This window comes from Sus scrofa, chromosome 1, assembly GCF_000003025.6.
Source record: "Sus scrofa isolate TJ Tabasco breed Duroc chromosome 1, Sscrofa11.1, whole genome shotgun sequence".
NCBI classification, from domain to species: Eukaryota; Metazoa; Chordata; class Mammalia; order Artiodactyla; family Suidae; genus Sus; species Sus scrofa.
The window spans coordinates 249,303,396-249,375,484 of NC_010443.5; the positions used below are offsets into that span (position 1 = coordinate 249,303,396).

General features: G+C 39.1%; 1 long non-coding RNA gene across 1 annotated transcript; it reads left to right on the plus strand.

Moving 5' to 3' along the window:
* Positions 7,521 to 59,116, plus strand: LOC110256027. Its single transcript, XR_002337186.1, has 4 exons — positions 7,521 to 7,846; positions 55,764 to 55,832; positions 56,512 to 56,650; positions 56,862 to 59,116. It is a non-coding gene; the product is annotated as an uncharacterized LOC110256027 (long non-coding RNA).

Sequence of the window (72,089 nt, forward strand, 5' to 3'; positions counted from 1 at the left end):
CAAGATAATTTCTGCCCTTCTCTGTGTGTCATGAATTCCCAGGAGACTGACCTCAACGATGTGTATCTCCAGTCTCCCTTGCCCTCTGGCTTCTGGCTGAATGAGCGATGGGCAGCACCACTTCTTGGCTGATGGGCAGCAGCACCACCAAGTGATTAGAGGATGCAAGGAGAGAGATTGGGGAATTTATTCTCCTGTTTCCACCAAGCCTTGCTGTCCTGAGCCATGCTGCATTCCTACAGCTACAGGTCCTTTGGTGCCTTCTGGGGCTGGTCCAGGGGACTTCTAGGGCTCCAGCCTCTAAGTCTGACCTCTCGCTCCATCTGCCTGAGGCAGTGAGAGCTCCCCGATGTTAACAATTCCTGAGTCCTCACCACTCCTTGTCAATTCCCCTAACCATGTCCATGCCTCTTAAATATTCTCTTCACAAAACTATATTCAGCTAAGCCCTTTTGAGTGTGCCATTTGTTTCCTGCTAAGATTCTAATGATATATATTGTATATTTAATTCCACCATAGTGTAGACTCTTAAACTGGTCTTTGGGTATCCAGTAAATAGCATCAACTTGCATCTCATGGAAATGAATCAGCTAAAATTATAGCGAACACATTTTGTTTGGATTTGATGAGCTCGCTAGCGGGACAATAAACTCCCCACATGTTATTGGCAACTGCTGTAATGAATGAAACTTCCCAGTCACACTTGGAATGTGATGTTTTTCCATGAGGCTGTGCTACGAAGATGAAATCCAAAGAATATGAAAACACACTTTAAAGACCCTGCCAAGAAGTTCTCTAGAATGTATGCAAAATGGAGCTAAAAGCATTTGTAACTCTGTCTTAGAAAGTTGGCTTTCGGTTAGAAAAACTTGACTGAAATCACTTGAGCTATCCTGTCACTGGCTTTTAATGATGAGTGAGTAATTTGAAAATGAACTGAGAAATGTTTCAGCTTTAATGGCTTTTTTGAAGTTTTCACAGGGCTCCTACATACACAACAGGAGTTTGATTAGGAAAGAAATAAATCAAACGGGCCGAATGGGAGGCTTCAAGTAATACTTCAGTGGGACCACTAGGTGCAGGCTGAGATTCTGTTTACACATGTGAGGATAAAGCTGAGATCTGAGCTCCTTCTCTCCAGAAGTACGCACCCTCTCCAAAAGAAAATGCACCAAAAAAACCACTGCCAGCTACTTCTCCTGAAAACTATTTGCACAATCATTTCATTCTCTACCTTACCCTACACATAAAGATCTATCTCATGGTGAGTTAGAGACACAACACACAGGAGAGGATTTTATCTTTGGGAAAGTTTAAGGAGACAGTTTTGTCTTTGTTAAGGTTCTTCAGTCCTATGGCTTTTGATATTATTGCAAACATGATACTTCAATTTTTATGCACTCCCCTGAGCATTATAGAAGAGAGTATGTTTGCTCTTCTAAACACACCTATGAATCATTTAGTATTTATCTTCCCTCTCTCCCCACCCCACCCCAACAAAATTTTACTGCATAGACTTTATACCCACAATAGAGCACAGAGTAGGTGCTCAAATATTTGCATGAGTCTATTTTTATTTCTAATCTATGACAATTTGGGGGGCAGGGTATGGAGAATAGGACGATAATCAGCATTATCAAGTTTTAATTGCCCTGGATACTAAAGGTGCTCTTGTTCATTCATCTCCTAGCTGTGTGGCTTTAGGCAAGTTACACAACATCTCTGGCGTTCCCCATCCATAGACCATGGGCATGAACTCTTGCTTTGTGATATTTCTGTGATGATTAAATACTACAATCTTTGTGAAGGGCCTAGAATGATAATAGGCACATGGAAAAGGGCTCCTAAAGTCAGGCCCATGCCATTCCTTCCAAACTGATACCATGGACCCATGATATAAGTAGTGTGAAGGACAGAGAGATTAAGGGAGGTACCTTATTTGGAGGAAACCTGGATTAGCAGACAATCCTGATTTCATGCTACTCAAAGCTTTGCTGATAATTTCAATCATGTATCTAGGTAACTTTTTCAGGTTTCTCTAGTAGGCAGGTAGTACTGCTAAGCAGCTCATCATAGTCTGTTAACTAGGTATAGTTCAGATATACAAATATTATATTTTATCCAATTTTTCCATCTTCTAGTTCTCCAGCAGATGAGATTTTGTATCTGATGGTTTAAGAAGTCTCTAATACCATGTGCGTCTCCAACACCATTTACCTTATTCCATCATTCTTCTATTTCAACCATCATTTATAAACATTTCCTATGTCCCAAACACACTGCTAGGGACTGGTTGTAGTAATGAAAAAGACATGATCCCTTAGGTAAAGGAATTCACATTCCGCTCAGGAAGAGAGACCAACAAATTCAGGAATACAATTGTGATGGCAGAATATAGATGCTGAAACCAGAGCCAAGATGGGGTGAGGCCTATGGTATAAAATTTAAGGAGGCATTCACTATTAGTGTCATGGGACTTGCAGAATCAGCATTTATACCACCCTGAGAATGAGAGCCTCTTTAAATTTTGTGCCCAAAACACAGAGGAGAAAGACCCAACTCCTCTCTCTGAACTCTAGGAAAGTCTTCTGGAGCAGATGACTTAACTCAAGCCTCTGAGAAGGGAAGATGTTAGCCAGGCAGAATGAGGTGGGAAGGGATTGTGAGTGTTCTATGCAGACAGGTCAGCAAATGCACAACTGCAGAGGTGAGAGAGAGCACATATCACTGATATGCCTTCCAGGAGATTGAAACAACTGGATTACTGCAAAGTGGAGGTGGCAGTGGGGAGATGAGTGGCAGGACAGAGATTGACTGGGAGTCAAGGTCAGTTTACAGAAGAACTTAGGAGATAAACATGTTGTATATTTGGGAAGGCCAAATTACTCATCAGGACACTTGAACCAGGACACTTTTAAGGGTAAAAGGGGCTGCTATCTATAATTGTTGGGGCAGCAAGGTCAAACTTGGGTATGTGTATGTATAATGCATCCACATTACACTGCAAACTGATGTCTCTTGACTTCATCCTAGTGTTTTTCCCACTCTCCCGAGTGTTGGAGATATTTCACTCTTTTTTTTGTACATAGGGAAGACCTTGGGAAAACAGAGGAAGTTCAGAAAATGGCTTGTGACTAGAAGGCCAATAAAACTCCTCTATGAATGTGAGTTTCAGAACTATGTAGAGGCCAGTATCACATCTTGTATATGAGGACCATGTTTCCAGCTCAGCAAAAATCTTTCCATTTTTTAACAAATCCAAACATGAATGTGTTATTTGAGTTTTGGTTCTAGGTAGTAAAAGAACTGCAGTATTTCTGTACACAGCAGTGAATAGGCCAGAAATTGTCAAAGTTTATTCCACCAAACATGATGCCAGTCTGCCAGCTTGCATCCATCTTACCCTCCAATGGATTCCAGAGACTTGTGAACAATCTGATACGTCATTGCTGAATGCAACCAGAGTCTGGATTTGAGTGAGGTTTCGATGCACAGACTGTAAGAAAATTGTTGTGGAGGAGACTATTCATTTGCTTAATGATATTTAATACAAAGTAGGTCTATTGGACACCCTAACTCTTACCTTCACAACACTGTAATAGAGGTATGACTTTATCCATCTATGTGTTTCACTTTATCTCAAATACAGAGAAGAAGATCAGTGCAATGAACACCCCTATGTATATCACCTGGATTTAAATAACAATAGCACTTTACTACATTTTAGTTTGTTTGTATGTATACACACACACACGTGTGCACACACAGACACACTCAATTTCCCAAAGTAAAATAGATATCAGGATATTTTCCCTTAAATACTTTGTTATGTGCTTCTAAATGATGAGGAGTTTCCTTCAAATAATAATACCTAATAAAATGGACAACTAACAAAGTCAATGGTAACTCTCCAACATCATCTACTCTAAGTTTCATATTCACACTTTCCCGGTTGCCTTCCAAATTTTCCCAGTTGTAACTTCAAATGTGTACAAATGCAAGGACCATGTATCACAGTTTGTCATTATATCTCCAGAATATATAACCAATTTATACAACTCAACAGCAAAAAAGCCAATCACCCAGTGGAAAAATGGGCAAAAGACCTGAATAGACTGTTCTCCAAGGAAGATATACAGATGACCAGCAAACACATGAAAAAATGCTCAACATCGCTGATTATAAGAGAAATGCAAATCAAAACTACCATGAGATACCACCTCACACCAGTCAGAATGGCCATCATTAATAAATCGACAAATAACAAGTGCTGGAGGGGCTGTGGAGAAAAGGGAACCCTCCTGCACTGTTGGTGGGAATGTAAACTGGTACAGCCACTATGGAGAACAGTTTGGAGATAGCTTAGAAATCTATACATAGAACTTCCATATGACCCCACAATCCCACTCTTGGACATATATCCAGACAAAACTCTACTTAAAAGAGACACATTCACCCACATGTTCATTGCAGCACTATTCACAATAGCCAGGACATGGAAACAACCCACATGTCCATCAACAGATGATTGGATTAGGAAGATGTTGTATATATACACAATGGAATACTACTCGGCCATAAAAAAGAATGACATAATGCCATTTGCAGTAACATGGATGGAACTAGAGACTCTCAGGCTGAGTGAAATGAGTCAGAAAGACAAAGACAAATACCATATGATTATCACTTATAACTGGAATTCAGTATACAGCAAAAATGAACATCTCCACAGAAAAGAAAATCATAGACTTGGAGAATAGACTTTCGGCTGCCCGATGGGAGAGGGAGGGAGTGGGAGGGATCGGGAGCTTGGGGTTATCAGATACAACTTAGAATAGATTTACAAGGAGATCTTGCTGAGTAGCATTGAGAATTATATCTAGATACTCATATTGCAACAGAACAAAGGGTGGGAAAAAAATGTATACATGTAAGAGTAACTTGATCCCCATGCTGTAGAGCAGGGAAAAAAAAAATAGTATTATAGTAAATTAGACACCAAAGATAAACTTTTTAATGCTCTCTATTTTTTCTCCTTTTATTTATTTATTTATTTATTTACTATTTATTTATTTATTTTTATTTCCCCAATGCATTATTTTTTTTTCTACTCTACAGCATGGTGACCCAGTTACACATATATGTATACATTCTATTTTCGCACATGATCATGCTCCATCATAAATGACTAGACATAGTTCCCAGTGCTACACAGCAGGACCTCATTGCTAATCCATTCCAAAGGCAGTAGTCTGCATCTATTAACCCCAAACTCCCAATCCATCCTCCCTCCCCCGCCCCCTTGGCAACCACAAGTCTGTTCTCCAAGTCCATGATTTTCAATGCTCTGTTATAAACGACTTGTACTGCAGTGTTTGAGAGAAGGCAGCCAGAGACTTCTGTTAGGTATTCTCTACCAGCTTACCTGGCACATAAAAGGCAATTAATAGCTCTCTATTAACTAAATGAACCTACTTGTGTTGAGTATTGATACCTCATTTTGCTTCAACCCTGGCAGCTAATCAATCCCAAGGGCCAATGATTCTAGTACCTCCATATCTCTTGATTCAATCTATTCTGCTGCATCATTTCCCCACATCTTCAGGGCAAGCCACCATCTTTCTTGGAAATATGTAACAGCCTCTCATTTGGTCTACACTTCCACTTTGGCCCCTTCCAACTGATTCTTTGCACTGCTGCCAAAGTAATTTTTAACACTGTAAATCTAATTTAAAATTAGGCTTAAACCCTCTCAGTGATTTCCAATTACACTTAGGATAAAATTCAAGGGTCTTACCCTGTCTTATGAGGCTTTTCATGCTCTGCAGTCCATCTACTTCTTCAGGTTCATATTTTTTCCTCCATATATGTTGTTCTATTCCATTGGCTGTTCACTGTTCCTTTACCATGTCAATCTATTTCCTACTTCTGAGCCTTTGCATATGATATTCCTTTTATCCGTTGTTTTTTGTTTTTGCCTTTTTTTTTTTTTTTTTTTTTTTTTTTGTCTTTTTGCCTTCTCTAGAGCTACTCCCACGGCATATGGAGGCTCCCAGGCTAGGGGTCTAATCAGAGCTGTAGCCGCCAGCCTACACCACAGTTACAGCAACACCAGATCCTTAACCCACTAAGCAAGGCCAGGGATGGAACCCGCAACGTCAGGGTTCCTAGTCATATTCGTTAACCACTGAGCCACAATGGGAACTCCTACCCAGTATTCTTTTCCTCCTGCCTTGCTTTATAGCACAGATATCCTTACTATTTCATCCTGAATAGCACCTTTTCAGAGTCAGGGGCTTTCCTTGACTCTCAGATTGGGTTAGATTTACCTATGATAGCTTTCATTTAATGCCTTGCTTTTACTTTGTAGGATTAATTAAGTTGTGGTTAAAAATTGCTTATATGTATGCCTTTCTAACTAAGTTGTAAGTTCCAAGCTTAAGAAACCACTTAGGTCATAGTTATGTTTGTAATCCCCAGTATTCCCTGTAGGACTAGCACAAAGTAAGTGCTTAACAAAAAATAACTGAAACTATGAAAGAATGAATGAATGGATTTATCATTTCATGGTTCTAATCAAACATCATGTCTAAAACCATTTGGTACTTTTGGTCTTCTGTCCTCCAGACTATTTCAGCCTTGCCATCCCTCTTTCGTCAGTTAGGATGTCAACAACATTAGGGGCTTGGATGCCCTGAGATTTGGGCATCCAAGCCCAAATATAGCTATGGAGCATTCCTTCATTCACGTTTATTATAATGCCATAGGCACAACAGTAAAGCATAGAGCAGGAGCTGGGAAAGCTCAAAGGAGATACCTCTCCAGATTGGTGTGGGGGAAGTAGATTTCAAGGGTGATTTACTGAATAAGCAGACTCCTGACCTGAGTTGTAGAATTATTATGAGTTGACCATGGATATAAGGAGGACAGTTGTGATTGGCATTCCAGGTACATGCAACAGCATGTGCAAAGGTATGGAAGGAACTTTCAGGGCATTGCAAGCAGTTTGGTGCGGCTAAAGAGTAATAACACCAGGAGCTAGTGAAGTGAGGTCTGGATCACAAAAGGTACTCTAGCCATGCGAAGGAGCTTAAAGTTTATGCAAAGTGTAATGGGAAGCCAATGAAGGCTCTATAGCAAGGAGTGAAATGAGTAGATATGAATTTTTAAACAACTGCACAAACTATGGCTTAAACAAAGAAGAAAGACCTACTCTAAATTCAATTTGGAAAGTGTATTGAATTCAATTTGATAATTCTCGACTTTGTCAGGACATGTGTTTTTGTGCTTCTTTTTCCACTTGCCAAATCAAACATGCCTATAGCACTATATTGATGTAGCATAATCTTCTACTTAACCCTTTCCTTCTCTGGTGAGGAGAAGGTTGAAATATCATATTGCCTGATTATTTACACATGGGGCAGCCAACCCTCTCTCCCCGCTCCACCCAAGTTGTCCCAGATAGTTGTGTTATGCTGCTGGTTTTCCAGTCTTTATTTATTTAATGAGAGCTAGAAACATAGAAAACAATTGCCTCTGAGCACGTGTATGGATTTCCTTGCAGGAGTCTGAGCTGGCAGTTATTTTAATTAGCAACACATTTTATAAGGGCAGAATCAGAAATGGAAACATGTCAAAGCCTCTTTAGCTATTGAGTTTGGCAGACTAACATGCGTGTGCCTGGGTATGGTAATCAGCTCTTGACTCCCCTCCATCTCTCCCAAGAGAGCCATGTGAACATACAGAGCCCCCTACTTGGATATGGGAGGACTTATCAATATCACACACCAAATGCTGAAGATTCAGGAGTCCTCTTGAAGCCACTTCTGGGGAAAGTCTTCTCAAGGTAAGCCTGAAGTCATTCCTCTTTTATCTGCCCCCAGACCAATTTATCTGTTCTCACTCCCTTATGAGAATCAATCCTTCTCGATATGCATCTCAGTTTACTAAGTTTATCTCTCTAACATCTACTCTGTTTTGAAATACGATTTCCCCTTTTTATTACAATTATTTCCCAGAATCCTGAAAATATATGTGTATGTATATACTATTACAACTTGAGATACAGCTGAGATGAATCAGGGTATATTAATCCCATCTAAAAACACAGCCAACTATGAATACTGTTCTAATAGGGAGATATCCTCAATGACTGAGGATCACACAGTACCATCTCTGTTTCTCTATCCTTTTATCAGTTTCAATCGAGAGTCACTGAATTTATTTCTGTGCTAGACATAAGCTAAATACAAAGGATAGGAAGAAATAGGTCTGTGACTTTAAGAAACTCTCAATTTAATAGGGGGAAATGACCAATGGACTAGTTTAAAACAAAATGGTAAGGGTGGTGATAGATATATACACAGTTTCTTTGGTTTGCAAGGGACAAAAAACAATTTGAAACAGCTTAATAAAGATGTAACACTTGTTGGAAGGAGGAAAACACTGCATTAAATTAAAGTCACATTTTGGGAGCAACCAAATCCCCTGGGATGAGCTAGAAGAACTTAGAGCTTCTCCCAGGGTCTCTAATTCTCTCACCCCTACTTCTTAGTGTCTCCTTTATTCTATGCCTCTCCTAAGCTCCTAATAGTTCATTATCTAAATGTAAACAAATATCCCAGACTGAAATTAGTCTCTTGGTAACAATTTAGAAATTTCAGGGCAGACTATGTGATTGGATTAGATATTCATCTCTGGTCTAGTCAGCTGTGGCCAAGCGATAAACTGTCTGCCATGGCTAAGCGGCAGTTATTTTATGCAAATGCAAATCAATATTCTGAAACTCCTTACATGCAATCTCTAAGATTGAGAGAAACAAAGAATATTTTCCTATTCTATGTTGTTTTTTTTTCTCCAATAAGACATTAAAGTCAATAGATACCTTTAAATGATTGGCTAGTTTAGTCACATTTCTTTGAAGAACACATATAATCAGTGGGAGTCAATTCAAAACTTTTAAAAGATAAAAATGGAGGATGGAAGACAGGAAAAGAAATCTTGTATCCTAGGAAACACAATGCACTCAGATTTCTAATATATATTTGATGAAATTCTCCTTTTCGGAATGTTCAATTTTTAGGTCAAAGATGCCAAGATTGTGGCTCATTTACTGGGATGTCTTAGCACCAGTTGTCAGAAGCCCATAAAAAGAATGGTATGATTAGAATGTACTAGAATCCTACTCCTATAATTTCTAGTTTCAAACAAGCCCTGGTTCTGTCCCACAGACAGCTCCTGAAAACTGTAAGTCCTCTTCAAGGTCACCCAACTGAACACCTAGATTATTATTTTTTAAAAAATCTTTTCCATCCTGGTCCAAAAACACATAGATTATTATGATCTGTCACAATGCCTCAGGAACAAAGTTAATCTGTTTTGGAGCAAATTTAGGTCCAGATGAAAGAGAACAACCTTGACTCTTGGGCACATGGACTCCCATTTAATATTTGTTGTTTTGATATTTAGCAACACATTTAAAAATGTAAGACTGCTTTTGCTTTGATAAGCTGATGTCCTAGAGTTAAACTCCTGGCAGAAAATCCATGTCTTCCCAGGAGGTAGCTACAATAAAAAGTAGAGATGGTATTGGCTGCAAACTTTACCATCATGCTAGGTGGAGTCATTTTTCATTCATTTTCAAGCATTCATTCAACCAACATGTGGTTCCTATTGAGCCCCTCCTGCCTGGGAGGTTCAGTGGGAATCCAAGGCAAACCACAGCCACTAAACACACACTGCTTCCAGTTAAGCAGGAGAAATACATAAGAACCCACATAGCTAAACAGCAAAGCAGAGGGTACTAAATAATACACAAAGCATTAAAGAGTCTGGAAGAGAATATAGTAGCTAAGATGCCGGACTTTGGAAAACTGAAAAACTGAGGTTTCAACACCAGGCTTGCTACTCCTAGCTATCTGACCCTGGTCGAGTTTTTACTATCATTTAACTTTGGCATTTTCATCTGTAAAATAAGGATAATAAGAATATTCACCTCATAGGGTTGTGGTGTATATAAAGTTAGAAAAGATTGAAAAATAATTTGTCATTGGATGGATAAAATGGCATTTTTCCTAGGCCTGAAGCAATTGTTTCCATATTTGAAAAATAACATAAATAATAATGTTATTATACATGTTAACTGAACAAAATTTAGAGAATACAATAAGTGTTAAAGAAGAAAAACAAACTTCAATTCCAGCTTCTAGAGACAAACACTACTGAAATTTTGGTAACCCTCTGTCTGGCCTTCTTTCTTCTCATATATTATTACATGTAACAAAGAAATAATATGGGTAAATTTTCTATATGTTAGAGTCAAATAAACTAGTTATTTCCTTTATAATTTTCTATTGATTTTTATTTTAGAGGGCTTAATCCATTCCAAAATTCATATACTGTATTTTAACATGTACTATATTATAGTGTGTCAGCTGGGGCTTCCTAAACTCTCTTTTATAATTCAAAGATAAAAGGACAAGATTAAATAAGAAATAAACTACAAAATAAAGGAAAAGATATAAAGAAAGAAAAGGAAAAGTCCTATTTTAAAAAGCTCAAAAAGAAGTTACTCACTCATTAACTCATGTTTACCTACAAACTACGTGCTGTTATACTAGGCTCTGATGATCATAAAGCTTAATTGGATCTTGTTTTTGTCCTAAAGAGGGAAAAATGCTCTTTCAGTGAACTTAGTCTGACCAAAGGCAGCTAGATGTTCTTATTAAACTATATGCCAACAGGAAAAGGAAATCAATGCACTGCATATGGAACTTCTACCCTGCACGATATATAAAATACCAATTACCTCTCAGGGAAGCCCTGAGAGGTGGGTATGAGAGCCCATTTCACATATGAAGAGACTGAGGGCAGAAAGGAGATGTGAACTGGCCTAGGTAACAGGCAGGCAAACTAGAATTAGAACCAGCTGGCTTCATAGGTGTATAATCCATGCAGTTGCGTGGGAACTAGTGCTCCAAAAGGCCCCAGGTGTCACCATCTTGAATTTTTTAATAACGTTATCTCTGAAGTTACGTCTTATAAGTGAAGTCTAATGTTCTGGGAGCCTAGAGCCCTCAGCTCATGTGCACCCTCCTTTCCCACCACCTCCCTGGCTGCCTGGAAGGGTCCTTGGCCTCCTGTTCCCTGATTCCAGCTCCCCACTGCCTGGCCTTCCCTTCTCCACATACAACCACTGGTTTTCCACCCAGGGCAGTGATGGGGTCTTGTTGGCTGGAAGAGGCCTGCCTTCTGCCCTTGCTCTCCACTCCAGGGTGGGCCTGTGGGCATGGGAAGAGTTAGTGTCAGGCACATGCCCTGCAGCATCTCTGGACAAGGCAAGGCAGTGGCCATCCTTGCCATGGGCTAGCAGCACCTCACACTTCTGGCAGGAAACACGGTGGGTATCTCTTACTCTCACACAGGTACCAAGAGAGTCCCTGCACCAAGGTTGCAGTCCCTTAGGGAGTGATCCTATGGGAAGGGGAGAGTGACTTCCCATCTGGGGCCTCTCATTTTCACTTTCCATGCCCCATGTCTTTTCCATGAGTTCTGCCAATTATGTAGCAGGCCCTGCCAGGAATCCAGACCAGAATGACTTCAAAGCCTTTGTTTCCTGCAACATCCCACAAGGTTAGTAATCATGTGCAGCAAAATGTGAGTTTGAGGTCAGAGGGCTTCAGCCAGCCTCACATAGGAAGTCCTGGCAGGAACTAACAGCTCCCCTGCAGTACCTCTGGGGCTCTGTACCCGCTGCCGGGAGAACATCCACCATTCTTCCTGCCCAAGTAGTAGCTTTAATCATGCCTACATTGTCTCTCTCCTTCCTTCTCTCCCCATGGGATAGACCTTCTGTTTATCTGTGCAGAAGCATCTCTTTCTATCTGCACCATCCTCCAGAGAAATCATGCCAGTGTTAAAAAATGGATAGCAGTGGTGGATACAGGTCGTGGAAAAGCCTTGAATGCCTAAAAGAAAGGAAGTGAACTGGGGAGGAGACAAAGGGAACAGGGCGAAGGGGGAGGATGACCAACTATCCTGGTTTTCACAGAGCTGGGGAGTTTCTCAGGATGCAAAATTTTTAGTGATTAATCAGACAGCTTGGGGCAAAATAGGGTGGTCAGTCACTCTAGAGAATTACATCACAGAAATAGTGACCACTCACAATGCCAGTGTTTCACAAATCTCACTTAGGCAACAACCATGTGGAAGTCAAAATGGATTATTATCCCATTTTATTTATGAAGAAACAGGGGCTCAGAGAATACAGTGATTTACTCCAAATAAATTTGTTAATAAGTACCGGAATAACACTGCAAATTTTTATCAGTTAACAATATAGAAATAATGGTGTCTGATAACTGAATAAATATGCTGAGGAAGAAAGAGAAGGCGGGATTTTGAGTTGACTGAGAGGAGAATATTTCCTTGAAAAGAAATAGGGAAATTAACAGGAAAGAATTGTTTGGGTTGGAGTATTTTACACTCTGAATCCCCTGAGTGACACAAAATTCCTCAGTGGGCCAGGGTCTTAAATGTACTCAGCTAAAATCATGTTCTCCTAATCAGTCTATCTGTCTTGGATGCTGCAAAGCTCTGAGACACACCTTGGCAATGACTTTTTGCTTCTACTCAGGAAATATTCTAGGTTACCTTCCTAAAAAGATAAGCATAAGAACTGGCAGTAAATTACTGTGAGTGTACAGTGAGCAGGAAACGAGCAATGTGTAGCCAGTCCTCTGTAAAGGACTGAGTATGGGAAGCACAAAAGCAGCCCAGAAGTGAGGGGCAGGGGGAGAGGTTGGGATGCTGTCTTTAGGATTTCTTTTTTTTCACTTACTCATTAATTCATTTCTTTAAAAAATCAATTTCCAGAAACCATTCAGGGAATGCAAAGTCACGGTCCTGGCACTGAGAATCACATTTATCTACCACTGAAGAGCACAGGTTGTGACCTCTGCTATAATGTAGGTCTGTCAGCGTTTAGGGGGAAGTTTCCAGCAGAAGTAATGTAAATGGGACTTGAAGAACAAGCTAAGAACTTTCCAAGTAGAAAGGGGTAGAAGAGAGCAACTCATTCCCTTATTCATTCAACCAATATTTAGTGGCTACAGTGTACCCGGCCCTCCTTTAGGTGACTTGTCTCAAGAATATTGGCTCAGAGATTAAGTTCAAGGCTATCTGGAATCAACTTCCACTACACTGAGACTCCTCCAGAGAGTACCATGACATTCTGGAAAAAGGCAGAGGCTCTGGGTGGAAGATAGGGGTTGGGTCCAAAGATGAAGTCCCCTGCAGTCCTCTGCTGCAAGCTTACCTCAGAGTGATGTAGGTACACAGAGAATCTGTGGAATGGGTATAAGAAACATAGACACCACTTTTTTCTTTTGTCTTTTTTAAATTTTATTTTATTTTTTGTCTCTTTAGGGATGCACCCAGGGCATACTGAAGTTCCCAGGCTAGGGGTCAAATCGTAGCTGTAGCTGCCGGCCTACACCACAGCCACAGTAATGCGGGATCTGAGCTATGTCTGCCTGCACCTACACCAGCTCATGGCAACACCAGCTCCTTAACCCACTGATCCAGGAATTGAATCTGCATCCTTATGAATACTAGTCAGGTTCTAAACCTGCTGAGCCACAACAGGAACTCCAAAGCTACCACTTCTTAAAGCACATACCATGTCCCCAGCACTGAGCTACATCATATTTTATTTTTTAAATTTTTTTGGCATTCTCTCTCAGTTCCTTTTCTTTTTTTCTTTTTTTTAATAGTTATTTCCCCAATACAATTTTATTTGCTGCTGTACAGCATGGTGACCCAGTTACACATATATGTACACATTCTATTTTCACACATGATCATGCTCCATCATAAGTGACTAGACAGAGTTCCCAGGGCTACACAGCAGGATCTCATTTTAAGTTCATCCTAACTTTGTTTCTGATGTCAAAATGAAATGTCAGAGAGATTAAATTCTTTACTCAAGGTCATACGGCCAATAAGTAAGAGAGTCCAGTGCCTTTCTGACTCATATTCTATGGTCTTACCACAGCACTGGACTTTCCCCAAAGCATGAAACTAGTATATGACTATTTAATCATGAAACCCTTAATCCTTCATATCTTACATTCCATGAATTGCTCTACTTTTATAGTTATCATTACTCTTTCTACTACTATAAAAGTTAATAACTACAAAGCAGGAACTACACCTAGGCTCTTTTAGGCTCTTCCAGTAGGGAATAGCTAGATAAAATTACTGGGTGAGCTTTAAGATCACTCCTACTCTTAAGATGCTGACTTACTGAAAACTCCAGAATAAGGCTCAGAAGCAATCTTGTTACGTTTCACTGGTGAACAACACCCTTAAAATTCTCCCTCCCTACCCTTCCAACTTTTGGTTTGTCTTTTGTTTTTGTATGTTTGTTTTACTGTGCATTTGCTTAATTCCCCCAAAATGCTAATAGAAGTTATTAAACTTGTGCAAGACCTCACATTATCAATCTAGGCTATCCAAATCATATGCTAGCACTGAATGTTTCGTGGATATTATTCCTCTTGGTTACAATTTATGACAACCAAACAGAGATTTTGCTACAAACAAAGTTGTAATTACAAATTTCAAAAAATAAAAAATAAAAGTATCTGGGCAACACAGAAAGGCTATATCTCTGAAATTGACTCTTGGTTTTTGGAAGCAGAAGTGGGACAGGGAGAGGGGGAGGAGAGAGGATTATGCCTCCTAAATTCAAATATTTCCACCCAGAGAGCAGCTGAGCCTCACTTCTGTGGCCGAGAACTTCGACTCCAGTTTCCATCTGGTTTCCATAAGGCAAGGGAACTTGGCGAATGACGGGCCACGTAAGTGCAGCACGTGCACATCCTAACCACGAGCACCAGTAAAAGAAGCCAGAGAGAATGAAGAAATCTCTCTCCATCCCTCTGTAGCGTCTAGGGCAGGAAAAATTGCTTTAGAGATAAATGGAGTTCTCTTCCACCCTGACGGGAAGGTTCATACGGAACTAACTATTTAACTGCACCAAAAATGCCCACACCCTCAATGATGTGGTATTATCAATTATTCTAGAAATGTCAAATATATCTCCAAACTCCACTGCTGCAGTTAATTCTATTCAGGCAGCAGGATCTAAGATAAGGAGCCTAAACTTGGATCCAAATGGATATGACAATTCTCTTACTCACTTACTGTGGAGCTTTGAACAGAGGACTTAAAATGTTGTAAAAATATGCAGAGTAGCCCTAATTTATAAGATTGTTATTGATGATATATATAAAATATCCTGTACACAGTAGGAATTTAGTGAATAATTAATTAAGGTTGGGGTGATGTTTTCTTCCAAGACTTGTAGTTATTAAAACCTGCTTTCCATGTATCTGGCACTAGGATCCTGCACAGGCATTGCCTCCTGCTCATCCCCCCACTTCAATCTCTTTAACACACCTTTTTTGTTTTTAATTTATACAACTTGGAGTTCCTGTCATGGCTCGGTGGTTAACGAATCGACTAGGAACCATGAGGTTGCGGGTTCGATTCCTGGCATTGCTCAGTGGGTTAAGGATCCGGGATTGCCGTGAGCTGTGGTGTAGGTTGCAGATGTGGCTCAGATCCCACGTTGCTGTGGCTCTGTCGAAGGCCAACGGCTATAGCTCCGATTAGACCCCTAGCCTGGGAACCTCCATATGCTGCAGGTGAGGCCCTAGAAAGAGACCAAAAAAAAAAAAAAAAATTATACAACTTACATTGTTTCAGTTCAAAGGTCATGGGAAATTCAGTTTGAAAGCCATCTCCAACTCCCTCACCTTACAGAGGAGAATACTGAATATGCTGCAGCAGAATAAAAGGCCCAGTGATCCCCAGGATGTACAGCAAGTCAGTGGCCGGTCTGGAGCTACTCCAGTGACCTGACTCGCAGTTTTTCTGTCAATTATCTCACTTGCTGTCATAAATCTTCCTGAAGCTACAATGATTTCAAACATCCCTCTAAAAGCCTCAACATAGAATTACACAGCTAGGATGGATCTGAAAAGGCCCCTATATTGCTGTTTATAACAGCAAGTTAGTCTGAACGATGGCTCCTAAAGATGCTTATTCCCTAAACAAGTGAATGTCACCTTAAAAGAAAAAAGGACTTTGCACATGAATTAAATGAAATATTGAGATGGGGAGACTATTTAAGTGGGCCCAATATGATCACAAAGGTCCTTATAACAGATAAGTAGGAGGAGTCAGGGTCAGAGAGAAGGCCATGTGACTAATGCACATAGAAGATAAAGAAATGAGCCACAGGCGAAAGGATATGGATAGCCTCTTTTTTTTTTTTTTTAATTGTTATTTCCACAATTCTTTTTTTTTTCTACTGCACAGCATGGTGACCCAGTTACACATACATGTATACATTCTTCTTTCTCAAATGATCATGCTCCATCATAAGTTACTAGACATAGTTCCCAGTGCTACACAGCAGGATCTCATTGCTAATCCTTTCCATAGGTAATGGTTTGCATCTATTAGCCCCAAGCTCCCAATCCATTAATATTGTAAAAATGGCCATACTACCCAAAGCAATTTACAGATGCAATGCAATCCCTATCAAATTACCCATGACATTTTTCACAGAACTACAACAAACAATCCAAAAATGTATGTGGAACCACAAGAGACCCAGAATTGCCAAAGCAATTCTGAGGAACAAAAACCAAGCAGGAGGCATCACTCTCCCAGACCTCAGGCAATATTAGAAAGCCACAGTCATCAAGACAGTGTGGTACTGGTACCAAAACAGACAGACCAGTGGAACAGAATAGAGAACCCAGAAATAAACCCAGACATCTATGGTCAATTAACCTTTGACAAAGGAGGCAAGAACATAAAATGGGAGAAAGACAGTCTTTTCAGCAAGTATTGCTGGGAAACCTGGACATATGCAGGCAAATCAATGAAACTAGAACACACCCTCACACCATGCACCAAAATAAACTCAACATGGCTGAAAGACTTAAATATAAGACAAGACACCATCAAACTCCTGGAAGAGAACAGAGGCAAAACGTTCTCTGACATCAACCTTACTCATGGTTTCTCAGGTCAGTCTCCCAAAGCAACAGAAACCAAAGCAAAAATAAACCAATGGCACCTAATCAAACTGACAAGCTTTTGCACAGCAAAGGATACCAAAAAGAAAACAAAAAGACAGCTTACAGAATGGGAGAAAAGAGTTTCAAATGATGCAACTGACAAGGCTTAATCTCTAGACTATACAAGCAACTTACACAACTCAACAGCAAAAAAGCCAACCACCCAATGGAAAAATGGGCAAAAGACCTGGATAGGCATTTCTCCAAGGAAGATAGACAGATGGCCAACAAGCACATGAAAAAATGTTCAACGTCCCTGATTATTAGAGAAATGCAAATCAGAACTACCATGAGATCGCACCTCACACCAGTCAGAATGGCCATCATTAATAAGTCCACAAACAACAAATGCTGGAGGGGGTGTGGAGAAGAGGGAACCCTCCTGCACTGTTGGTGGGAATGGAAGCTGGTACAGCCACTATGGAGAACAGTATGGAGGTACCTTAGAAATCTATACATAGAACCACCATATGACCCTGCAATCCCACTCTTGGGCATATATCTGGACAAAACTTTCCTTTAAAAAGACACATGCACCCACATGGTCATTGCAGCTCTATTCACAATAGCCAAGACATGGAAACAACCCAAATGTCCATCAACAGATGATTGGGTTAGGAAGCAGTTGTATATATACATAATGGAATACTACTCAGCCATAAAAAAGAATGAAATAATGCCATTTACAGCAACATGGATGGAAGTAGATACTCTCATTCTGAGTGAAGTAAGTCAGAAAGAGGTAGGCAAATAACATGATATCACTTATATCTGGAGTCTAAAAATTGCCACAAATGAAACTTTCTACAGAAACGAAAATCATGGACTTGGAGAATAAACTTGTGATTGCCAAGGGGCAGGGGGAGCGAGTGGGATGTATGGGGCACTTGGGTTAATAGATATAACGTATTGCCTTTGGAATGGATTAGCAATGAGGTCCTGCTGTGTAGCACTGGGAACTATGTCTAGTCACTTACGATGGAGCATGATAATGTGCGAAAATAGAATGTGTACATATTTGTGTAACTGGGTCACCATGTTGTACAGTAGAAAAAAATTGTATTGGGGAAATAACTATTATAAAAAATTGATAATAAATTAAAAAAAGAAATAGTATTAAATGTTAAAAAAAAGAAGTTAGAAAACTACACACATAGATATATATGTTAATTATTTCTGTACCCTTTGTGCTGGTCTGGAATAAATGAAGAAGACACAACCCCTATCACCTTTAGAGAAAGGGTCAGGCTGAGTTTCCTTCTTTTTATCATCACCGAAGACCAATGATTTCATTCCATTATTTCAAATATAGGTCATGAAAATACCTTTTCATTCTAACTATAATATTAGTAAAAACAAGTTAATAATATATTCACTATATAATATACTTAGGAATTTGTCATTAATAAAATAATAAAACTAAAAATTATTATCTGTTAATTTAAACAGAGTGATTGCTTCTTGTCAAAGTAAATTTTCTAAAATTTACCTTCAATCCAACAAATCAATTTATCATTGGGGTGAGATTTTATTTTATTTTATTTTATTTATTTATTTTTTTGTCTTTTGAGTGCCGCACCTGTGGCATATGTAGGTTCCCAGGCTAGGAGTCCAATCAGAGTTGTTGCTGCTGGCCTATGTCACAGTCACAGCAATGGCGATCTGAGCCGCGTCTGCAACCTACATCACAGCTCACGAAAATGCTTCATCCTTAATCCACTGAGCGAGGCCAGGGGTCGAACCTGCAACCTCATGGTTCCTAGTGAGATTCTTTTCCACAGCACTACGATGGCAACTCTGAAAATTTTTTTCAAAAATATCTATTCTGGAGTTACTGTTGTGCCTCAGTGAAAACGAATCTGACTAGCATACCTGAGGATGCATGTTTGTTCCCTGGCCTCGCTCAGTGGGTTAAGAATCTGGCATTGCCATGATCTGTGGTGTAGGTCGCAGACCCGTCTCAGATCTGGCGTTGCTGTGGCTGTGGTGAAGGCCAGTGGCTACAACTCCAATTGGACCCCTAGCCTGGTAACCTCCATATGCCACAGGTGCAGCCCTAAAAAGACAAAAATAAATAAATTTTAAAAATTTAAAAAACACAAAATGTCTATTCTGTGATAATAAATATGGGGAAAGAATATGAAAAAGAATGGATGTGTGTATGTATAACTGAATCACTTTGTTATACATCAGAAATTATCACTACATTGTAAATCAACTGTACTTCAATAATACTTAAAAAAAAATCTAGCACGAGCTTTAAATGCACATTTTTGAATAGCTGCTTTTCCTATTATTTTAGCCCAAATGAAGCTCACCTCCTTAGTTTCCTCTTGGTCACTGGGATGGCTACTTCCTTAGTCACTTGGACTCATCATCATTCCCCAGACACCATAGTGCTTCATTTTCTCCTTGCCAGGATTTGGCTCTGCTTAAATCCACCCTTCCCTTGCTATTTTTGCTGCTATTGCCCTGCCTTAGGCTGTCTTTAATGTCACTTAGTTGAATCTCTGGCTGTTTACAGATTGAACTTTCTAAAGTCTGGCATCTAACTGTACCTAAAACCTTCAGTGGCTCTCCAGGCTATGTTCAATAAAGCCCATACTCCTCAATTTGTCAAGTCAAGGGCCTCTGTGATCTGATTCTCCCTAGACTGACAATCATATTCTCTATTATATTCCCTGATGATTCCCAAGATATAGCTCCATTTCCCTAGTCACTTTTCTCTACTCTGTACTGTGTTCATGCTGTCAACTCTACTTATAATATTTTTCTTTATTTCTTTTTTTTTTCCCTTGGAAAATGTACTTTTCAGGATCAACCCTCCAGATCCCAGAGCAAAGAGGCAAATTATTACTATGTACTGCCTTCTGAAATCATTCTTCTTCTGTTGGAATTACACTCCCTTCCAACCTCTCCTTTGTGCTGTATGAACCTCAGTGAGTCTCTAATAAAACTTTCCCAATATGAGATTTATTTCTTTTGCATGTGCTTATATGTACCCCCAGACTGGAAGTTAGTTGAAGGAAGGGGTTCTGTTTTATTAATTTCTGTAACTCAGGAATAGTTCATACTGAGCTAGGAAGCAGTCTTCACAGCAAGAAAGATCAGGGGATAATTGATTAAGGGGTATCAGAGGAGACAGAGATGAGAAGAGAGAAGAGTCAAAGAACACTTTAGAACAGAACAGACATGAGTAGTAAAGAACTGATAAGCGCTTTAATCTCATGGTCTTAAAATGTCTCTAATATCAGAGTCTCTTTATGTTTCAGTTTTCCTTGGAGTGGCGTCCTTTGGTATAGCATTCACAATGGGAGGTTCTATGCCATTTTACAAAATGCTACATGCACTTATGCTCCCCAGTGTTCTTCATGACCTGTCCAAAGGAGAAAGCATTTATTAATGTTTCCTAATTAGTAAAGGGCGGTCTGTAGAAAGGGAATTAAAAATGGAAAAGGAAGTGTGTGTCATTCCTCTGGGCTTTCATGAGGATGATTCAGTATTGGGCTTTGTATACCTTTTGTAAGTCAAGAATAAGCTTCCAAATTCTGACTTAAGAACTTAGATCTAGCTGTCCTTTCCCTAAGCCAGCACCTCCTTTGCTTTTCACACATTTCCTGTTTTGTACAATGAGAGAATCAGGGGAAAATGTTTCTGTTTGTTTAAAAAATTAATGTTTTTGCTAGTTATAAAATCAGCATGTTTACTGCATTGTATTTGGAGAGTACAGAAAAATACATAGAAAAAAATCCACTACCAATTGTAATTACTGTAATTTGGAATATATACTTCTGGTCTTCTTTTCTCCCTCAGTGGAGTCATTCTTTCTATATACTGTCTCATAAACTGCTTTTCCACTTAAAAGCAGTTTCCTATTCAGTAAACATGGAACAACATGTTATTAAAAGGCTGCATTTTATTCCACTATAATTTATTTACTTAATTCCTGGTTATTGGCTATTTTGGTCATCACTCAATGTTTTTGGTAGAATGTATTACATTATTATATTAGTTTCAATCTCTCTCTCTCTTTTTTTTTTTTTTTTTTTTATCTTTTTAGGACCACACCTGCAGCATATGGGTATGTGGATGGGTCTTTTAACTTCACTTGAATGGGAGCATGATATTGAGCTATGGAAGGGATGGAGGTATCCCATACCTTGGGTGAAACAAGGGAAGCTGGGAGAGGTAGTTTATCAGTTTCTGGATGACGGAGGGGGGAGGGGTCGGTGATGGAGAAAGGAGTGAGAAGCATAAGGGAGGCTCTGAATTTAGACAGAATATCTCTGCTGAGAATTGGGGTTGGGCACCTGGGTAGTAATAAGAAAGAGTAGCTGAAGGTTGTTCCTGGTAAGAGGCAATTTGGAGAAGGCACTGTTAACAGATTGGAAATTATGCCGTCAATCCCCACAGTGGAAACTTGAGAGGGGTGTGTTTGGCCTGCAAATTCACGCAGTGCTGAGTAAGTGGCCCCTGTGTTGATAAGAAAGAAGACTGGCTTACCTGCTCCCAGTAGAGTTACCCTGGGCTCCAATGGAGTGATAGGCTAGGGCTCCAAATGGAGCTGTAGCCACTGGTCTATCCCACAGCTAAGCAACACCAGATCCAAACCGTGTCAGCAACCTATACCACAGCTCACAGTGATGCCAGATCCTTAACCTATTGAGCAAGGCCAGGGATCAAATCTGTGTCCTCATGGATGCTAGTCAGATTCATTTGTGCTGAGCCACAGCAGGAACTCCTATATTAGTTTCTTATTGAACTAATTGTAACAAAAGTAATTGTAACAAATAACCACTAACTGAGTGACTTAAAAATTTATGCTTTTATAATTCTAGAGGTCAGAATCTCAAATTAGTTTCACTGGGGCTAAAGTCAAACTATCATGCAGGCTGGTTCCTTTGGAGGATCTGGAGGAGAATCCAGTTCCTTGCCCTTTCTGGTTTTTAGAGGCTATCTAATGACCATGTGGGTGCATGTGTCTTTTTAAAGGAAAGTTTTGTCCAGATATATGCCCAAGAGTGGGATTGCAGGGTCATATGGTGGTTCTATGTATAGATTTCTAAGGTACCTCCATACTGTTCTCCATAGTGGCTGTACCAGCTTCCATTCCCACCAACAGTGCAGGAGGGTTCCCTCTTCTCCACACCCCCTCCAGCATTTGTTGTTTGTGGACTTATTAATGATGGCCATTCTGACTGGTGTGAGGTGCGATCTCATGGTAGTTCTGATTTGCATTTCTCTAATAATCAGGGACGTTGAACATTTTTTCATGTGCTTGTTGGCCATCTGTCTATCTTCCTTGGAGAAATGCCTATCCAGGTCTTTTGCCCATTTTTCCATTGGGTGGTTGGCTTTTTTGCTGTTGAGTTGTGTAAGTTGCTTGTATAGTCTAGAGATTAAGCCTTGTCAGTTGCATCATTTGAAACTCTTTTCTCCCATTCTGTAAGCTGTCTTTTTGTTTTCTTTTTGGTATCCTTTGCTGTGCAAAAGCTTGTCAGTTTGATTAGGTGCCATTGGTTTATTTTTGCTTTGGTTTCTGTTGCTTTGGGAGACTGACCTGAGAAACCATGAGTAAGGTTGATGTCAGAGAACGTTTTGCCTCTGTTCTCTTCCAGGAGTTTGATGGTGTCTTGTCTTATATTTAAGTCTTTCAGCCATGTTGAGTTTATTTTGGTGCATGGTGTGAGGGTGTGTTCTAGTTTCATTGATTTGCCTGCATATGTCCAGGTTTCCCAGCAATACTTGCTGAAAAGACTGTCTTTCTCCCATTTTATGTTCTTGCCTCCTTTGTCAAAGGTTAATTGACCATAGATGTCTGGGTTTATTTCTGGGTTCTCTATTCTGTTCCACTGGTCTGTCTGTTTTGGTACCAGTACCACACTGTCTTGATGACTGTGGCTTTCTAATATTGCCTGAGGTCTGGGAGAGTGATGCCTCCTGCTTGGTTTTTGTTCCTCAGAATTGCTTTGGCAATTCTGGGTCTCTTGTGGTTCCACATACATTTTTGGATTGTTTGTTGTAGTTCTGTGAAAAATGTCATGGGTAATTTGATAGGGATTGCATTGCATCTGTAAATTGCTTTGGGTAGTATGGCCATTTTTACAATATTAATTTTTCCCACCCAGGAGCATGGAGTATCTTTCCATTTCTTTACATCATCTAATTTACTTGATTAATGTTTTATACTTCTTGGCATATGAGTCTGTCACTTCCTTGGTCAGGTGAATTCCCAGGTATTTGATTTTTGGGGAGATGCAATTTTAAGGGTATTGTATTTTTGTATTCCTTTCTTATTATTTCATTGTTAGTACACAGAAATGCAACTGATTTTTGGATGTTAATTTTATATCCTGCTATTTTGCTGAATTTGTTGATCATTTCAGTTAGTTTTTGGGTTGAGTCCTTAGGGTTTTCTAAATATAGTATCATGTCATCTGCATACAGCGACAGTTTTCCCTCTTCTCTTCCTATTTGGATGCCTTTTATTCTTTCATTTGTCTGATTGCTGTGGCTAGGACTTCCAATACTATGTTGAATAACAGTGGTGAGAGTGGGCATCCTTGTCTTGTTCCAGATTTGAGTGGGAAGGCTTTCAGCTTTTCCTCATTGAGTATTATATTTGCTGTGGGTTTGTCATAAATGGCTTTGATTATGTTAAGGTATATTTCCTCTATACCCACTTTGGTAAGAGTTTTTATCATGAATGGATGCTGGACTTTGTAAAATGCTTTTTCTGCATCTATTGAGATGATCGTGTGTTTTTTTACATTTCTTTTGTTAATATGGTGTATGACATTGATTGATTTGCATATGTTGAACCATCTTTGTGAACCTGGGATGAATCCCATCTGGTCGTGGTGTATGATCGTTTTTATACGTTGTTGGATTCGGATGGCTAAAATTTTGTTGAGAATTTTTGTGTCAGTATTCATCAAAGATATTGGCCTGTAGTTTTCTTTTTTGGTGGTATCTTTGTCTGCTTTCGGAATTAGGGTGATGGTGGCGTCATAGAATGTCTTTGAGAATGTTCCTTCTTCTTTAACATTTTGAAAAATTTTAAGGAGGATGGGTATAAGCTCCTCATTGTATGTTTAGTAGAATTCACCTGTGCAGCCATCTGGTCCTGTACTTTTATTTGTAGGGATTGTTTTTATGACGTATTCAATTTCATTTCTAGTGATCAGTCTGTTCAGTTGGTCTCTTTCTTCTTGATTCAGTTTTGGCAGGCTGTAAGATTCTAGAAAATTGTCTCATTTCTTCCATATTGTCAAATTTGTTGGCATATAGTTGTTCATAGTATTCCCTCATGGTTTTTTGTATTTCTGTAGTATCACTTGTGACTTCTTTTTCATTTTTTATTTTGTTTATTTGGGTTTTTTACTCTCCTCTTCTTGGTGAGTCTTGCCAGAGGTTTGTCAATTTTGTTTACCTTTTCAAAGAACCAACTCTTGGTTTTATTTATTTCTTTGATTGTTTTTTGAATCTCTATTTTATTGATTTCCCCTTTGATCTTTATAATTTCCTTCCTCCTGCTGACTTTAGGTTTTGTTCTTTTTTCTAATTCATTTAGGTGTTGGGTTAAGTTGTCGGTTTGAGGTTTTTCTTCTTTTTTGAGGAAGGCCTGTATGGCTATGAATTTCCCTCTGAGCACTGCTTTTGTGGCATCCCATAGAATCTGAATATGTGTCTTCATTATCATTTGTCTCAAGGTATTTTTTAATTTCCTTCTTGATTTCCTCATTGATCCATTGGTTTTTTTAGTCTTCATGTAATAAGTTTTTTTCTCATTTCTTTTCCTGTGGCTGATTTTTAGCTTCATGCCATTGTGGTCAGAGAAGATACGTGAAATAATTTGTATATTCTTAAATTTGTTGAGGTTAGCTTTGTGCCCAAGTATGTGATCAGTTCTTGAGAATGTTGCATTTGCACTTGAGAAGAATGTGTATTCTGATTTTTTTTGGATGTAAGGTCCTGAAAAAGTCAAGTAAGTCTAACTTTTCTATTGTGTCCTTTAGGTCTGTTGCCTCATTGATTTTCTGTCTAGAGGATCTGTCCATTGTTGTGAGTGGGGTGTTAAAGTCTCCTACTATGATTGTATTCCCATTGATTTCTCCTTTTATGTCTGTTACTATTTGTTGGAGGTATCTGGGTGATCCTATATTAGGGGCATATATATTGATGATTGTAATATCCTCTTCTTGAATGGATCCTTTAACCATTAAATAGGATACTTCTTTGTCTTTCTTTATGGCCTTCATTTTAAAGTTTATTTTGTCTGATTTGAGTATTGCACCTCCTGCTTTCCCATCTTGTCCATTTGCATGAAATATCTTTTCCCATCCCCACTTTCAATCTATATGTGTCCTTTGTCCTATGATGAGTTTCTTATAGGCAGCAGATTGAAGGTTGTTGCTTTTTTATCCAAACTGCCCCTGTGTCTTTTAATTGGAGCATTTAGTCCATTGGCATTTAAAGTGATTACTGATAGATACGTATTTATTGCCATTTTAAACCTTGTTTTCCAGTTGATTCTATGTTTCTCTTTTCTTCTTTTCTTTTTTGGGTTGGATGGTTTCCATTTATTTTATGCTTGAGTATTTTTCTTTTCAATTTTTGTGAATGTAATGTTTGGTTTTGATTTGTGGTTGCTCTGTTTTTTAAGCATGTTAAGCTCTTCCTATATCTCCTTGGTTTTTCCTGATAGTCATATAGGCTCAGACACATCATTAAAATAAAAAAAGAATCTATATTTTCTTACTTACCTTCCCCACACTGTATGATTTTGATGTCTTTTTTTTTTTTTAACATCTTCATGTTTAGATCTGTATGCTGGCTTATTTAAGTGATTGCTTTCCAATTGTGGTTTCCTCCATCCTAATTCTTCTTTTTCTCTTTTTTTTCCTCTCTCTTTTTTAATTTAGAGAAGCCCTTTCAGTATTTCTTTTAGAATGGGTTTAGTATTGCTGTACTCTTTTAGCTTTTGTTTCTTGGAGAAATTCTTTATTTCCCCTTCTAATTTAAATGATATTCTTGCTGGATAGAATATTCTTGGTTACAAATTTTTTCCTTTCAGCACTTTAAATATATCTTGCCACTTCCTTCTGGCCTGTAGTGTTTCTGTAGAGAAATCAGCTGATAGCCTTATGGGGGTTCCCTTATAATCAATGCTTTGATTTTCTCTTGCTGCCTTTAGGGTCCTCTCCTTATCTTTAACTTTTGCCATTTTTATAATATGTCTTGGTGTGGGCCTGTATGGGTTCAGCTTGTCTGGGGCCCTCTGTGATTCCTGTATCCTGATATCAGTATGCTTTATATTTGGAAAGTTTTCAGCCATAATTTCTTCAAATATATTTTCAATCCCCTTTTCTTCTTCTTTTCCTTCTGGAATTCTGATTATGTATAGACTGGCCTGCTTTATATTATCCCATAGGTCTCTTATGTTGCTTTCATGTTTTTTCATTTGGTTTTCTGCAAGCTGTTCTGATTGGGTGATTTCCATTATTTTATCTTCCATGTCACTAATTTGTTCCTCTGCATTATTCATTCTGCTCTTTATTGCCTTAAGCTCGGTTTGTATCTCTGCAATTTTCTAGTTTTTCTTGGCTCCTCCTTATATTTTCTAGTTCCTTTCTAAAAGAATCTGCATTACTGTTCATATCCTTTCTTAATTCCTTCAGTATTTTCAATACCTCCCTTTTGAACTCAATGTCTGTCAGACTGCAGAGGTCTGTTTCACTGTTATCTGCTTTAGGTGAATTCTCCTATTCCTTTAACTGGGAATGGTTTCTGTGCTTCTTCATCTTGCTTGTGTTTTTCTTTTTCCATGAGTTCAAGGAAGCCAAACTGTAGTCTTGTGAAGCTACTTCTATGTAAGAATACCCCTTTGTATTTTTGGGGGGTTACTGTCTATTTTTGGCATGGGAGTTTGAATATTTGCTATCTCTTTCTTCCGTGTGAGCAGGCTGTTGTTCCCAGGATGCTCAGTGTTGTTTTCAGGGAGAAGGAGGCAATGGGTAGGGCCAGCAGTCAGTGCCTGGTCATTGGGCTCTCAATAGCAGTAAGGAGCTGTAGGAGGGTGGCTCAGGCTACTCCTAGTTGCAGGGCCCTGGGAAATGGTAATAAGCTTTAGGCAGATCTTCAATGTGACCAGAGCATTTGGCAGTAGAAACAGCAGGGTGCGTGAGTTCCCAGGTGAGTGAGAGCAATAACAGCTTGTGTTTGATTGCAATACCCTCCTGTGAGGCAACTGGAACCGCAGGTGGTGCCTGTTCAAGGACCCCTATTGGGAGCAGGCCATGAACATCTCTACAGTCAGTAATAACTGTGGTGGTTTGCCCCCGCCACTGGGAGACCATGCATGAAGAAACCCGTCTCACTTAGCCCACATATGAGGTGTTGTAAAGGGTGCTCCTAGTTGCAGGATCCTGGGAAGTGACAGATGAGGCATGTGGGTACTGCCTGGAACATTTGGCAATGGCAACAGCAGGGCGGGTTAGTTCCCGGGGGTGCGAGAGCACTAACAGGTGGTGTTTAGTCACAATGCCCTCCTCTGTGGTGCCCTTTAGGTGAATGGGGCTGCAAGTGATTTTTGTTCAGATATCGCCAATGGCAGTGGGCCACGCCCACTTCTGGAATCAGGGATAACAGCGGCAGTTTGCCCCGGCTGCCCCCAGACCATGCAAGAAGCACCCTATTCCACTTAGCCCACTCAGGAGGTGCTGCACCAGGTGCTCCTAATTGTAGAGTCTGGGGAAGGGACAGTGACCAAGTGTCTGGGGGTCACTCAGAGCATTTGGCAGTGGCAAATGCTGCAGGATGGGTGTGTTCCCAGGGGAGTGAGAACAAAAGCGTATGGTGTTTGGTTGCAATGCCCTCTTTTTTTCTTTTTTGGCAACCCCTTAGGTGATTGGAGTCACTGGTGGAGCCCACTCACAGCCCCCATTGGTGGCAAGCCACGCCTTCCTCTGGCATCTGAGACGACCGCCACAGTCTGTCCCTGCCACCTGTAGATCGTTCAAGAGGCACCACGTTGCACTTAGCCCCCTTATGCCCTTAGCCCACACAGTAGGTGCCTGGCCGCTGGTAGCCTGCATAAGAAGCGCCTAATCTCCCTTAAACAAGCAAAAGGCTTCTCACCGCCCCCACCCTCTAAGCCTGTGGGTATGTGCACACTCTGGAACAGGGAGTTTCCTATGGTGGCCCGCCCCTCCTCCTCTACCCTCCCTGACAGTGGCGCCTTGCCTCTTCTGTGGGTCCGGACCTTCTCCTGGGTTCCCTCCGCCATGATGTTCTCCTCCTTAGCCTGTGGTGCACTGCTCCTTAGCCCCTCATGCCATCCCCAGTCCTATCTCCAGGACTGACCTCCAGAGCCTGAGTCTCAGCACCCAGCCCCTGCCCAAGCGTCTCAGGCTGTGGTGTCTGTGCCAGTGGTTCAGATGATCTGTGCGGCTCTCACTGTGCTTTGCTGTTCTCAGTCCAGCTGCTGTGCTTTTCTCGGGGACTCTGAGGTCCCACCAAATCAGCCAATCTTTTGTCAGTTAGGTGGCTTCCCAGGAGGTCGGTTCCTTTTCTCCTTCACAGCTCCCTCTGGGGAATGCTAGTCCCCTCCTGATTCCTTTTCTTTTTTTCTACCCAGTTATGTCAAGAGTTTCTTGCCCTTTTTGGAGGTTTAAGTTATTCTGCCAGCATTCAGTTGATGTTCTGTGCAAGTAGTTTTACATATAGATGTGGTTTTTTTGCTGTGTTTGGGGGAGAAGGTGTGGGGGGGCTCTTACTCCTCTGCCATCTTGCTCCGCCTTAGTCTTCTAACTTCTTCATCTGTTCTTTCAGACACAGAGAATACCTACTACATAAACAATTTCCAAATGTCATTATATGAGTAAGCACCTTAAATAGAAATTCAGTGCCAGTAATTGGATCTATTAAAAAGTTAGCATTTTTTAAAAGGAATAATTGATTTTCCTATAATACCATTGTTTCATTTGTTAAGATATTTTTAAAAATCAGTCTGCTTTAAAAACATAAACCCTTATGTAGTAATGTTACTTTGTTTATGTGATTCTGAAGTCCTGAATAATTCCTGGGTGAATCCACTTGTTCTAAAACTTGAAGGTACTTGGGGGTTCCGTCGTAGCTCAGTGGTAATGAACCCAGATAGTATCCATGAGGATGTGGATTTGACCCCTGGCCTCACTTAGTAGGTTAAGGATCTGGTGTTGCTGTGAGCTGTGGTGTAGGTCGCAGATGTGGCTTGGATCCCATGTTACTACGGCTGTGGTGTAGGCCGGAAATTGTAGCTCCAATTCAACCCCTAGCCTGGGAACCTCCATATGTCATAGATGTGGCCCTAAAAAAAAGTAAGATAAATAAATAAGAACACCATAAATCAACTATAATGGAAAAAATAAAAATTATAAAAATTTAGAAATAAATTAAAAATAATTAAATTAAATTAAATTTGAAAGTACTTTAAGAGAATTACTGCCTGACAATGTGCATTTCAGAGCCAGAAGATGCCATTGAGACCTTTTATCTTATTTTATAGAGGAGTAAACTGAGACTTGTGGGGAGGTAAAAAATTTGCCCAATATGTCACAATTAGTCACAGAGTTCAGTCTTATTCCCTATCCACAATTCTTGCATTCATCACATAGGCCTCTGGCTTTCCATCACTGTGGCAGCCCTTGGCACCACCCTACATGAAGCAGAGCTTGTTAGCTAAGCCAGGACAAGAAGCCTCCCAGGTCCATCAGATTTCCTTCTTCTGAAAACAGGCAGGCCTCATAGAAGAACAAAATCACTGAAGCTTCACCTTTGAGGAATATGGGGTGTTATTAACCTTGCCACACCAGTCCTCTGGTTATACAGCTGCAGCCTCCTGCATGCAGCCCACCAGGCCCCAGTGGGTCTTCCTGCTAATGCCATGTCCAACCCAGAAGACCTAGGATGATTCCAATCAACCTTCCTGTGGACGCATAATGAATCTATGTTTAAATACACACATGTCGCAGTACAATGAAGGGAGATTCTGGCTTGTGACAAAGTCAAGATCGTGCATGCAAACACAGCAGTAGAACTGTGAATTATGAAATGTGCCCCTCCCTATAGGCCCAGGATTGCTTCTCTTTATGGAAGTTCTTTCTTACAGGTTGTACACCTTCTAAAATTCTACAGCTGTCACTAAACACAATAACTAGGCTACGTTCTTTTCCCAAACAACTCAGGAAGGTCACTATATTTCACCTTGATGACACCTTAGTATCTAAAGAGAGGTGAATGGTTCTTCTTCCCTATGGCTTCCTCTCACAGGAGATATGGATCTTTCTTCTCAGTTACTCAGGGGGTCTGGCTCTAACATAAACCACAGAAAATCAGCCTGAACCTTCCCTGTGGCTGAGAAAGGTAGGACAGAATGGATGTGTTTTCAGATCAACTCAGATGCTCAGGTCTTCAGAGGGTGTTATGGACTGAATTGTGACCCTTCCCCCAAATTTACATGTTGAAATCCTAATCCCTAGTACTTTAAAATATGACTGCACTTGGAGATAAGATCTTTAAAGAGGTAATTAAGGTTAGATGAGGCCATAAGGGTAGGGCCTCAATCCAATATGACTTGTGCCCTTACAAGAAGAAGGAGGGACACCAGGATGTGTACACACAGAGAACAAGCCATGTGAGGACATAGTGAGAATATGGACAGGATCTGCAAGCCAAGGAGAAACCAAACCTGCTGAACTCTGATCTTGGACTTTCAGCCTCCAAAACTGTGACGAAAGAAATTTTTGTTCTTTAAGCCATGCAGTCAGTGGTATTTTGTTATGGCAGCCCTAGCAAGTTCATACCTAGAGTGATCCAGAAACTAACATGGATCTAGACTTTGATTCTAAAACCCAGAACCCAAAGGGTGCAAGAGGCTTTATGTTTTACATCATTTGTCACGATTGAATCTGACCAATTTCCCTTCAGAAGAAGCACAAGCCAAGGTAACCAATCCCTAAAATAATGGAAGGGAAGAATGGTGACCTTGGAGCAAGGTGGATTTCTTTTTGGCATTCATGAATCAGGGTCACATTTCATAGAACAAGCCACAGTTGTCTTGCCCAAGAAAATGTCTAGTCTATCAAATATCCTTAGCCTATACCTTACAGTTATGGCATATGTAATGAGAGCTCATAAACTCAAATACCCCACTTATTTGAATTTTTTGATAGGATTATACTAAAGTTTATCTTTATACAGGCATAAATGAAGTAATAAAGGAAATCAATCAACTTCAAGGAACTGGTATATTTACTTAGCTCAGCTTCAAATTCTTTAGAAATATGAATTTGCATGTAAATAATGATGGCATCAAAGCTAAAACACTCACCTCTCTTCATAAAACAGCTCACACCCTTTTCTCTCTCATCCTAGAAGAATGGTTCTTTATCCTTGTTCACTTGAAAGTTGACTTGGAGAAATTAGAACGATAATGAAAATCTAACAGAACCCATAGAAATGAGAGGAAAGGATAAGTATGATTTTATTTTAATGCTTAAACATCTCCAAATACAGCAAAAATATCTAACACATAGTAAGCACTGCATAAATGTCATTTCTATTCTCCTTTCCCAATTATCTAAACAGTTAAGTTTTACTATAATGATAGATTTAGGTGCTAAAGTGTCATGAAAATTCCTAAGTTATAAAGCTGAAATGGAATTAGAGACCATCAACTCCTTTATTCTAAGATGTAGAAACTGAGGTCAACAGGGGTTAGTGATTTATTTAAGTTCATTTTCTCATAAATAAATAATTTTTGTGTAGCAAGCACTGGGCTGGTCATGGCCTCCACTTAACCGATGTCAGTAGCACACACACATCCCCTTTCCCGTTGTGACAAACAAAAATGTCTCTCCGAGGACAAATAGGAAAATTTTTCATATTGTTTATAATTCTCCAGAAAAATTATAAGTGCCACCATTGCACTTTAAAACTGCTAACATGATTTCACAAACATTAGCTCGTGAAATTCTCGCAATAGGTCTTTAGACTTGGTTTTCCAACCCCTACATTACATTTTTCTTGTAAACCAGCTTTTTCAAGGCTCCAAGGGTAACTTGAAGGCAAATATAACAACTTTGTTGAATAAGTTAACATTTACCCTTTTTCTGTGCTTTCTAATTTAAGCTTGGCCCTTTAGTCAATATTTTAGTGGTGCCTCTGCACACTGGCTGTAGGGAAGCTTGCAATGCTTCTCAGGCTTGTGAATGAACCAAACAATACTATACTTGCTGTGCTTCAAACTGGTCTTAGATTACTGATGCTAAAAAAAAGAGTGACAGTGGTAAATTTCTCCAGAAGAGAATTTACAAAATGTAAGCAGCAGCATACATGCAAGTGCACGTGGACACACACACATATACACATTCACACACACACACACACACACACACAATCTGCTCATCTGCTTAATACTTTGGAATATATCAGAGACAGAAAGAAATGTCTTTTTGTAGAGTTTTGGTCACATTTTAGAAAGGAGAAAAATAGCAGCTCATGAGGAGTTACTTCAATTTTTCCAAGGCTATTATTAAAAATAAAACCTCGCTTCTGGCCTCTGATACAACATCTAGTACCAGACTAGCTTTCCTACCATGAACTATAAAACTAGGAATAAATAGATTCCTGCTATGGTGCAATGGGATTGGCAGCATCTCTGGACTGCTGGGACACATGTTCAATCCCTGGCATGGCACAGTGAGAAGGATCCAGCATTGAAACAGTTGTGGTATAGCTCACAGCTGTGGCTCAGATCTGATCCCTGATCCAGGGGGAACTCCATATGCCATAGAGTGGGAAGGAAGGAAGGAAGGAAGGAAGGAAGGAAGGAAGGAAGGGGAAGGGGAAGGGAAAGGAAGGGAAGGGAAGGGAAGGGAGGGAGGAAGGAAGGAAGGAAGGAAGACAGAAAGAAAGACAGACAGAAAGAAAGACAGACAGAAAGACAGAAACACAGAAAGAGAGAAAGACAGAAAGACAGACAGAAAGACAGAAAGAAAACTCCTAGAAACAAATAATTATAAAATTAAATTTAAAAACAGTATTTGCAAAAGCATGAAAAACATAAAATTCTTTTAAATAAATGAAAGGTGTACAAAACTTCTACATCAAAAACTATAAAATTTTCTGAAATTAAAAAAAAACCTAAAAAAATGTATAGGTATACTCTCTCTATAGATCAGAAAACTCAATATTGTTAATATGGCCATTCTCTATAAATTACCTCATAGATTTAATGCAACCTCAACCAAAATTCTAAATGACAAGATGACTCAAAAATTTAGATGGAAACATAAAGGGCCATAAATAACAAAAATAATTGTAGAAAGAACAAGGTTAGATAAGTTATGCAATTTAATGCAAAGATTTACCATAAACTTTCTTAAGCAAGATATCACCCCACTGACTAAGGATATAGACATAGAACAAGAAGGACTAGAAAGTCCAGATATAAACTCACACATACATGGCCAGATGAATTTTGAAAAATACACCAATGCAGTTCAATGGAAAAAGAAAGTCTTTTCAACACAGACTTTTAAAAAAAATATTACTCAATGAATTTACTACATTTATACTTGTACAATGATCATCACAACTCAGTTTTATAGGATTTCCATCCCAGAATGCCAGGGCATCCCCCCACCCTCCAAATGTCTCCTTTGGAAACCACAAGTTTTTCAAAGTCTGTGAGTCAGTATCTGTTCTGCAAAGAAGTTCATTGTGTCCTTTTTTCAGATTCCACATGTCAGTGAAAGCATTTGATGTTGATGTCTCATTGTATGGCTGACGTCACTTAGCATGATAATTTCCAGGTCCATCCATGTTGCTAAAAATGCTGGTATTTCGTTCCTTTTAATGGCTGAGTAATATTCCATTGTGTATATGTACCACATCTTCTGGATCCACTCCTCTGTCCATGGACATTTAGGTTGTTTCCAAGTTTTGGATATTGCAAATAGTGCTGCACTGAACATTGGAGTACATGTGTCTTTTCGAGTCATGGTTTTCTCTGGATAGATGCCCAGAAGTGGGATTGCTGGATCAAGTGGTACTTCTATTTTTAGTTTTCTGAGGAATCTCCATTCTGTTTTACACAGTGGTTGCACCAATTTACAATCCCACCAACAGTGTACTAGGGTTCCTTTCTCTCCACACCCTCTCCAGCACTTATTTTTTGTAGATTTTTTATGAAGGCCATTCTGGCTGGTGTAAGTTGGTACCTCAAAGTGGTTTTGATTTGCATTTCTCTAATGATGAGGAATGTTGAACATCTTTTCATGTGTTTTTTGGCCATCTGTATGTCTTCTTGGAGAATTCTCTGTTTAGATCTTCTGCCCATTTTTTGATTAGGTTGTTTGTTTTTTTGGTATTGAGCTGCAGGAGGTGTTTATATACTTGGAGATTAATCCCTTGTCAGTCAATTCATTTGCAAAGATTTTCTCCCATTCTGTGGGTAGTCTTTTTGTTTTGTTTAGGGTTTCATTTGCTGTGCAGAAACTTTTAAGTTTAGTTAGGTCTCATTTATTTATTTTTGTTTTTAATGTCATTATTCTAAGAGGTGGATCTGAGAAGATGTTGCTGTCCTTTATGTCAGAGAGTGTTTGGCCAATGTGTTCTTCTAAGAGTTTTATAGGGTCTGGTCTTATATCTAGGTCTCTAATCCATTTTGAACTTATTTTTGTGTATGGTGTTAGGAAGTGTTCTAATTTTATTCTTTTCCATGTGGCTGTCCAGTTTTCCCAGCACCACTTATTGAGCAAGCTGTCCTTTCTCCACTGTATTTTCTTGCTTCCTTTGTCATAGATGAGTTGGCTGTAGGTGCATGGGTTTAATTCTGGGCTTTCTATCCTGTTCCACTGATCTCTATTTCTGTCTTTGTGCCAGCACCATAGAGTTTTGATGACTATTGCTTTGTAGTATAGTCTGAAGTCAAGACCCTGTACCCTCCAGCTCTGTTTTTCTTTTTCAGGATGTCTTGGGCTATCCTGGGACTTTTGTGCTTCCAAAAAAACTTTAAAATATTTTGTTTGAGTTCTGTGAAAAATTGGTAATTTGATAGGGATTGCATTGAATCTGTATATTGCCTTGGGTAGTATAGTCATTTTGATAATATTGACTCTTCCAATCCAAGAACATGGTATGTCTTTCCATCTGTTTGTGTCATCTTTGATTTCTTTCATCAGTGGCTTATAGTTTTCAGAGTACAGGTCTTTTGTCTCTTTAGGTAGGTTTACTCCTAGGTATTTTATTCTTTTGGATGCGATGATAAATGGGATTGCTTCCCTAATTTCTCTTTCTTATCATTCATTGTTAGTGTATAGAAATGCCGTTGATTTCTGTGTGTTAATTTTGTATCCTGTGACTTTGCCAAATTCATGGATGAGCTCTAATAGTTTTCTGGTAGAGTCTTTAGGATTCTCTAGGAATAGTATCATATCATAGGCAAGTGGTGATTGTTTTACTTCTTCCTTTCCAATTTGGATTCCTTTTATTTCTTTTACTTCTTGACTGCTCCGCCTAGGACTTCCAAAACTATGTTGAGTAGCAGTGGCGAGAGTGGACATCCTTGTCTTGTTCCTGATCTCAGCGGGAATTCTTTCAGCTTTTCACCATTGAGGATGATGTTAGCTGTGGGTTTGTCATATATGGCCTTTATTATGTTGAGGTAGTTTCCCTCTATGCCCACATTGTGAAGGGTTTTTTATCAGAAATGGGTGTTGGATTTTGTCAAAGGCTTCTTCTGCATCTATTGAGAGGATCATATGGATTTTATTTTTCAGTTTGTTAATGTGGTGTATCACACAGATTGACTTATGGATATGAAAGAATCCTTGCATCCCTGGGATAAATCCCACTTGATCATGATGTACAATCCTTTTAGTGCATTGTTGGATGTGGTTTGCTAATATTTTTGTTGAGGATTTTTCCATCGATGTTCATCAGTGAAATTGGCCTGTAGTTTTCTTTTTTTGTGGTATCTTTTTGTCTATTTTTGGTATCAAGGTGATGGTGGCTTCATAGAATGAGTTTGAGAGTAACCCTTCCTCTGCAGTTTTTTTGGAAGAGTTTCAGAAGGAGAGGTGTTAGTTAGCTCTTCTCTAAATGTTTGAGAGAATTCACCTGTGAAGCCATCTGGTCCAGGACTTTTGTTTGTTGGAAGTTTTTAATCACAGTTTCAATTTCAGTACTTGTGATTGGTCTGTTCATTTTGGTTTAGTCTTGGAAGATTGTACTTTTCTAAGAATTTGTCCATTTCTTCCAGGTTTTGTTTTATTGGCGTATAGTTGCATATAGTAGTCTCTTATGATCCTTTGTATTTCTGTGATGTCCGTTGTAACTTCTCCTTTTTCACTTCTAATTTTATTGATTTGAGTACTCTCTCTTTTTTTCTTGATAAGTCTGGCTAAGGGTTTATCAATTTTGTTGATCTTTTCAAAGAACCAGCTTTTCATTTCATTGATCTTTGCTATGGTTTTCTTCATTTCTGTTTCATTCATTTCTGCTCTGATCTTTATGATTTCTTTCCTTCTACTAACTTTTGGTCTTGTCTGTTCTTTTCTCTCTGAGGTCTTGTCTGTTCTTTTCTCTAACTTTACATCTCTGCTGCTTTAGATGTAAAGTTAGCTTGTTTATTTGAGCTTTTTCTAATTTCCTGAGATAGGATTGTATTGCTATAAACTTTCCTCTTAGAATGGCTTTTGCTGAATCCCATAGGTTTTGGAGTGTCATATCTTTATTGTCATTTGCTTCTAGGTATTTTTTAATTTCCTCTTTGATTTCTTCAGTGATCCACTGGTGTTTAGCATGTTGTTTAGTCTCCACGTGTTTGTGCTTTTTGCAGTTTTTTTCTTGTTGTTGATTTCTAGTCATATAGCGTGTGGTCAGAAATGATGCTAGATATGATTTCAATTTTCTTAAAGTTACCAAGGTTGGATTTGTAGCCCAGGATATAATCAATCTTAGAGAATGTTCCATGTGCACTTGAGAAGACTGTGTATTCTGCTGCTTTTGAATGGAATGTCCTATAAACATCTATTAAGTCCATCTGGTTTAATGCTTCATTCAGGGCCTGTGTTTCCTTATTGATTTTCTGTCTGGTTGATCTGTCCATTGCTGTGAGTGAGGTGATAAAGTCCCCTCTATTATTATGTTATTGTTGATTTGTCCTTTTAAGGTTGTTAGCAGATGCCTTACATATTGTGGTGAAACTAGGTTGGGTGCATAGATATTTAAAATTGTTATATTTTCTCCTTGGATTGATCTTTTGATCATTAGGTAGTGACCTTCCTTGTCCCTTAAAATATTCTTCATTTTAAAGTCTATTTCATCTGTTATGAGTATTGCTACTCCAGCTTACTTTTGATTCCTATTTGCATGAAATATTTTCTTCCATCCTCTCACTTTCTACTTGTATGTGTCCCTAGAAGTGAAAAAACTCTCTTGAAGACAGTATATATATATGGGTCTTGTTTTTGTATCCATTCATCCAGTCTACGTCTTTTGGTTGGGGCATTTAGTTCATTAATATTTAAGGTAATTATTGATATGTATGCTCTTATTGCCATTTTATTAATTGCTTTGGATTTGTTTTTCTTGCTCTTTTTTCTTCCCTTCTTCCCTTGGTCTCTCCTTTTGTGGTTTGATGGCTATATTAGTGTTGTATTTGAGTTGACTTTTCTTATTTGTTTGTGTATGAATTGTAGATTTTTGGTTTGCAGTTATTCGGAAGTTTTGATATGAGTCTATATATATATATGAGATTGTTTTAAGTTGTTGGTCTCTTAATTCCAAGTGCATCTCCAGTGTCCTGCATTTGTACCCTCCTCACGATTTCTGATTTTGGTGGCATAATTGTTTGTGGATGATTTCGTATCTTTACTGTATATTTACATTTACTGGTGAGTATTGTCATTTGTAGTATTTTTGTTTCTGGTTGTGGCCTTTTCTTTTCTGCCTAGAGAAGTTCCTTTAGGATTTGCTGTAAAGCTGGTTTAGTGTTGCTGAATTCTCTTAGCTTTTGCTTATCTGAGAAGGTTTTCATTTCTCCTTCAAATCTGAATGAGAGCCTTGCTGGGTAGAGTAATCTTGGTTGGAGGTTTTTTCCTTTCATCACGTTAGGTATATCATGCCACTCCCTTCTGGCCTGCAGAGTTTCTGCTGAAAAATCTGCTGATAACCTTATCAGGGTTCCCTTGTATGTTGTTTCTTTTCCCTAGCTGCTTTCAAGATTTTCTCTTTGTCTTTAATTTTGATCAGTTTGATTAATATGTGTCTCAGGGTATTCCTCCTTGGGTTTATTTTATGTGGTACTCATTGCGGGTCCTGGATTTGAGTGAGTGGTTCCTTTCCCATGTTAGGGAAGCTTTCAGCTATTATCTCTTGGAATATTTTTTCTGTCCCCTTCTCTCTCTTGTCTCCTTCTGGCAACCCTATAATACAGATGTTGGTGCGTTTCACATTGTCCCAGAGTTCTCTGAGACTCTCTTCATCTGTTGTCAATCTTTTTTCTCTTTTCTGTTCTGCATCCATAATTTCCACTAATCTGACCTCCACCCAGCTATTTGTTCTTCTGTTGACTGCTTCTAATGAATTTTTTATTTCAGTTGTTTTATTTTGCATCTCTTCTTGCTTAAGTTTTATATCTTGTATCTCTTTGCTCAGTGTTTCCTGTAAGTTATCCATCTTTGCCTCCAGTTTATTTCCAATGTCTTGCATCATCTTCAGCATCAACAGTCTAAAGTCTTTTTCCTGGAGGCCAAGAATCTCTTGATCACTTAGCTGTTTTTCTGGGGCGTTTTCGTTCACCCTTATCTAAGTTACAGTTCTCTGTGTTTTCATTTTTATAGGTTTTTGGTGTGGTGACCTTTTTACAGGTAATAGAGTTGTAGTCTCTCTTACTTCTGGTGTCTGCCCCCCTTGTGGCTGAAGTTGATGCAGGGGCTTGCTGATGGGAGGGCCTGATGCCTGCCCACTGGTAGGTGGACTTGATTCCTATTCCTCTGGTGGGTAGGGCTTTGTCTCTGGGTCAGATTAGATGTGGCTGTGTGCCTGGGGAGCCTGTTTACTGATGGGCGGGGCTGTGATCCCACCTGAATTGCTGTTTGCCCTGGGGCTTCTCAGCACTGATGGGGGGGGGGGGCAGATTTTCCCAAAATGGCCACCTCCAGAGAAAGGCACACTGCTGAATATTCCCGAGAGCTTTGCTTCCAATGTCCTTCCCTCACAACACGCCACATTCACCCCTGTTTTCCCAGGATGTCCTCCAAGAACTGCAGTCAGGTTTGTCACAGATTCCTATGCAGACTTTGCTTTGCCCTGGGACCCAGTGCACGTGAAAGTCTGTGTGCGCCTTTTAAGAATGGGGTCTCCATTTTCCCCAATCCCATGGAGCTGCTGCACACAAGCCCCACTGGCCTTCAATCCCAGATTCTCAGGGGGCTCTTTCTCCCACTGCCAGATCCCCACACGTGGGGGTTTGATGGGGGGTTCAGAACTTCACTCCTGTAGGTGAGCCTCTGTGATCCAGTTACTTTGCAGTCTGTGAGACTGCCCATCCGGGAGGTATGGGATTGCTTATACCATGTAATCGCCCCTCCTACCTCTTGATGTGGCTCCTCTTTTTCTTCTAGAGTAGGATATCTTTTTGAAAGTTTCCAGTAGATTTGGTTGAAGATTTCTCAGCATTTGGTTGTAAATCTTGTTGTTTTTTAGGAGAGAAGTTTGGGTTTTTTTAGGAGAGAAGTTGAGCTTCAGTGCTTCTATTCCCCCATCTTAATTCCATCCTCAACATAGAGTTTTGAAACAGCTGTATATCTGTGTGCCAAAATTGCGACAACTCCCCCCCAAAAAAATCCCCAGAATTTCAGCTCCTACTGCATGCCTATATTAATTAAATATGAATCACAGACATAAAGTGTAACACCGAAAAAAAATTCTAAAAAACAGAAAAAACCTTTAGGTAGGCAAAACAAGACACAAAAAGTATGAATTATAAAAGAAAAAATGATATTTATCTTCAAAATTAAAATGTTCTATTCTTCAAAAGACACTTAAGAAAATGAAAATGCCAATCACTGACTGGAAGAAAATATTTGTAATACCAACATATGACAGAATACTAGAAGATAAAAAGAACTCTTCCAACTTGATACTAAGAAAAAAAATAAATAAATAAATGCACCAAGGAGTTAAACAGATACTTGATAAAAGAAGATGTGCAAATGACCACCATACAAAAAAGATTGTAAACACTTTTAATCATAATGGAAATAGAAATTAAAACCACAATCAGATCCCACTATATACCCACAAAAAATGGCTAGAATAAAATACTCACAATACCAAGTGTTGACAAGGATGAGGGGCATCACATACATTGCTACTTGGATGGTGAAATGATACAACTACTTTGGAAAACCACTTGGTGATTTCTTCTAAAGTTAATCATATACAACATCAACTCACCAATTTCAATCATAGGTAATTTCCTCTTCATTTCATTAAGAGAAATGAAAATATATATTCACAAAATGATTTTATGTGAATATTTCAGGCAGTTTTATACATAATAGCCCCAAACTGGAAATAATACAGAAGTTCATCAGCTCGTGAGTACATAACAAAACTGTGGTATATTCAAACAACGGAATACTGGTCAACAATAAAAAGAAATGAACTACAATAACATGAATGAATCTCAAACATTACACTGAGTGAAAGAAGCAAGACATGATAGAATCTACCCAATAGGATTCCATTTACAGGAAGTCCTTGATTTTGTAAAACTAATAGTGATAGAAATCAGACAAGTGTTTGCCTGAGGCAATGAGTATAGGAGAGTAGATCTGCAAAGAGCCATGAGAGAAGTTTCTGGAGTGATGGAAATATTTTGTATCATATTGAAGTGGTGGTTATCCTTATGTACACATTTGTCAAAACTCATCAAAGTATACACTTAAAATGTAAGCATTGTATTATATGTCAATTATACTGGAATAAATTTGATTTAAAAATAAAAATCATGAGCAGAAGCAGGCATGCTACTTTACAGTTTACAAAGGCATTTCAATGTTCGGTTGATCTTCTTAATCCTCACCATCATCTTGTGAAGTAAGCAGATATACAAGCTTCTCTTTTGTAAATAACTACAAAATCATGTAGTCTGTTCATGAGCTACATTATCTCATTTGCACATAGGATTCATCTCAACCTGTCTTGGAGGAATGAGAACAGAACCCCACTTTCCCATGCACAAAAATTATAAAAGCTGCTTCGGATGGAGCATCACCTAGATTTTCAGGAAGGGTGTGCTCATAATAATAATGGTTATACTGAGTATTATTTATTTATAAGTTCTTGCATTGTGGCAATCTCTATCAAAGCAATTCTCAAAATAATCCTGAGAGATAGGCCTTATTATGGCCATGCACAAATTAGGACAATGAGCCTCAGTGAAGTTAAGGGACTTGCTTATGTTCACACAGCTGAGTGGCAGAGCTGGGGACCCAGATCTGATGGAGCTAAAGCTGCAGCTCTTTGCATACATAGCACCACACTGTCTCCCTATCTGAGACAACTGGAGCTCTTTCTTTCTGGCAACTAAATTTACCCAAGCAAGTTGGCTGGGAGTGGTACTTTGAGGAAGATTAAGGTGAGATTCATTCAAGATTAGAATGATGCGTTCTACATCCCAAGGATTGTGTGGGTATCAATGTCTCCTCTAACCCAATAGGTAGACACTGAACTCCAAAGGGAAGAGGGGTATCGTTCTGTGAAAGAACAGGAAGGCTTATCAAGGCTCACTTGTGCTGCTCACCTGGGAAGCTGAACACTGATGTAAAAAAATTAAAAAGCAGGAAAACATGAGCATGGCCAGGCAGTCAGTACACCCTGGCATGAGATGATGCTTCTGATAGAAGATCAGAAGCCAGAATACTTGATGCAAAGTATTGTGGGATGGAGGTTTCATGTTGGGAAATAGTAACACAGACTCACTTTTCTTTAAAGAACAAAATTAAGGAGGCATCAAAGCACAATGGATTATTATGATTTACTTGAGGTGGAGTGCTAACTCTAACATTTGGCGAAATGAGTCTGAGGCTAGAGAATGCTGGTTAAAATTCTGACTCTAATACTGGGTTAAAACCATGCTACTTTCTTTGCTAGCTGTGCCTCCCTCACCTTAGCTGGCAAATATAGACAACAGCACCTACTTCCCGGTACTGCTGTTAAGATGGATGTCTGCAAAGTGCCTATGCCAGTGCCTGGCACTGGGTAACTTACTCTCCTCATCCTTTGGGTAATCCATCTGGAATCTTAGACTTCAATTGTGTCTAAAATCCTGAAACATCAGTCCTGGGAACTCCACCTACCTCCAGGGAATGAAGTGTGCTGAAAGTTAGTCTTCTTCCCCGCAACTTCTTTTTCTCTCTTCCTGCGTCTTGCATTCTTCCTGAACCCCAGGCTTCACACTGTCCCATGTTTGCTCCTGGATCTGCTGGGTCTGACCAGGCTTTGCCTCAACTCTTTATCATCAAACTATCCAGGACTCTCTAACGGCCTCTGCAGCTGGCTCTTTTGAGAGGGGCAAGAATAAGTTTCTGTTCTGATAAAAATTCAGTCATGGAAGGGCCAGGCCTTTTCTGCTGAATCCCCTCTTAATTGGACTTTAAAAAGGCAAACTTGACCATGTCACATTCTTGATTAAAATCTGCTACATTTGCAGAGTTCCCTTCTGACTCAGTGGTCAAAGAACCCAACTAGGATCCATGAGGATGTGGGTTTAATCCCTGGCCTCTCTCAGTGGGTTAAAGATCTGGCGTTGCCATGAGCTGTGGTGTAGGTCGGAAACACAGCTTGAATCTGGTGTTGCTCTGGCTATGGTGTAGGCCAGAGGCTACAGCTCTGATTTGCCCCCTAGTCTGGGAAGTTCCACAGACTGCAGGTGCAGCCCTTAAAAAAAAAAAAAAAAAGCCATTAATTAATTAATTTTTAAAATCTGCTACATTTGCCCTCAAGACCAGGTCCAAAATCCTTAACATGACCTGCAAAGTCCTAGAGGGCATGATACATGACAACCTGTCTTTCTCTCTCACCAATCTCCCCCACCACCTGCAACAATTAGCCTCACACACATACTCTAATTTCCAACCAAATTTAACTACCAGCACTTCCCAAATGTGCTGCACTCTCTCCTGCCCCAGTGACTTTGTATATCCTATTTCTATTTCTTGTAATCCTTATCTTCCAGCTCCTTCAATACCATTTTGCCTGGCTCATCTCTATTCCTCATCAGTCAATTTAGTGATCATCTTGAAAGTTATCTCTAATTCCCAGGGCTGATTCAGGATCCATACGGTCTGCATCTCTGGATCTCTAAGCTTCTATTATAGAGGTGATCACCATCAGTTGGCTTTATTGTGTCTTTCCCAATAGACTGTGAGCACTTTGAGAGTAAGCCTACATGTGCCCTCCTGTATCCCCAACACCTACCAAGATGCCTGAGTAGTTGTAGAGTGAAAACATGAAAACATCTATAGCAAGTTAGGAATGACAAATTACAACCATTTAAAGTGTACTATGGGTCCTGGAAAAAAAATATCCCATAGAGAAAAGAAAGCAAAAGTGAGAATTTCTGCAATAAACTTTCTGTGAGGTTTCCCAAAGGATCCCCAGCAAATGGGGCCAACAGCAATGCAAGACCACTGGACCACCCTGAAAAAGCAAAACTCTCTTCTCAGAATTGCATGGGAAACCCTCCCCCGCCCCACCTACATTGTGTTCTCAGCCCACTCAGTCTGGAAATGGAGTGTCACATTTTTTGGTCTGTGCTGTGTACTGGTCTGCTCCAAAGTTGAAGGGAACAACATTCTCTAGGCACAAAGAATGCACCCAGACCCACTGATTAGGAATGTATTTTTAAACCAAAAAGTTTGGGAAGAGTTAAGCAGCCTGGAAGCTTTTAGAGATCTGTAGCAAATGGGATTCAGCACAAAGACCTCCCAGGATGCAGAACTTGTCCCAGACAGGAATCAAAGCTGTCTCAGATCTGGTAAAGATTTCTAGGGACCAAAGTAATTACCAAAGATCTATCTGTAGCAGATCCCCAAGGTGGACACTGAGACTCCTAGGGTCTGTTCTCACATGGGACCGGCAAATGCAGGCTTCTTTGCCCCAGCAGATGGGCAAACTTTGACAAATACAGGCTTAGTTGGATCCTTGAGATACAGTTGCACAGAAAGACTTCAAATCAGTTTCTAGCCTGGATGTTACTGGAATGTGTCACTGATGGCTGTCTCCTACAAGTTCTATTTCTTCATCTCTAAAATGCAGTCCCAATGAAACTGTGTTACCAGGGGACCACAAATAGAGAGTGATTTTGACAATGTATTAATATAGCACAGCAGTTGAGAGAGTGGTCTCTGGGGTCTGAATGCCTGGATTAAACTCTGGCTTCATCAACTGTGTATGACTTATTTTTTTAACCTGCAATCTTCATTTTCCACATCTGTGAAATGAAAATAATGAGAGGTTGTATAAGAGTAAAGATTTAGTAGGATTTTATATTTAATATATTTTATTTAATATTAAACCCTTGCAAGCACCTGGCACACAGTGGAATCAATATGCTTTAACTACCATTAGAGAAATACAACACTCCCTGATAATCTGGGGTGCTCAGTAGTCACAGGACTGACCAGAAAAGAATTTTTGCTCAAGTGGTCCAATTACAACCTTGGAAAAGAGCCCTGTAGCTTCACGTATAAGATGGTCACTGGTTTGGATTTGTTCTCTGTGTCTATTAATACTTATTTACCAAGTTCATGTGCCCAGATAATTCCAAGCATCTGAAGATACAAAGATGTAGGTGGAATGGTCCCAGCTCTTTCTGAACTCATTGATGGGTGGGAGAGTCAGACACAAAAAGATGTAATGGCAGAATAAGATGCATCTCATTACAGTGTGATAATTCAAGTGAGAGAGGAAGGCAAGGGGCTGTGGACACACAGAGAAGAGACCCAGGGTATGTAGAAGGCTTCCTAGAGAATATAAGGTTCAGGGAGATACACAAAAGAATGAGAAGTGGAGTTCACTAGATGAAAAAGGCAAGGAAGGCCAGCCAGGGACAAAGGCCTAGGGATACTGTGTAGTTTGGGAACTGCTGAAATGACCAGAAGATAGGAAAGTAATTCACCTTAGCTCAAGGCCAGAATGTAAGGGCAGTGATGAAGCCAGAACTTCTTATAAAAAGAAACTTATCAGGGAGATCCCATGGGCTGAACTCAGGTGTCTCAGCCTTGGCACTACTGACATTTTGGGCAGAATGATTTTGTTATAGGGGCTGTCCTGAGCACTGTGGAATGTTTAACAGCTTCCCTGGCCTCCACTTCCCCAGTGTCAGTAGCACAAACATAGCCCCTTCCTCAATGTGATAAACAAAAATGTCTCCAGATATTGTCAATGCCCCCCGAGGGGTAAAATATCCCGGTTGAGAACCACTGGACTAAACAGAAGACTTTAAATTTTATGCTGGTTTAGAGGCATATGATCAGATATACTTTTAATTTAGATTGTTTTGGTTTCGAAAGTCAGCACAAAGACAGGCAATCTGGCTATTTCAGCCATCTAGGAAAGAGATTATGAGTGACAGTAGAAAGGCTAAAAAAGGGGATGCTCTCTCTATAGCTATAGCTAGATACAGATACAGCTATATCTCTCTATAGAAACACATTCATATATACTAAATGATAATCAGCATACATACTAATTACATACTGGCATATAATAATATTGGTATGTATAATGCTAATTATACACTAATATATATGTAATATATAATACCCATACACCCACATGCCCCTAACTGGCTCTATAGGAAGACAGGGGGTGGCTAAGGGAGAAGAAGGTGATGAGTCTACATACCTCCCAAGGACAAATAGGAAAACTTTTTTGTATGGTTTGTAATTCTCCAGAAAAATTATAAATGCCACCACTGCACTTTAAAATTGATAACACAATTTCACAAATATCAGCTCATGAAACCCTCACAATAGCTCCCTAAATTTGGTTTTCTAATCACCACATTACAAATGAGGAAACCGAGGTTGAGAGAGTTAGTGATTTACCCAGAATCACACGACTGGTAAATTATGAAGTATGGGAGTTCCTGTCGTGGCACAGTGGAAACGAATCTGATTAGGAACCATGAAGTTGCGGATTTGATCCCTGGCCTCACTCAGGGGGTTAAGGATCCAGTGTTGCTGTGAGCTGTGGTGTAGGTCACAGAGGCGGCTTGGATCTGGTGTTACTGCGGCTGTGGTGTAAGCCAGCAGCTGTAGCTCTGATTAGACCCCTAGCCTGGGAACCTCCATGTGCCATGGGTACAGTCCTAAAAATAAAAAAATAAAATAAAAAAAATACACTTCTTGGGTCCAAATTCCATTTTCTTTTCCCCATATAGTGATAATGTATCATGATCCCCCGTATGGTATTCTGACTTACTGCAATCAGTTTGATCTGGGGCGTTTTAAAACTAACTCCATCTAGTTTTTCTAACAATACATTTCCAAGCAGATGATCTCATAAAAATACATAAAGAATAGAACCACAAAATGTTCTGGAAAGTTTTGCATGCTTTTTTTTTTTTTTTTTTTTTGTATGTGCTTTCTTTTTTTCCCTCTTTGTTATGGTGTTAATTAAGGATGTGCTGTCCCTTTTTTTACTCACTCCAGACTCTTGTAACTAGAGCTCATCAGCCCTTGCTGAAGTACTCAGCCCATATCCATGCCTGTCCTAGAAATTCTCCAGTGAATTTCATGCCTGGAGTCCATGTGCCACAAGCAGGCCACTGAGGGGCAGAGAGAATCAAACCTCTGCTTAATTTGCCTGAACTCCCCCCGTTGCTGACAAATCTTTCTGCTTTATGTTAGAAAGAAAAAAAATGTGGGTTTTTTTGTTGTTGTTGGGTGTGTGTGTGTGTGTGTGTGTGTGTGTGTGTGTGTGTGTGTGTTTGGTTTTTGTTTTGTTTTGTTTTGTTTTGCATGGTGCAAAATTTACAGCTGATAAATCTGTCTAAATGTTGTTAACAGGTCAGGTGCACCTGGGGGCCGAACATGATTTCTCCAGACTCATGAAGAATGTGTGCATTTTCCCCAGTTGTACCCACACATCATTTGTTACACTATTTGAAAGGCTTGGCCAGTGGCTATGCCCAGCCTCACTCCTACCCCAAGTTATAAAGCTTGCTCCACTTACAGAGTTTTCCAGCAATTAGGGAAAGAATTTCTGGGAGGAACATCAGTATTGTTCTATACACTGGGCAAGAAACAGAAAAGTTAGAGAATAGAGTCAAACTACACAGTTCCTCTACTTCTTTCTTTTTACATACATTTGCTTGAAAATTGGCTTAAAAGTCAGAAGACTAATTTGGCCACAGGAGGTGAAAAGAAACCAGTATTTGTCCAGAGCTTTTCATGGGATAGATCTTGCACTATTCTCTTCACCTGCTAACCTCATTAATTCTTATCATAATCCTGTGAGAGATCATCCCTTTATCCTCATTTTCTAAAAGGAAACTTGGAGGCTCAGAAAGTTTTAAAAATTTGTCCAGGACTGCTCAGCGAGGAAGAGTAGAACTGACAATATTTATTCACTCATTCAATGGTGGTTGAGGGTCTGCTTTTATCAAGCATCGTTTTGGGCACTGAAGGTATATTTGTAAATGAAACAAAGACCTCTGTCCTTGTGGAACAGACATTCTAGACATGGAGACAGATAATAAACATGATACATTCATAAAATACACAGCATGTTAAAGACAACAAATGCTTCAGTAGTCACTGATGCTGTTCACCAAATGTTTCCTGCACTCAGCTTTCCATGTGTCTGGCTCTTGCAAATGAGTGGCTCTTGTAAGCAATGTCACTTCTGGGCTAGAGGAGGTAATTACTAGTTTGAGACTCTCGAGGACCCTCTCCACCCCCTGCCATGATGATTCCTCTACCAATCTAGGCCCCAGATAAGAACCCAAGAGTTCAGCTGCAGAAAAGAAGGGCAAAGCTATATGCAAGAGAAAGATTCAACTACTATAGTGTAAGTAATGAACATTTAATTAGTAGAACACAAGAAGGGGACCTGTGAATCCCTGACCTAGAGTTCATGTACAACAGTGCAAATAGCCTAGAGCCTGCAACCAGGGGAACAGGGTTGTATGAGTCACATCCCATTGTGGAAAGGGCACTGTACAGAAGTCGCAGAAGCTGTGGAAGGTCAAGTAGACATGGGTTCAATCTCAGCTGTGCCATTAATGGTTAATATTTGAACATCAGTTTATTTGCAAATGCAAGTAACAGACTCTTGCTTCAGAGAGTTACTGTACTGAAATAAGGTGCAGTATGTGAGGTGAAAATGGTTGGTCCTATGTTCATTAACTCTCAGTGTCCCCACTGGTCCTCTTTCTCCCCACCCCAGTGGCCTTCCTTAGGTACTCTCTCCTGGGATTAGAAGTCGAGTGTGTATTGTCTCCATCAGGCTACAAGCATGACTTTTTCTTAGTCAAATGGCTGTAATTAGACTGCTTTTTCTTTTAAAGGCCTGGTTCTTGTTTTCCTCACTTTGGTTTCTTTGTTTTGTTTGTGTGCTTTTTTTTTGGCCTCTTTTCATTTGTCTTCAGAAAATTATTTATGTATCCACTGTTTAACATTCTAAAGACTGAATACTCTCTTCAAGATTCATTTTATATTATATAATAAAGAACATTGGTTCTCTCTTCCTATGACAGCTATTCTACCTCCTTCTCTCTTGGCTCCTCTCTCTCTCTCTCTCTCTCTGTTTTTAGAAAAGTGAAGCACACAGATTCCTAGCTCCCCTTCAGTGGTCTCCATCCCCTGCATTATCCTCCCCTCTCTTGGGACCCTGTTTGTTGACTGAAATGCATAATTGGATTAAGCAGGTTTATGTCTCTGCGTCCTGTTTCCTGTGTAATTTATGTCCTTCACTACACATCAGTAAGAAGAAAAAAAAAGTGTCTTCCTTACTCATAAAGAAAAATCAATTATCCTTCCTCTAAAATGAAATCATATGTATTTATTTGGTGGGAAGTCTTCAAGGAAACCAAAAGTATCCTTCTAAAATGTCCAGGCCATCTTTACAACCCCCCAGAGTTTGACTGAATGTTTTATTAAGCAAAAATTTATTGGTTACCTACGAGGTACCTGATATCAAATACAAACAACAACTAGACCTTTCCCTCAAGGAACTTACGGTATAGATGAGGAAGAAGACATGGCCCATAACTATACAGTGGGATTCAAGCAGCAATAAGAGTGCAGCATGCGGATGTTTTCCAGGGGAAGGTGGGAATAATGCAGTGGTGCTTAATGCAGTGGTGTTTAGCACAGGACTGGGGGACCTGAGGACACAGTAAGATTGGGAGGTAATGTTGGGAGACATCAGTTAGACCAGTTCAAAAAAAGTTCCAGTTTTATGGGAGGGGAAAAGTATAGATTTTTCTTGTTTTCCTCAGGAGAGGCGAGGATTAGAAGACTATGGGTATAGATGTTGATTCTGTAGTGACTTTAGATTGGTTCTAATTCATAAATGGAAAGAGGAGAGAAAAAGCAAAAAAAAAAAAAAATGGAATTAATTAGATACTGTTCTGGGAAATTCAACACATCATCTTGTTGGGTTTTTACAACATGCCAGCAAGTACCTGCTTCACCACAAGCTAATATAGCTGTACTCATTTTACGTATGGAAGGCTAAGGTTCAGAAACACTAATGGGGGAAGTTCTTTTCACTAGGGCTGAATACTGGGGACCAGCAGTGTATACGACTCCTGGTTGGGATGTGCTAGGTGCCCTGTACCACCGGCCTAATGGACTCAGGGGCATGGTAAGGCCGTGGTTGGGAAACCCAAATACTATGTCCTTGCCACATGGGTTTTCTTCCACCAATTTGTCCACCCAGGGACTTTTATGCTAATGGTTTCTAGAAGCTGAAAGAAGGCAGTTGTTAAGCTAGATGAACTGATGGTAGCTGGAGGAAAGATGAATATTCAGTAAATTACCGGGATGGCATACTGCAACTAAAGATTTTATACCCCCTAAAACATCTTTGTTCTCTCTCACTGTTTGGAACTTCAACATTGATACATAAAAGATGCCTAACCCCCAAACATCACAATTGGATAAAAAGTGCTCACATAAAAGACATGAAGCTTTGCCTTGGACATTAGGAAGCGCTTGACTGGAGGAACAAAGGAGAATCACCATTCCATTGCCCAGCCCACCAGTGGTTCCTACGTCTTCCTCTCACAGAGACAGAAGATGGTGCTGGAGGCTCCAAATAACTCCCATTCTCAGACAACTTCTTCAGCAGACTTTTTCCTGGGGATAAACTACCTGGAAAAGAAGACCTCCTGGACTTTTGCTTCTATGGGGTCAATCAGGAGGAGTTTACCGATGACCTTGATCCTTGTCTCAAGACTACATTCTCAAAAAGACAGTGATTTTTATTTTTTAGTGACTTGGCAGCTTGCAGGTTCCCCAAGACCTATTACCAGATGAAAGTAGACAATAAACGCCAATAACGACGATGTGGATATCAGGCAAGACCAGAGCCATTTGAGCAAGAATCTAGTTTTCTAGAAACTAAATCCATCTCCCTGAATTACATGTGTAATAAGGAGCTGCTGGCTGGCAACATGAAGAAACTCAGATATACTGGCCAAAGAATCACCATTCAACCTGTTTGGAAGGCTGGGCTTCTAAGAAGGTAGAATTAGCCCAGGGAAAGGTGTGAAGGATCATAGCCAGGTGTCGGGGGGCTGTCCCTCCTCCTTACTGGTCAGCCTCAGTCAAGCCCAGTTTTATCACATTGGCTGCCATTCCGCTTCTTTCTCCATTTCCTTGAAAATTACTGCCCAAGTTTAGCAATTATTCCCTCCAGCGCATTTGGACAGAACTGATTCTTTGGCTCAAGTATTTGAAAAGCAGGAGTTCCTTGAGTTTCCTGCCACCCTTAGACTCCTTTTATCCTCTAAGAATGCTTAAGGACAGATGAGGCAGGTAATACGAAGGACTTTTCATCTGACAAATGAGGATTATGATAAAATGCTGCTTTTCCAGTACTAGGAGGAAGACTGCCTGACAAGCCAAGCAGTTTTCTCTTGGAATGTCCTGTGGGATTGAACAGTGAGGCCCTGGTTCCCACTGCTGCGCATTTACATGCTACAGTTTTAAGCCAAATTATTCTCTCCCTTTCAAAGTGCTGTAGGGCAGTAGTTTCATAACACAGAGGAACTCCATCAAATTTGGATTTTATTTATAAGATGAAAGGTCCCCTTTGTATGAAGGCATAATGGGAACAGGATTCAAGTCAAGACCATCTTCCTGAACTTTTTTTTTTTTTTAATTCATCTCAAGGCAATGCCAGGTCTAAAAATAGCAAAAGAGTCATTGTTACTATTGCTATTTTTGTTTTTATCTTTCTTATTGATTGATTGGTGGTGGTGGCAGTAATAGCCATCTTGGGCTCACTCTCAACTTTTCAATTCCTAATTGAAACTTCAGTTTTTCTGGTTTATTTACCAAGACCTTATACTGACATGAACTATACCATACTTGACCCTGGTCTGCCTCCATCCTGTCCCTGATTTTTTTTTCCACTACACAAGTCAGAGAGTCACACTCTTACAGCCTTTATTCTCTTTCCTATAATTTGTAAAACCTCATAACTTCAGGACTCCTTTCTAAATATAGAATGCTCTGTATATGTAACTGGGTCTCCATGCTGTACAGGAGAAAATTGACAGAACACTGTAAACCGGCTATAATGGAAAAAAAATAAAAATCATTATATGAAAAAAATAAATAAAATGCTCTGATTCAAAATTTTGTGTTTCTCTCTGTCAGTGTTGATAGAAACTCTCAGATAATTCAGAAAAAAATAATACCTATAACTCTTTTTTCTCTATAATTCAAAATGAAGACAAGCTGTGTTGGGCCCCCTAAAGACCCTGCCGCTGGAAGGAAGGGCTGTACAGCCAGACCACTGACAAACTCTTCTTCCTCTTCACTCTAATGGCTCTGGGAATGAAGGATTACCCCGGGGCAGGCTTCCCAGTCTTCATCCATCTGCTGAGGGACAGAAATCTAAGGACACCTCACCAGCTCCACCCTCTGCTACCAATGAGTTCCACTGATGCTTAAGCTATTGTTGTATCTTATTCTGTTTGATATGATACTTTCCATATGGATGGATGGATGGATGGATGGATGGATGGATAGATAGATAGATAGATAGATAGATAAATAGATAGATAGACAGATAGACAGACAGACAGACAGATAGATAGATAGATATTCATTTGTCAATAAGTCTCCTTGAAAGTCTGAGAATGTTTCTGTGGTGAACAAGGTATATAAACATACAATCTGTCCTTGAGACCTATTTGAGAAAACAGTTTCCCCTGTGGCTATTTCATAGCACTTTGATTTGTGAAGAAAATTTTTGTAACTTTTCTGTATATATTTTCCCACTGTTTTTTTTTTGTTGTTGTTTTTGTTTTGTTTTGTTTTTTTGACAACATCATGTTAAGGTGTCAGGATCGAGGTTTATAGCACTACTTGCCTGTTGGGAAAGTAAATGAAGGAATATTTGTTGTTATTTCTTCATCAGCATAATTTGGGGTGAGAATAGTTTGGTTAAAACATATTAAGTTATTTGCTCAAGAAATACAGTCAGTGATAACAATGAAGACTTGAATCTAATTTTGTTTCATAGTCCAGATGTTTTGCACAGTTGGATTAGGAAGCCAGAACAGATACCCAGTTTGTCTCTGGGGCTTGGTTTCACATTTTCATTTTACAAATGGGGGAATAAAGGACAAAGTAAGATAGGGACTTCCCCCAGGTCATGCAGAGGTTGATGCCTGAGCTGCAGTTAAGCCTGACTCCCCGGGCAGAGTTCTGGCCATTCTTCCAGGGGCTCCTTAGTGGGTTAAAGTCATTTCCTTTTTTCCTTCCACACTGGGCATCACTTAACCCTCTCTCTTTTATTGCATTAAATAGCTGATTTTTGAGGCTCAAAGCAACACATAAAAATATAGTTCTACCTTCCTATGTGTACATATTCTTGCCACTTCCTCATGGAACTGAATCTTTGAAACTACAGTATAAAAAAGCAAATGTGCTTAGTTGAAAGGCAACATGGTAGAGTAAAAAGAGTCTGGGCTTTGAAATAAGACCAATTTGGGTTTTCAAGTTGGCTCTATCACTGAGTAGCTGCATGGCCTTGACCACATTACAGAGCTTCTCTGAGCTTGATTTCAGTATCTAGGCCATGGAGACCTTACTACCTATTTCCCATCCATGACAATATGCACCAGGTGAGGGAGCAGACAGGTTATATTTGAAAATTCACAACAGAAAAATGGCTACAAAACTTCTCAAAGGTGAGGACAACATTTTAAAGTTGAAGAAATCTTCATGTGCTAATCCAACATGCCATGTGTATGTGCAACATTGATTTAATCTATAGATAGTTCTTGGGACACATATAGGTTTCTCAAATCTTGTCATAACTCTCTCTACATGTAACGCCTCCCCTCCAACCAAAAAAAATCGCATCTCACCCTTGATTTTCAGGATTATGTCCCTCTAACAAAAACCTGATTACTCATTAACCACTAATTACATATTTGTATTTTCTGTAAAGACATACCAGAGTATTTAGTATTAGAGAATATAATTTTCTACAACAAATTCTATACCTTATTTAATAGAAGAATAAAAGAATACTCAATAAGTGAGGAATTGCATTTTCTTAGAAAAGAACTTAGAAAATATTTATCTTTTAGCTAAAAAAGTATAGTTAATAAAATAAGCTTTTTACCAGTTAAAACATAAATGCATATATTGAAATGTAAAAACTGTATTTTTGCATATTTCCCTTTCTAAGACATTCAGATAATGTTCACTATTTTTTTTTAAACATTCTCATTAGGAAGAACAAATAGTAATTGGATTTACTCAAGGGAAGCACAAAAAAAGTTATGCTTTTCTGGCCTCCCCAGAGGGTCAACATTAGTGTGAACAATTCTGAAGCAGGTAACATCCAGGCTACTGGCTGTTCCTCTGCCCTTTGGCCTTTCTCCATCCACAATCATGACAAGGAGCTGGGGATGATGGTGCTATCATCCTTCAGTCCAGAAACTGATGAGACAGGACAAGGATCCTGTAAAAGTCCTCAATAACTAAATGGACTTCCTTTCTGCCATCACTTTTAATGTGGACACAAACCTGCTAAGCCTTCATAGACATTAGGGTTTAAGACTTCTAGTCACTGCTTCATTGTTCTTCTAGAGTCAACCAAGTGAAATTCCATCCAATTTCCTTGTCACTTCTAAGTTATACCAAATGAGTCTTTACTGCTGACAATTATATTAAATGGAAACAGTCTGTACATACGATCATTTGATGTGAATAGAGAGGCCACTTTCCCTGATATTGTGGGTCTCTAGGTGTGCTGATGTCTTTGGGCCAGAAAAGGTGTACTGAATGGATGTGTGTGCCCCTGTGAATTCCCAAGTCAAGACCCATCCTACCTAGTGCCTGTTTTCGGAAAGAATTCCCCACTGCCAATCTCAAATTGTGTATGGTTAACATGTGCCATTAAAATTCATGTTTGCTTTAGCTGTCAGTTCTTATTTACAGACCCAATTTTCTTTGCTGCAGTTAATTCTAGCTATGAAATCTTCCCTGATTGTCAGGTCCTCCACACTACAGCTTAAATTGATTGGCCCCAATTTGAGGATTGAATGTGTATGCAGGAGAGTAAGACCCATCTGAATTCACAATTCAGTTAATACAGAAGAAACTTCCTCATCCTGTAGATTCTTTGAAGGAAGTGTTAATGGTGTGGCTCCAAAATGTTCTTGCACACAAAAATCACCACATTCCTAGTCAAATATAGATGACACGAGGGAAGAAAACTACCATCGACCGAACACCTAACATTTACAAACATACTGTTTGTGCTCATAGCTTTATATGCATTAATTTGTTAACAACACTATGAAGACATTGGTATTTTCTCAAAATTACAAAGAAGGATCATAAATCTTAGATAAAGTAACTTTCCCAAATAAATCTATTCAACACAATGGTTGAAATTAGAACAAAAAAAAAAAAAAGAGGAATTTCTGGCCTTCTGCTGGTTCTCTCATCACTACAACACACAGAACAAGAAACTTTTATTTCTCATTTTCTCAACTAATTAAACCCTGTAAGAACTACAGTCTTTGAGTTCACATAACTTAGCACATAATGCTTAAAAATTGTACCTCATATATAGATCATGTCTAATTCCAAAGGATATAACGAATTTGGCAGCTGATTCACTGGAATCCATTTTCTGTCACTTCCCTCAGGATTAATTATTCATTAGTTTCAGCTGAGGGAGTTCTGTTTTCACCTTGTCAGTCACCCCCACCAAAAAAGTGATGGTAGGTAGGAATTTTCAATAACATTCTTAAGGTTCTATTTCACAATTTCTGTTTCCTAGAAGGAGTGCAACTCCCTACTCTTACTGAAGATGGACATTCCTGGATTTGAGTCTTAAGGAAATTCACAGGTATCCGACTTGACTCTAATGCATAAACAGGACTCCTCCCTTTGGCAGCAGTTGGGCTAGCACTCAGCACAGTCTGCACAGGACTGCAGTCAGGACAGAACAGAGCTCTTTATCCTAGCTATTGATATAAAGAGTCAAAGGCCCCAAAACAGTGACTTTGTAGATACAAGATGTGATATAGGATAGTTATGCAATTAGTGCTTAGAGAAGAGTTGGGGCGGGGAGAGAAAGATACACACAGCAGCTTCACTAGATAAACTTTTCCTTGAAAAAAAAAATGAATTATAGTTTTTTTTTTTTTGGTCTTTTTAGGGCCACACCAAAGGAATATGGAGGTTCCCAGGCTAGGGGTCAAATCAGAGCTATAGCTGCTGGTCTACACCACAGCCACAGCAACCTGGGATCTGAGCCACATCTGCGACCTACACCACGGCTCTGTGACCTACACTACAGCTCATGGAAACATCAGATCCTTAACCCACTGGGCAAGGCCAGGAATCAAACCCAAGACCTCATGGATACTGGTCGTGTTCATTAACCACTGGAAACTCCGAATTATACTTCTTAAATACACATATTTAATCCCTGCTCCCTCCTTCCCAAAAGTCTAGCTTAATGCCATTACACATTTTTCATGCTTTGTTATTGTTTATCTGTCTCCCTATATGTTTGTTTTAAGGTATAAATACACAAAGAAAATACAAAGGAGCTAAGAGCAAAAAAATTTGGAAAATGGAAAGCAACTGGGTTCGTAGTAATAGACTCAGCAGAATTATAAATATGAGAACAAAGGAGATCCTACAGTTTGCAGAGAAGAAGTAAGTTTTCATATAAAAGTTCAAGAATTATATTGGAATAATAGTTCTAAACAGAAATCTTGCAACCAAAAGAAAATTGAGCAATCCCTTCAAATTCTGAAGGAAAATTACTTCCTACCCAGAAGATTATATCTAAAGAAGCTGTCAATTACATGTGATGAGAATAAAGCCATATTTGGATTCACAATGTTTAAAAATTTTTACCTTCCAGGTACTTTTCCTTGGGAAGCTACTAGAGAATGTGTTCCATAAAAAGAGAATAAACCAACGAGAAGAAGGCTGGAGTTCCAGGAAATAGAGAATCCAACATAACAATGAAGATTCATAACATCAGAGGGAATCTCCAGGGTGATAGTGAGAGATATTGCAAAAAAACTGTGCAGAAGCCCTAAGAGAGAAATTAGTTCAGGTTGGGTTCTCCTGAAGCAGAGGCTGATAAGGAGTTCAGCATGAGAATATTTATTGGAAATCAATACTTCTCAGGAATTGGGAAGAAGTGAGAGGGAAGAAGCAAAATGGAACAGTAGGAGAAGCTGAATTATAATGCAGATACAATAAAGCTTTGGCCAATTCCTCAGTGACTCTAGAACATTATAGTCCATTTGAGTTGCTCCACAGTGGGCTGAAGTGATTGAAGTGACTTTTATAGCTTCTCCATTATCAGTTTTTGGATATGGGCCACCTGGGGAAAGGCATGCTCTTGGGCAGGACAGCTCTCTGCAGCTGAGACAAAAAATGATGAAGCTGACAGCTGGAGGCTGTCTGCTGACTTATTCCCAGCAGCCAGAACAAAAGGTCCCTCCTTAAAGGGGTTTCTGGGCAACATATTTCCATGGCCACCACCCTGCTCCAGGTTGGAGCAGATTAAAAGATTCCAGAAGAAAGTTCTTCAAAGAGATGAAATTGATAGACTACCTAATGTGTTTTGAATTACACAACTGGGTGTTAAGGTTAAGGATGAATGAATGAATGATGAGTACACAGAAACCTAAGGAAAGGATAAAAACAAGAGTAATTCCAAGTACAAGGAAATACTGTGCAAGAAACTAATCATACAATACTGCATGCCCAGCTATAAATCATCTTAAGTGGTCATACAATTACACGGAGAGAATGAAGGAATGAGAAAGGTAGATAGCGATAAATCCTCATCTACCATAGTGTAGTAATTAAAATAGTATTATAACTTAATGCAGTTTTGACACATCAAGAAATAGCAACATAAGCTTGGCTTAAATATATAGAGAAAAATGCTGAAAGAGTCTAAATGCTAAAAGAGTTAGAAGTGTTGCAATTGCTGCCACCAAAAAGAGGAATATAGGAATAGACAAAGAAGCGTTACTTTTCATAGAATTACATACACATATAGCTTTGACCAAACAGAACCTAAGTTTAAAAAAATAAAACATATTCTATGACATTCTGTGCTTCCCGATGGCAAGTATTAGGTATTGGTTCTTACTACATTTTTCCCAACCTATTCAAAAAGGATAGCCAAGCCATTCTCTGGCCCACAGTTACCCTCCCTACCTGGCTCTTATCTTCCAAAAGTGAGACCTTAAGAGCATTTTGCTGGGGAAACAGAAGCAGCGAGTGCCTTCGAGTAAGAGGAAGGGAACACAAAGAGGAGAGAGGATCCCTAAGACAAGGAAGGTATTGGAATCAGAGAGGTCCTATGAGTAGTGTTCAGTCACTGGGGCTCCCAGGCTAAGCAAAAATTCTGGAGTCAAGTTTGTGAGGGAGGGAAGTTTCAGAGCCACCTGAACTTAAGATACTCTATACATTTGGATGATGAGAACATCAATAGTGTCCATGAGAGCCTGAGGAAACAGACACCAACCCCAATTCCCCAGCTCCACTTAGTATTCTGATATTTTCTTGGCTCTCTGGAGACTACAAATACACTATGAAAGAACAGTGATATTATTATCATAATTACTGTTTAGAATAAGAAACAAGAAGACTGAATAGCTTTTATTTGGTAACCCATAAACCTGTTTTAGCAAAAATGTTACCTGCCTATATAATCTTCTGGACTATCTTATGACAGTGTATTTTAATATACGGCTAACAAATCTCAAATTATCAAAGTCTTACTTCAATACTTATTCAACAAGTGGAATGACAGAAGAAAGGTTATTGATGGCTCTGAAAACAACCTGGATATTCATCAAATGTTCCATGTTTCTAGACTTAGGGCTTTGTATATGCTTTTCTGGCTTCCTGGACCAGTCTTGTCTCCAGCCTCCACAGAAGTTGCTGCTTCTCATTGAAGTTTAAATGTCAGCAGCAGCCGTAGGCCTTTCAGGATTAGGATCACTCTATCTCAATAAGTCCTCTGTTACTCTCCAGCTGAGTTCCCCAACACTTTGGACAAACTCTAATTATTTTATTTATGAACTGATCTGTTTTTTTCTTAGCTCTCTTCCCACTCAAAAGCCATTTCCATGCAACCAGGAGGCTTGCTGGTCCTTTTTACTCTATATTCAGGTGCTTGGTAATGGCTTAGTGAGTAGTCACTGAACTTAAAAAACCAATGCGTTTTTAACACAGTTAACAAGATTAGGCAGCCTTTGATTTTCAGTTATATTTTAAACTAGCTAAAATGTCAGTTATGGAAGCTGTCTGACTTAGTCACTACAAATATGTGATAGAGGATCCTGCTGTTCATATAATAAAAAAGCAGTTGAATTTTCAAGGCTATTGTACAGATATGAGCTCATGTATCCCAAACCATGCCTTCCTAAATTCCAAAACTCAGAGCCACAGTTGGTAATTCATCATTCAGGATATCCCCGCTGTTCTGCAAACATAGGAATTGACAGAAAGTAAAGATACGAACAAAATATTACTATCATTTATTGAGCATTTACTACACATATGGCACTTGGCATAATATATTTTTAATCCTATAACAATCCTGAAAGACAGTTTGGGGTTATCTTTTAATTCCACTTTAAGATGAGAAAATAGAAGCTCAGAGAAGTGAAATAATGTGTCTAAGAATATACAGAAAGTAATTATCTGAGTGTTGAACGAGAAGTCAAGTCTGTCGTTTCTAAAGCTGGTGTTCTTTTTGCTATATAATGTCATTTCTGAAATTTAAATGTGTACCTTTTTACATCCACAAGAGCAAACCACAGTAGCTACAACTGTGCTATTATAATAACACAGCCCTTTTTAAAGGAAAATGCTAGGAAACCAACTCCTCTTTTAGTTTGATGTTAAGAAGTTTAAAGAAAATTTCTGTTCATGGAGCACTTATGCAATTTTATATAATGACCCTGTGAATCATGGCTCAATCGCTGAGGTCTCAGCATAAATCAAGAGGGCAAATGATAATAATTGTCTTTGAGCTAATAATATAAAAGTACCCAAGTCTTCAAAGGGGTACAAGCTAGCAAAAAAAGTTACAAAATGCAAACGACACTGCATTTACTATAAGAATGACATACAAATATTCAGAGGAATTTCTTTCCACCATGAACTCCCAATGAAATGTTGAGATCAACGTCAACCAGGTTATTGAAACAGGACGTGGAGTAGATGTCAAAGTAGTCAAGAGGAATGAAGTCAGTTAGAGGAAACAGGGTCACATGATCCTTTGTCTTTGGTTTCTAAGAATAAAGAATTGCTTTCCTAAATTTTTTTCAAAGCAATAGTATTTAGAAGTTATTAGTCATGGTGAAAATGCCAAATTTTTAAGGTAGTTATAGCTTCAGTGCACTTTGGACAAAACCAAAAATAATCTCATTACAACAAAATTTATTAAAATTTTTAAAACCTTAATTTCAAGTTTTCAAATTATTATTTTGATATACCAAGATAGTTTATAGAGAAAAATTTATAGAAAAAAATGCTTTATTCATCAGAATATATCTTCAATTTCCTATTTTCAAAAGAATTGTAATCACATTATTTCTAATTATAAAATATATGTTCATTTGAAACCTGAAAATAAGAAAATCCTCCCATAATCCCACAAACCATTATAATTTTCTTAAAAGTAGAAATATGTTTTATATTAATATGTAATACATATTTCAGGCTCAATTTAGAATGCTCATGATTTTTTCTCTACTCTGTTCTTAGGAATTAGCTTTACAAGGACGATAATAATTTTACGTAATTTTTTTTCATAGCCACACCCAAGGCATATGGAAGTTCCCAGGTCAGGGATGGAATCTGAGCTGCAGCTGCAACCTACACCACAGCTGCAGCAACACCAGATCCTTAATCCACTAAGCCAGACAGGGGATCAAACCTGAGCCTCTGAGTGACCTGAGCTGCTGCAGTAGGATTCTTGACTCATTGTGCCATAGCAGGAACCCCAATTTTTTTAATTAAGGTGGTTTTTATTAAAAGTATGGTTATACATGAATTGATTCACATGCCTTCAACAAGCTTTCATATAAATGCCATTTTTAAGTCTTTTGCTGGATGTAGTCTTTATCCTGAGTTCAAACACTATGTTACTAAAACCATGTAATTATCTTCACTGCACCTGTGTTTTCACACATTCTCTTGCAGGCCTTACCCAGAAGGACATGAGTTAAGGGTGTCACACTGCTGCTAGTGAAGCCCCATCTTGCTGGCCACTCTTAGCACTATTTCCTTTTCTCTTTGCTTTATAGCCATTTGCTTAAAAATCTGTTTCAGAATCTCGCATTATAATTATCTGTGAAAACAGAGTGGGTTTCACCCTTGCTCACTCTTGTTGAAAGCCAGTCCAGAGGCTTCTTCTTGGCTTCTTCTTCCACATCATCAACTATTTCTTGGGGGTCATGACACTCAACCTGTTTGTTTGTTTGTTTGTTTTTAAGGGAGAAGGATTCCTCATTGCCCGAGCCATGGAAAAGATGGCAGAAGGCACCTCTTACAGCTCAATAAGGTCTTGGGCTGAAAAAGTTGTAGAGGATTGCTGTGTGGACCCTGCTGTCCTTCACATGGACATCCAGACCTGACCCTCCATCTCACATCTCCCAGCTCCACAAGGTCATTGCTCCTCCTCCCCTGAACCATACCTCGGCCACAAGTCCGATAGATAACTCTTTCAAAAAATTTCTTGTGTTGGCATAATGTTTATGCCTCACCTCTCTCAAGCTTGCCTTCTGACTGCTGGGTCACAAAAGCCCGTGTTGGAGGTTGAAAACAAAATGGAAAAGAAAAGCTCACCCCACCTGCTGTTTCTTACCCTTTCATTCCTGCTTCCCCCAGACTTAGTGTGAAAACCACTGAGGAAAGGTCACATGCAAGGAAGCAGAGAAAAGGAAAGCATGCTGATTCATATTCCAAAATACCATCACACTAATTAATCACCATCTGCCCCTCAGTGACTGCGAGCTGCTTGAGGGCAGAAGTGCCACTCCTGATACCGCCGGCACCCCACTTCTCAGGACCACTTCAGGCACAGCTGCGCAGCCTCAGAACTACTCCCTAAATGGATACACATGTGAGCTATCATTATTTTTGATTATCAGATATGGAGAAATTTGGCTGCAACAAATGGTGTTCTTAACAACTTCCAACGGTGCAAAGTTTCGATCAAGCAAAAAAAAAAGCTCTACTTCTCAGTAGAATACTGGAGTACTTCGTGTAAACTGCTGAATTAAAAAGATTTATGATAGTTCTGCAAAAGTAAAAGTTTACAAGGTGTTTTAAAGAAACTGATATCACAGGCCGTATAATTTCCACAAGCATTTCAATGTGAGACTGTAATTTCTCTGCATCTGATGGTGATGTAAGTGCAGGCGTCAAACATTCAGCCCTCCACCCTCAGTCAAATGGGATGACCAATAGATATAAAATTAGGGAAAAACCTGCAACAGCACTGGAAAATAGGAAGGATGCCATGCATATGCCTGACACGTTAGGGCATGTGTATTTCATACAGGCTGATGGTAATGAACAGAAGGTACCATTTAGGCTCGACGTATGAATGTCCCAGTGATAGAGAAGGAATAGCAAAGAAGAGGAAGGACCCAGACAACTCCTTTAAAACCAGCTAATTTGGAAGGGTGGAAAGAGACATTGGGAAAGGAAGACCCAACAATCAAAATGCTATTTGTGCTGCTAAGCCTTCTCCTAAGCCAGGAATTGTCAAGAAGGAAGTGCTCACAAACAGAAGCAAAAAGCCACCTAAATGCAAAGGCATCCAACACTGGGTCAGCCTAGGTCCTGAATAGAGGCTGCAAGGCCAAATAAGAAAACCACCTTGAAAACATGAAATTATTCCTTTGAAACATTTACTCTAAGAAATGAGCACACAAATATGCCAATCTGTGTCTCAGAAAGATTCCGGAGGGTTTTTCAATGAGTATCTGATAACAGCAGTGGAAGTTTAAACAAAAAAAAAAATTGTTGAATGTGGCATAAATGGCTGATTATCCACTAAAAATTCACAGTCCCCCTTCTGTTACTATTCTTGGGAGACACCTGTCCCTTAACTTTGGAGTAGAGCCACATCAATAGTTCTTACAAAGGTATATGAGCAGAAGTAAAGTATCTCTCCTGGGCTAAGGGTTTTGTTTGTTTGTCTTGTAAGAAGCCAGTGTGCCTTCTCTATCAAATCTCTCTGCATTGGCTAACTGGTGACAAAGGACTCAGGGGTCCTCAGAGGTGGAAGGAATCTGAGACCTGGAACTGTCACGTAGAGGCAGGACAAATGGATTTCTATTTTTAAGTAGAATGTTGCCGTTTGTTGGAATGGTAAATGGTTTAATGGCTGCAAATTCCTTCCCTCACAGTATCCACACCCCACAGCAATGTGACTTTACTGTGCCTTTGGAAAGGAAAAACGATTTCCTCTCTATGCTCTCTTTGCCAACTAAAGGAAAACTGTTTTTCCATACTCTACTATACTCACACCCATAGTCACTTCTGACACCAGATGTGTATATTTTTTCCCACACAAAGGAATTCTCCAATCCTCTGCAGGCAACAACTAGGTGTCCTATAATTCAATTAAATTTTCTTTCTTTTTTTTTTTTTTTTTTTTTTTTTGTCTTTTTAGGGCTGCACCCACAGCATATGGACATTCCTAGGCTACGGGTTGAATCGGATCTGCAGCTGCCACAGCCACAGCAATGCCAGATCCAAGCTGTGTCTGTGCCCCACATTACAGGTCATGGCAATGCCAGATCCTTAGCCCACTGAGTGGGGCCGGGAATCAAATCTGCATCTTCATGGATACTAGTCAGGTTTTTTAACCTCTGAGCTACAATGGGAACTCCTTTTTGTCTGGGGTTTGGTTTGGTTTGGTATTGTGGAATTCTGATACTACCTACCTAGAGTTAGCTAGTTAGTTAGTTAATCTCACAAGTTAAGGGCTTAGTACCACAAGACTGCCTCCACCTTAGATGCCAATCACAAGTCCAGGCTGTCATCTGCTCTTCTAGCTGATCAGCTATAAATGAAAACTTCCCATGACCTCCTCCTTGGGTTCAACAATTTGTTTAAATGGGTCACAGAACTCAGGAAAACAGCTTACTAACTAGATTACCCATTTATTTTAAAAGGATACAACTCAGGAACAGCCAAGTAGAAGAGATGCAGGGTAAAGTACTGAGTATAGGCCATAGGCCATCCATGCTCTCCCTGCATATGCCACCCTCCCGTGTGTTCAGCAACCTAGAAGTGCTCCGAACCTTTCCTGTTAGGATTATTATGAAGGTGAGACAGGAGATAGGCGAATCCCAGGCTGAGCAACCAATCCCTGTGGACAGATAACTTCAAGATAAAGATTATGGCAGGACCAAGGAAGAGCTGTGCCCTGTTTGGATAAAAGATAGAGACCATCTATTTCTCACTCTTGAGGGCAAGGAGACCTCTGCAACTACACAGTAAGGTTCCCCAAAGGTCAGAGAAGGGAGGGGCACCAGACCATGGTACATCCTATCAACTTTCCAGAAACTCTGGCGGTAGAATCTGTCTTGGGTAAAAGATGGGCACACACATGGGAGGGCCCTGAGTCAGGCCAAAAGTGGGCACAAGGCAAGATGAGGCAAGATGACTGGCCAGAGGAAGCACAGAAGGACGGCCCCATACAAGTGATTTAAATGACCTCCAGAGCAGGTGTTTCTCTCTTTCTCTCTCTGCCTGCCTCTGTCTCTCTCCCTCTCCATCATTTCGTCTTTCCCCTCCCCCTCCCGCCACTCGCCAGAGCTTGCTTGTGCTTTCTCCACGCTTATCTTTTCTGTTCTCTCTCTATGAAAACACTTATTTGCCTCACTACTCTCAGTCACTTAGCTGAATTCCTTCTCCAAAGGGACAAGTACTGGGGACCTATAACAAGTGGTTACTGTGTTTTCACCCCACAGCCACCTGAGAACAGAGGCTTCATGTCATAGGCATGATTGATTAAATCATTGTCAATTAGTGATTAAATCTATCTCCAGCCCCTTTCTGCCCCCCAGAGTTTATAAGGTGGGGCTGAAAGTTGCAGCTACCTAATCACAAGGTTGGTTCCTCTGGTGACCAGACCCCATCCTGAAGCCCCCATTTGGGAGCCCTCAGCCACCATCAGCCCATTAGCATACAAAAAGTCACTGTCACCTTGAAGGTTCTGAAGGTTTTAGAATCTCTTGGCCAGGAACAATGGGGACAAAGATAAAACATGTATTTCTTATTATAAATCATGATGTCACACCCTTCTATCCAGAGCAGATAGAATCTGGTTGGCCTTGTGACCTGCTTAGGCCAAAAGAATGTGGCAGTAATAACACTGTATGAGTTCTAAAGCCTAGGCCATAGCTTTAATTTCCACCTTTTGGAACACTCCCATCACCATGTGAGAGGACCGGGGCCAGCAGAGAGACTGAATGGACAATGACTCTAACAGGTCCCAGATGGTGCATCAAAGGCCATCTTAGACTCTCAAGCCCCAGAGCCAATGACAGATCACAGCCATGTCCAGGAGTGAGCCCGGGACAGACCAGTAGAAGAACCAAAGAATATAAACCTCTGGGGGAAATAATATTTAAAAATAACAATAGATAAAAAACAGATGTCTCTGTATTCCAAACTTCCAGAAAATAGTGGAGTGATATCTAGAGCATTTTGAGGGGAAAAGATTATGACATAGAATTCTGTAACTAAACAATTGCTTTATATATCTGAGGCTGAAAATCTTATGCTGAAGGTTAAAAGACATAAACATTATATTGTCCATATATGCTTCCAGCAAAGTATATATGGTCATCCATATATGCTTTCAAAAAAGCATATATGGATAAAAATTACTTGAAGATTTAATCAAGACATAGATCACAATTATAAAATTCAAGAATGAGGAAGTTGTGGTAGAAAAGCCTCAGTGATACATATGAAACTTAACAAAGAGTTGTTTAAATAATTATAAATATGGCTTTAAAATTTAATACAGATGTTAATAATAATTCTTATGAGAAGCTATATGATTAAGATGCCAATAATTAGGGTTAAAGTCAATTTTTTATAAAAAATAGGACATGTGGAAAAAGATATACACAAGTATATTAAATTACTTATGCAATGAAAATGAATACAGCTTAATTCTCAACATCAAAAACTAAGGAAAATATATTCAAATATATTTTTAATTAAAGAGAAAAATATAGGCTAAATAAAAAGATTGCATTTTTATTTTTATCATTGAGACTTTGAGCAATATATTCCTAGTCCAGTGACTTCTTAATAAATATTATAAACATATGTCATCATATGCAAATGTTTATTGCATTAATTATAGGACATATGGTCATAGAATCATCAAGAGGATGAGATAAACCTGAAATTAATCCTAATTTAAAATAAATTTAATTGCATTTATTAATAACAAAATAACTTTCTTCTCTCACTAGAATAACAGCTTTTAGTGGGAGCTGAATGATTAATTTGCTCTCAATGTTTTTAAAAATCTTGTTTCCACACCTTGAAGTACAGCAATTCAAAGGTATGATTCTGGGGTCCATTTTTATTTCAGACTTGGTTGTAATGACTGTAATAGCTGAAAAAAATTCTTCACAGACAAACTCAAAGTGAAGAAGTATGTCATCGGCTATACTTAATAATCACGACACTTATGTTCTATTTCCTCTACCAATTATGTAATTGCTATTGTTGAAATGCGGTAGTAAATTTCCACCTTCCATGATATCCATCAATTGTTCTTGAAAAGTACCTCTTATAGTTTTATGCTTCAACAAATGGGTTTAAAGTTCTCTAAAACTTTTAAACAGGATAAAAATTCTATTTCCAGTGTTTTAAGTGTGTTGATATGAGAGATTATTTTTTATAGGTATAACATTTATATTGTTTTCATCAATGTATCAGATAGCAATGGAAACATACCAGGAAACATTTCCAAACATCCGTTTTGAAAATGCTCTCTATTACCTCATAATGTGGCTAAATGGTGAATTCCTGCCAGGAAAAGGGAAAGTATGAGCTAGACCTGGGCTTGTGTGGGGGAGGGGAAAGGGTTGTTATTATAAGTCTCTTGTGTTTGCTTTTTCATAATGGACATTACTTTTCACCTGGTTTGTTTGTTTGTTTTTTTAAGGAATCATCTTAAGAATCTTGTCAATTCTGTGAATTATCTTATATAAAAGTAAACAAAATAGCACTTAAATCCGCTTAACTGAATACACTTAAATTCCAGCAAGTCAAGGAAAGTGAGCAAAATGTAAAAGTGTAATACTCATTGACTCTGACCTCTAGAAATCATTCTCTTCAATCCCACTTCCTACGAATCAACTTAGCGAATCAGCCTTAAATGTGGACCAGAGCAAAGTATCATTTCACATCAAATATTAGTAAAGCTTAATAATAGCTTTTTAATTTTTTAAATAAAAACTAAGATTTTCTTCAGAGTCTCCAATGAATGATCTTATATATCAACTGGGGTAAAGGCATCTCACATTGGAGAATAAAATAAATCATTATGGAAGTATAGCATAATGACAATCACAGAAATAAGACCAAAATATTGATTATGACAATAAATAAAAATGGTCAGAAATCAAAACCTAGTTCTAAGAGACATCTCTAAAACCAAGGTATTAAATTATGTTTAGGTAGTAAAAATACAAACACAGGGAAAAGCACACTTTGGTTTTATCATATTCAAACAAAAAGAAATGAGGAGTCACAATATTAATTTCAGACAAAGGAGAATGCAGCAAGTAGCATTAAACAGAACGGGGTACACCCTTGCATATTGACAAAAAGCACAGTCTGCGAGATTTCAGTAATAAAAAATGCACATATATTAGAAACATTAGGCAAATATACAGAAGCGCAACTATTATTAGAGACTAAAACACCACCCCAGCCTTAGCCACTCAAGCCTTAGCCTATATTCCACCAAGAAGATAGAAAATACGATTAATAAGGTTAATAATTTAATACATACATAGTGATTTCAGGGGAAGATACAGAGATTATACCTTTATTCTAAGATTTTATGGAACATTTATATAAATAGGTCATATATTTGGTTGCAAGAATAAAGCCAAGATCAACACCCCAAAGTAGGAATTGTACAGGTCATGTTCTCAGAGCACAGTTAATTTAAGTATAGAAATTAATAACTTACGTGGTCTCATTGGCTTTTTACTATAAACCATCCCCCCGAAACATAAGCCTTCTATCAAAACATCATAGAAATTACTGTTATCTAGGAATATATGCCCTTGGAGTATTCCTCTTCTACTAGCTTTATGGAAAAAAAGATAATTCAAGGCTTAAAACCACTTCATAACTAAAGAAATGCATGCATATTGTAAGGAATTCTGACAATCAATAAGAGGGCAAAGACAAAAGGCAAAAATCATCCATAACAACACCAGCCAGAGATAATTTTTATTTTAGCTTTTCAGGCTTTTGCCTATGCATAAATACACTGACACACACACAGTCACACAAGCACTCACATGTTTTTCTCCCCACAAAATAGGGTGATTAGTGTAAGTTTATAATTTTCTATTCAAAAATATAGGTACCACAGGCATATTTCTATGTCAATAAATAACAGGCTACACTGTTGTTCTTATTTTTTTTTAATTTTTTTTTTGTCTTTTCTAGGGCCGCACCCGCGGCGTATGGAGGTTCCCAGGCTAGGGGGCTAGGGGTCCAATTGGATCTGTAGCCACCAGCCTACTCCAGAGCCACAGCAACGCGGGATCCAAGTCGCCTCTGAGACCTACACCACAGCTCACGGCAATGCCAGATCCTTAACCCACTGAGCAAGGCCAGGGATCGAACCTGCAACCTCATGGTTACTAGTCAGATTCATTAACCACTGAGCCACTATGGGAACTCCCTACACTGTTGTTTTTAAAAACAGTGATTTCCCAAGTACTTACATATAACAGGAGTTATTTCACCAATCCTTCACTGAACTCTTTATTCATTCATCTATTAATACTTGACTATATATGTTACTTATATTGTGTTCCAATTTGTCATTTGATGGTGTTAATTTTCTGTGTTGTTTTTTGTTGTTGCTGTTCTTCTTCGGTTGGTTTGGTTAATTTTTTATATTTGTATTTTTGTTATTTTGGTTTGGTTATGCTAAGATCTTTTAAAATTTCTAGATGTAGTCAAATCTATTATATTTTTTATAATTTCTGATTTATTGTCATTTAAAAATGCCTTACATTCCAAAATCATAAAATATTTGCTTATATATTCTTCTAGTTCTAAATGAAATTTTTAAACTTCAATCCATTTGAAATGTATTTTGATAAAAGACATAAGACTGGGAGACAGTATAAACCCAGAGCATAAACCCAATTGAGAGTTAAGAGCGTAAACCCAAAAACCAGACTGCCTGGGTTCAAATTCCATCTCTACTCCTGAATAGTTGTATGACCTTGAACAAATTATTTAACTTAACTGTGTCTCAATTTCCTCATTGGTATAAGGAGGAGGTACTACTTAATTCTGCAGTACCTACTTACAGAATTCTGATGAAAATTTCAAATGTTAATTGGTATAAGGAATGTGGAGTCATGCCTCACACAAAACACTAGATATCATTTTTCTAAATGACTAGCCAATTGTGCCAATCCCTTCCCTCAATAACCTCTGCTCTCATTCCAATTTGGAAACCCCATTTTTTATCTGATTTTATCAGATTTTTACCAAAATCTCGTTTACTCTCTGTTATGTCTGGCACTATTCCTGTACCAACACCTTGAGGTACCCACTTTTTTTTTCAGGGCTTCACCCATGGCATATGGAAGTTCCCAGGCTAGAGGTTGAATCGGAGCTACACCTGCTGGCCTATGCCACAGCCACAGCAACGCAGGATCTGAGGCGCATCTGCTACCTACACCACAGTTCACAGCAATGCCAGATCCCTGACCCACTGAGCAAGGCCAGGGATCGAACCAGCATCTTCATGGATAAGATCTGTATTCATTTCTGCTGCGCCACAACGGGAATGCCCTAGGGTACTCTAATTTTAAAATGTGTTTCCATACATCTGGTGTAGGTATGCCTTCATCATTCCTCTTTGCCAAAATTTCTAGACTCACCCTACTCTATATTTTTCTAGATGAAGTTGGAAATAGTGCATCAAATTCTAAAAATAATTCTATTTGAATTTTAATTGGGATTGAGTTGAACCTATGGATTGATTTAGGATTCACTGGCCTCTTCACATCAAAATCATTTTAATAACAAATAGTTTACATTTTCCAAAAATACACAATGCTTCTGCTTGACAGGCAGATAACAAGGTTCAAAAAGGCTCAGGAGCTCACAGAGGAAACAGGTGGCACAGTTGAGATTTATATCTGAATCTGTTAAGCTGTTACCTAGGTGAATGTGTAATTTAGTGGTGTGTTTAGATTAATTTGAATACACATATATTCAAATATTATTTTGATATTAAATATTTTTATCAACATGTTCATTTCCATCCATATTTCTAGCCATTCCTTTTCCATTTCATGGATATGCATTCCAAAAGTAACACGTAATCTTGGATGTCAGTAAATTCTACAAGCAGTGGCAATGTTCTCTTTCCATAGCATGGCTGTAAGCAGAGAAATCTCATTAAATGCTGACATAAATTTCTATTTAGTAGTGTATCTAACCTAGAGACAATATTCAAATGTACATAAGGTTTTGCTAGTTATATAAGGTATGTTTAACAGAAGCATTTCCCATGTTGTGAGTTCTTTCAGTTTGCTACTTAAGCTTTGATAGTCTATTGTGTGCCAGTGTTTATGCAGGTCCTGGGGTGAAGAGATGAATAAGACATAGTCTCTTGCCTCAAGAACCCTAGAGTTAAATGGTTAGATATATACAAATACTTTAAATACTTTGGTTATGATTGTATCTCATTTCCTGGAAATATGGACTAGGTAGCAGGAAAAGTCATAGGAAAGAGGAACAGAGGATTCTTTGGGGCCCACGGAGGCCTTCACTGAGCATGTAATCTTACCTGGGTCTTGATGAGTGGGTAGGAGTTCATCACTGGGCAGTGGGAGGAAAGGAAATCTATGAAGAGAGAAAAATGAGGAAGAATTGTGAGGTCAGGAAAGCAGGTCATATTTGAGAAACTGCACGTGATTTCTTATGCTGACCATTCAATGTAGGTTCCACGCCCCAAAAGATGTCTTAGAACTTCAGTATATGAAGACTTTATCAGACTCCTATCGACCAACTGGCCATTCCTTTTCTCAAGGTCACTCTATTACCATCAATTACTAAAGTTTTATCTCTCTTCTGACTTGATACTCTCCTAATTTTCTTCTTTTATGAATGGTGGGACTATATTGAGCAGAAAAAAATTTTAACACCTTCCCCTTCTCTTCTGCTGAGGGGAAAATTTGACTCTTACCCATTTGTACTAGCCAACTGATATGTATGGTTTACGTTGTGTGGCATCACCACATACTTCATTAGAGTAACACTCCCCAATATGTGGTTTGGGAGTCTAGCTAATCCCCAACTCCCAGTGTTTCATTAAGCTGAATGCAGAGCTAGGTCTCTGCATCATCTCTGCAGAAGGCAGAAGTCTGAAGAAAGTATCCACACATTGGAGGGTGAACTTAGATTCAAATCCCAGCTCTGCTAGATATCCTGTGAGTGATCTTGGGAAGGTCATTTGTCTTTCTGAGCCTAAGTTTCCTCAGCTAGAAAAATGGAGGTCCTTGGATTTGCTTACTTGGGTGTCTATGAGGAAAAAGAACAAGTAATTTATATGAAAAGTCTATGTAAACTCTCAAATTTTTTTTGGTTTGTTTTTTGTTTTAAACTCTCAACTTTTTGAGGATATCTTAATGCTTAAAGAAAATAAAATCCTAGAAACAAAAAAATTAGATGATCTTCAGCTCCATTAAAATTGCTAGTCTTTGAGTAGATTTGATTCTACCACAATAAGTCATTTTATAAAATGTCACATGGTAGAAACCAAAAATCCTGAACAGCAAATACTCCTATATTG